Genomic DNA, 72,089 nt, shown 5'->3' with positions numbered 1-72,089 from the left:
ACTTATTTTGTTTGGAACTCTTAGGTCCACTCTGTGACAGCCCCACCTTCCCCTAAGGCGTACCAAAGGGGTTAGCGGACTGCCTGCCCAATTCTCGCCAGGACTACTAGCGCGATTATGTGCAGTCGAAAACGTTTCGGAAGGTATTAGCGCGCTCAAACGGAACAAAACCATGGAATGAAAACGGAATATCGGAGCCGCACATGAACAGTGCCAATCACATATATACATGTAAGGTTCCCAACTTACAACCCAAAAGATAGTGTTAAAACAAAATAGATTTAGGTTTTTCCACCCATCAAGGAGCTATACAAAAATATATTAAAAGAGCTCAACTCTTTTCTTCCAAAAATCTTGGTTTCAAAACATGGAACCCTGTAAGGAAAAACAAAGGTAACAGAAAGGGGTGAGCTTGCGCTCAATGAGGTACCAGACATAAAGCAGTAAAATCATGGCATTTCACATTTAACAAATCAGGTACACGTGCCAGATGTAAAGTAAAGTAGTTAGAACCAATGATTCAAATAGGAAGGATACAGGTGGCTCTCAGGAGCCAAATTCGCATGTGCTTCACCGAAGCTTGATCGAAATAATAGTTGACACTCCGTCAACGCTAAAGGAGTAACCAATACCGTAGACTCCACTTTCTCCGATTCCTTCCACCTCACATACCCCTACCGGGCCCGAACTCCAATCAGTTCAGAAATGGTAATACTCGAGTATACCGGAATCAAGGGTCTCAATACCCAAAGATCCCAAAACAGACTACCGTGGTTCGTTATCTAATCGACCAGACCCTTGCCGGCCCGACTCGAGTAACTAGCCACAGGTGTTGAGCTCAGAGGTCACAGAAAGGTCGTTGGATACAAGCTTCCAAACGACGTCAGAACAGATACAGATAACAGATAACAGATTCAGATTCACACCAAAAATTGGCATATGAACAGACAAGAGAACGAGTGTGATAAAGTACACCCTCGTCTCCAACAAAATAAATAGTTAATTCAGTCGTTCATATCACAGATTGCATGTACAGAAATCGAGTTAAACAACAAGTGAGGGGAGTGGTACACTCACCGGTTCCAGTACAGATATTTCAAAAGTTTTCACTTCAGATTGGCTTTAATCGCCAAGAAACCCTAAAATAAGCAAAGTAAACCAATTGAAGGTTTCACATCCAAAATCGAGTAAACGGAATGCACAAGTGAAGCTCGACTACACGTCGTAAGCCTTTCCATGGTAAGTACTGGTACAAAGAATAAAATATGACTTTCATAAGGCCACTCAAACCTAAAGAGACTAAGCGGCCTAGAAAATTGGACAGCATTTCCCCTAAATTTGCTTACTTTTCCAGCCGTCATGGCTTCATTAGTTTCCTCAGCCAGTCCCAAAGTCATACGAAATATAAATTCATCACAACAGCCATTCAATAGGCTCAAAGTCATTCAAGTACAAAATTTAGCTAGGAAAATGACCGGAAATGGAAGTCAAGCCCTAAAAGATTCAAATAAGCACAATAAGACTCGATTATGGGTCACAAACCAATTCCAAATACCACCAAAATAGGGCTCCATAAGAATGTATAAGCACTAGAGTAAACCAGGAAGATCCGGAAATGGAATTAAGCTCTACCCCAAAAAAATAGTTTTTGATATCATTTTGCGGTTTTGGCACCATTGGCACTACGATTATCGGATGGAGGTACAAGATACACCGTTTCGAAGCTAAGAGATAGGGCTACAATGTTGAAGAAGGCTACTCTGCTCAGTTTCGAGTGTAACTAGGTCAAAAATGCAAGATACTAAACCAGAATCGCAAAAATAGGTTCACGAACCGCATTCTGGTTCAAACATCATAAGTCAGGCTACCTAAGTCCAAATCAAGTGATTCCAAAGCCATCCGAAAGCTAAGATACAAGGATACAATTCATCAGAAGGTACTAACAACCAAATCAGAAGCATTCTCAACCAAATTACCCAATTACAGACGCAATTATCAAATTCGGGTAGAACCAGGGCAGCAGGGGTATTTCAGTCTTTTCTCAAGCTACGTTGCTCTGATTGACCTGAAATTTTGTAGGCATCTCTAAAATATCATTCCCTACAACTTTTATGTTTTAACCCAAGACCAATTCGGCCTCTAACTATGAGATACAGTGCCAGGCAGAATGTAAGAACATGAAACCCTAACTTTCCAAATTTCTTCCAAAACAGAAATTTCCTGCAATTAACCACTTTTTCCACCTTCTAGCTTCCTTAAATATCATTTTCAATCATCATACATGACCCCATAATAATAATCATATGAAAACAGAAAAATCACCAATAATTATAAAACTTTACCAATTCAACCAAAATCAAGATATAATCCATAAAATTACATCTTAAACTACCACAAATCATGAATTAAACATCATTAGATGGAGGAGCGGGGTCCTTCACTACTTACCTTAGTAATACAAGAGAGAGAGCAACTAATCACCTTAGCCTTCCAAACAACTTCACAACCAACCTTAATATCACCAAACTAAGAGGTTTTATGGGGAAATTTGAAGATTAAACTGTTGAATTGAAAGATTGGGCAAGATTGGAGACTAGAAAATTGAGAGCTTTTCTTTCCTTTTTGCTTGATAAAAGTCGGCCAAGAAGCTTGAAAAATTGAAGTAATTTTGGTCAATTTTTAGTTTAAATGGTAAAGTCATGAATAGTGGTCCAAAAGGTCAAAAGGTGAGAATGAATCTTCAAGTGACACTTGTCACTTCATTTAATACATCTCTATCCTTTTGTCTCTCCAACTCTTACTCATCTAGGTAACTTCTAATTATCTCTTAACACCTGATAAATTAAACCCGGTATACACAACTTAACCTAACTGGCCGAATTTTACCGAACTTTTCACACTAACGGGTCCCACGTCCGGTAAACGCTCTTAATTTCTCAAAACTAACCGATACTAGAAAAATCATTTAAAACCTATATTTACTCATAAAATTTATTTTCACAATTTTTTTGAATAAATTAAAGGTGGAAAAGCATGCAATTAAAAGAAAATAAAACCTAGAAGTTAAGAAAATTACGGGTCCTCACACACTCTAAGGGTGTTATAAGAGCTAAAGTTTTCTTGACCTTATACATTTTCGCATGGTGAATGGGATGACCGTTTTAACCGTTTTAAAACATGAGGAATAGCTACAAATATCCAGTTTTGAACTTCAAATGTTTACTTATTTTTTTCTCAAACTTTCTGAGTTTAGTTTTGTGTTTGATTAGGAAAACTCTTAGTTACTCATGTCTTTGAGTCTAAAGGTACTCTTTTCATCCCAACAACCATGTATATACATTGTACTTCGGATTTCCTTCGATTCACCTAACTTTTGCTAGATGAACTATAATATATGCTCTTGATTAATTTTAGGATTCATCGGTGATTGAGGGTATTACCCGGAGCGTTACTTTGGACGTTATTTTACGTAAATAGGAGAGTGTTCTTTGTTTGTTATGTTTCCATTAACTATATGATTTGTTGTGGATATTGGATTAAATGATAAATGTTTGTTAAAAATGAATTTTGCTAGGCGAGTGTGTACTTTATCGCACTCGACCTAAATGAAATGTGAAATTTTCAATATTTAAGTGATTAAATGTTAGTTGTGCATGAATGTAAGCCTTTTGGCTGAACTGAGCCCTTGCCCTTCGTTGCCAGTCGACTCGAGTCAGAAGCGGATCCGATCGGGCGATTTGGTGACCCTGGGTGAAAGTTTGGTATACTCGAGTATTACCACGTCGTCGGGTTGAGTCTGGCCAATGCCCAGAAGGGGGAGAAATGAAATGAATGAACGAAAGGAGGTTTTCAATTACAAATGAAATTTTAAATATTGAAGGCATAAGGAAATGGAAGGAGAACGAAAGAACGAAAGGCTCCACGTGAGCATGTATCCTTTTAATAAATGTGTTATTAGTGCTTCTATCTTGTAAATATTTCTTGGATTATTTGTTATCTATGATTCATGCCTTGGACTTAAAATTTTTTATTATGTGTCTGGAACTCACTGAGCTTTTAGCTCATTCCGTTAGTTTTGTTTTCCTTAACAGGGAATGCGAGCAAGGACGAGAGATCTGTATAGACTAGCCTAGTCTAGTTCTTTTGAATTTTTGTAATGGTTTCGCCCTAGCGCTTGGCAAGAGTTGGATGTATGAAGAATTGAGAACCTTTGTATATTTGAGTTGTATTCCTTTTGAGATAGAAATGTATTACACTTGTTCTGGTGGTCTTATTTTCATTTTTACTTGAGGTGTATGAGTGAGTCTCGGCGAGAGTTGGGCAGGTGGTCCGCCGAACGCTTTAGTTCCCGTTAGGGGAAGGTAGGGCCGTCATAGGTGGTATCAGAGCCTGCTTCGCGTGGTCTCTGTGCAGAGTGAGCTTGGGCCAAGTGGTGAATAAGTATGAAGGACTAAGTGCTCTTTTGAGCATAAGCTATGAATCGTGAATTGTTATGGGTTTTAAATCGTTATCATGGTATTTGAGGATAATAGATAGGTACGTCAGGTAGGAATCTCGATTGTAGGTAAATTACTCTTGGGACTGGCCAGCTCGATATGCGAATTATCTTATTTCGGATTCTTGTACCCGAGTACTCCAGAGTTGAGGGCGATACTAAGTATTTGAGATTTTCATTTTTGGGAACATGAGCGGGCTAATATTTGGCTAGAGTGAGTGCAAGAGGTCAACGGACGTCTAGTTCGGATAGAAAATGAAGTAAGAGACCGAACGGGGGTGATTTTAGCTGAGTGTGGGACGACAGGTCGCGTTTTCTTCTTGTTTTGCCCTTGTATTGTATTACATGTCCTTTGCTTGTGGTATTTTACTACCTACATGTATAGTACTTGTTGCACTTTACTTTGTCTAACTTGAAATGTCTCTTTGTGTATATGGTGCGTTATATTGTGTATATGTCTCCTTGTGTATTTGATGTGTTATATCTTATTATTTTAGTCAATTTACTTTGTTATATTCTAAATCAGCTTTTGGAAAAAAAGAGAGAGAGAGAGAGAGAGAAAAGGGTATGGAGGGGAGACGTAGTCGTGGATGTGGAGTTAGTCGAGGCCGTGGGACTAAGCGAGCTCAAGAACCGAGAGAAGAAAGAAAAACAGTGGCCGAGCAAGAACATGGACCGAGGGTTGAGGCCGAAGATCAAATGGCGATGGCGATACAACAAATGACAAATATCCTAGCACGACTAGTAGATCAACAAGGCCAAATACCAATGAATCAACCCCGAAATCCTGAGATAGGAAAGGATAGGCTCTTGAGAGGTTCCAAAAGTTTCTACCTCCGAAATTTCATGGAGGGCCTGATCCGGATATACCCGAACAGTGGTTGGAGGCAATGATTAACATCTTCACAGTTTTGAACTACACAGAGCAAAGACAAGTGAATTTTACTGTATTTCAATTCGAAGGACCGGCCCGAGCATGGTGGAATGTTATTAAGGCAAAATGGAAAAGAGAACAGACTGTATGGACATGGATGAACTTGGTAAGGGAATTTAACGAAAAGTACCTCCCACCCTTGGTCCAAGAAATGAGAGAGGATGAATTTATTAAATTGCGTCAGGGACCCCAAAGTGTGGCCGAATATGAGACTAAATTTACTAAACTGTCCAAGTTTGCTTCTGAATTGGTGGCCACGGAGCGGAAAAGAGTGAGACGGTTCATACAAGGGTTGAATCCGGAAATCCATGAAGCTTTAGCGGAGGTTCAGGTTAATACCTTTACGGAAGCCCTTGAGAAATCCCAAAGGATTGAGGATGCAAAGACACAGGTAAAAGCCTTCCAAACACGGAAAAGGGGTACATCTGGTAGTGTATCTGAGGAATCTATCGAAAAGATAGCGCTTTCTAAAATACGAAAAGTGAACCTTTCACCCCGCCCACCATGGACATTAGGAGCACTAGATGAAAGATCTACCAAAGGAAGTCAGATAGGTCATGGGAAAATTTCTCAAGAAAGCCAAAAAATGGCTTCTCACCTGGCCTACGGATATTGTGGAAAGGCAAATCATACGGAAAATGAGTGTTGGAGGAAAGGGCGAAAATGTTTGATTTGTGGGAGTAGCGATCACCAAAATAGTAGTTGCCCGATAAAGCAGCCCAGGGGGAATAGTGCTCAACCACTGGATGAAACCAAACCGAAACAAGTGAATGAAAGAGGGAATTGAACCAAAGTACCGGCAAAGGTATATACCTTAGACAACCAACAAGCTCCTGAGTCATCTGAAGATAAAAATTTTGTGGACGAAATTTCTTAAGGGGGAGAAAGTGTGAGAATCTGAAATTTTCACATTTTCTCGGCATTATTTTATTTCTCAATTTCCTTTTTCTATATAGATTTGCTATCCAGTTTTATAAGAAGGGGTTTCATTCGATATATATGAGTGTGTGTTGTGTATGCCAAGTGTAATTGTGCGTAGTTGTAAGTCTTTGTGTTGGAAGGACGGACGAGTGTAGCATTTGAACTATGGGTAAAAAGAAAATTTTTTGTGGAAAAAGTTGGTACCAAATCCGGCCAGTTCTTGGCCGGATTGTTGGTGGGTTTTGAAAACAAAAAATGGATTTCGCCACTGCCCTAAATCCGGCCTGGAATCCGGCCGGAAATCCGGCCAGCTTATGGCCGGATTGTGACGTGTCACCTCCGGCAGCCAACTTTGACCGGTTGATTTTTCTTCATTCTTATCCTGTTTCTGGGCTGAGATGTCTTCATTTTTCCCTTTGGCTTGGCCGGCTGTTTTAGAGAGGAAAAACAAGAGAAAGTTCTTCATTTTCTAGCTTCAATCTTTGCTCAAATCTTGAGTTTTAACCGGTGAAATCACAAACTACTCCGTACAAATGTACACTAAGGAGGAATAAAGGCGGTGGTGGAGTGATTTTGGAGGAGGAAAGACAAAGCTACCATTTTCTTTGAGGTTCTAAGGTATTTTGCTAAGAACATCTCTCTTTGCTTCTAATAGTTAGAAATTTGTGGCTTGTGGTTGCCACTTTGGTTGTTTTATTCAGTATTTCTTGGATTGAAGTGGTGATATGTAAATTTTCAGTTTTATAGTGAATTTTCTGCCCCTATATGAAGTTTAAAGGCTAGCCATGATTTACTAGTTTTGATATGTGGAATATCTAGTGTTTTAGTGTTCGTTTAATTTGCCTAAAAGAATTTCCAGCTTTTGTGCCTCAATCTCAGTTTAGGGTTTCTATTATGAGGTGCTAAGTGATGATATTTAAAGGGGGTTTAATAGTTTATAATGTGTATGTGTGATTGTGGTTGATGGCTACGAGAATTGGTGTTTGATTGTAGGGTGGAAAGTGAAGAAATCAAGGGGAAATGCCGTCCGTTTATTTTCTTGTAATTTGAGTGAGTAAAAGTGACATTTGGGAAGGTGATTTTGTGATGTGTTGGACTTATTTTGTTTGGAACTCTTAGGTCCACTCTGTGACAGCCCCACCTTCCCCTAAGGCGTACCAAAGGGGTTAGCGGACTGCCTGCCCAATTCTCGCCAGGACTACTAGCGCGATTATGTGCAGTCGAAAACGTTTCGGAAGGTATTAGCGCGCTCAAACGGAACAAAACCATGGAATGAAAACGGAATATCGGAGCCGCACATGAACAGTGCCAATCACATATATACATGTAAGGTTCCCAACTTACAACCCAAAAGATAGTGTTAAAACAAAATAGATTTAGGTTTTTCCACCCATCAAGGAGCTATACAAAAATATATTAAAAGAGCTCAACTCTTTTCTTCCAAAAATCTTGGTTTCAAAACATGGAACCCTGTAAGGAAAAACAAAGGTAACAGAAAGGGGTGAGCTTGCGCTCAATGAGGTACCAGACATAAAGCAGTAAAATCATGGCATTTCACATTTAACAAATCAGGTACACGTGCCAGATGTAAAGTAAAGTAGTTAGAACCAATGATTCAAATAGGAAGGATACAGGTGGCTCTCAGGAGCCAAATTCGCATGTGCTTCACCGAAGCTTGATCGAAATAATAGTTGACACTCCGTCAACGCTAAAGGAGTAACCAATACCGTAGACTCCACTTTCTCCGATTCCTTCCACCTCACATACCCCTACCGGGCCCGAACTCCAATCAGTTCAGAAATGGTAATACTCGAGTATACCGGAATCAAGGGTCTCAATACCCAAAGATCCCAAAACAGACTACCGTGGTTCGTTATCTAATCGACCAGACCCTTGCCGGCCCGACTCGAGTAACTAGCCACAGGTGTTGAGCTCAGAGGTCACAGAAAGGTCGTTGGATACAAGCTTCCAAACGACGTCAGAACAGATACAGATAACAGATAACAGATTCAGATTCACACCAAAAATTGGCATATGAACAGACAAGAGAACGAGTGTGATAAAGTACACCCTCGTCTCCAACAAAATAAATAGTTAATTCAGTCGTTCATATCACAGATTGCATGTACAGAAATCGAGTTAAACAACAAGTGAGGGGAGTGGTACACTCACCGGTTCCAGTACAGATATTTCAAAAGTTTTCACTTCAGATTGGCTTTAATCGCCAAGAAACCCTAAAATAAGCAAAGTAAACCAATTGAAGGTTTCACATCCAAAATCGAGTAAACGGAATGCACAAGTGAAGCTCGACTACACGTCGTAAGCCTTTCCATGGTAAGTACTGGTACAAAGAATAAAATATGACTTTCATAAGGCCACTCAAACCTAAAGAGACTAAGCGGCCTAGAAAATTGGACAGCATTTCCCCTAAATTTGCTTACTTTTCCAGCCGTCATGGCTTCATTAGTTTCCTCAGCCAGTCCCAAAGTCATACGAAATATAAATTCATCACAACAGCCATTCAATAGGCTCAAAGTCATTCAAGTACAAAATTTAGCTAGGAAAATGACCGGAAATGGAAGTCAAGCCCTAAAAGATTCAAATAAGCACAATAAGACTCGATTATGGGTCACAAACCAATTCCAAATACCACCAAAATAGGGCTCCATAAGAATGTATAAGCACTAGAGTAAACCAGGAAGATCCGGAAATGGAATTAAGCTCTACCCCAAAAAAATAGTTTTTGATATCATTTTGCGGTTTTGGCACCATTGGCACTACGATTATCGGATGGAGGTACAAGATACACCGTTTCGAAGCTAAGAGATAGGGCTACAATGTTGAAGAAGGCTACTCTGCTCAGTTTCGAGTGTAACTAGGTCAAAAATGCAAGATACTAAACCAGAATCGCAAAAATAGGTTCACGAACCGCATTCTGGTTCAAACATCATAAGTCAGGCTACCTAAGTCCAAATCAAGTGATTCCAAAGCCATCCGAAAGCTAAGATACAAGGATACAATTCATCAGAAGGTACTAACAACCAAATCAGAAGCATTCTCAACCAAATTACCCAATTACAGACGCAATTATCAAATTCGGGTAGAACCAGGGCAGCAGGGGTATTTCAGTCTTTTCTCAAGCTACGTTGCTCTGATTGACCTGAAATTTTGTAGGCATCTCTAAAATATCATTCCCTACAACTTTTATGTTTTAACCCAAGACCAATTCGGCCTCTAACTATGAGATACAGTGCCAGGCAGAATGTAAGAACATGAAACCCTAACTTTCCAAATTTCTTCCAAAACAGAAATTTCCTGCAATTAACCACTTTTTCCACCTTCTAGCTTCCTTAAATATCATTTTCAATCATCATACATGACCCCATAATAATAATCATATGAAAACAGAAAAATCACCAATAATTATAAAACTTTACCAATTCAACCAAAATCAAGATATAATCCATAAAATTACATCTTAAACTACCACAAATCATGAATTAAACATCATTAGATGGAGGAGCGGGGTCCTTCACTACTTACCTTAGTAATACAAGAGAGAGAGCAACTAATCACCTTAGCCTTCCAAACAACTTCACAACCAACCTTAATATCACCAAACTAAGAGGTTTTATGGGGAAATTTGAAGATTAAACTGTTGAATTGAAAGATTGGGCAAGATTGGAGACTAGAAAATTGAGAGCTTTTCTTTCCTTTTTGCTTGATAAAAGTCGGCCAAGAAGCTTGAAAAATTGAAGTAATTTTGGTCAATTTTTAGTTTAAATGGTAAAGTCATGAATAGTGGTCCAAAAGGTCAAAAGGTGAGAATGAATCTTCAAGTGACACTTGTCACTTCATTTAATACATCTCTATCCTTTTGTCTCTCCAACTCTTACTCATCTAGGTAACTTCTAATTATCTCTTAACACCTGATAAATTAAACCCGGTATACACAACTTAACCTAACTGGCCGAATTTTACCGAACTTTTCACACTAACGGGTCCCACGTCCGGTAAACGCTCTTAATTTCTCAAAACTAACCGATACTAGAAAAATCATTTAAAACCTATATTTACTCATAAAATTTATTTTCACAATTTTTTTGAATAAATTAAAGGTGGAAAAGCATGCAATTAAAAGAAAATAAAACCTAGAAGTTAAGAAAATTACGGGTCCTCACACACTCTAAGGGTGTTATAAGAGCTAAAGTTTTCTTGACCTTATACATTTTCGCATGGTGAATGGGATGACCGTTTTAACCGTTTTAAAACATGAGGAATAGCTACAAATATCCAGTTTTGAACTTCAAATGTTTACTTATTTTTTTCTCAAACTTTCTGAGTTTAGTTTTGTGTTTGATTAGGAAAACTCTTAGTTACTCATGTCTTTGAGTCTAAAGGTACTCTTTTCATCCCAACAACCATGTATATACATTGTACTTCGGATTTCCTTCGATTCACCTAACTTTTGCTAGATGAACTATAATATATGCTCTTGATTAATTTTAGGATTCATCGGTGATTGAGGGTATTACCCGGAGCGTTACTTTGGACGTTATTTTACGTAAATAGGAGAGTGTTCTTTGTTTGTTATGTTTCCATTAACTATATGATTTGTTGTGGATATTGGATTAAATGATAAATGTTTGTTAAAAATGAATTTTGCTAGGCGAGTGTGTACTTTATCGCACTCGACCTAAATGAAATGTGAAATTTTCAATATTTAAGTGATTAAATGTTAGTTGTGCATGAATGTAAGCCTTTTGGCTGAACTGAGCCCTTGCCCTTCGTTGCCAGTCGACTCGAGTCAGAAGCGGATCCGATCGGGCGATTTGGTGACCCTGGGTGAAAGTTTGGTATACTCGAGTATTACCACGTCGTCGGGTTGAGTCTGGCCAATGCCCAGAAGGGGGAGAAATGAAATGAATGAACGAAAGGAGGTTTTCAATTACAAATGAAATTTTAAATATTGAAGGCATAAGGAAATGGAAGGAGAACGAAAGAACGAAAGGCTCCACGTGAGCATGTATCCTTTTAATAAATGTGTTATTAGTGCTTCTATCTTGTAAATATTTCTTGGATTATTTGTTATCTATGATTCATGCCTTGGACTTAAAATTTTTTATTATGTGTCTGGAACTCACTGAGCTTTTAGCTCATTCCGTTAGTTTTGTTTTCCTTAACAGGGAATGCGAGCAAGGACGAGAGATCTGTATAGACTAGCCTAGTCTAGTTCTTTTGAATTTTTGTAATGGTTTCGCCCTAGCGCTTGGCAAGAGTTGGATGTATGAAGAATTGAGAACCTTTGTATATTTGAGTTGTATTCCTTTTGAGATAGAAATGTATTACACTTGTTCTGGTGGTCTTATTTTCATTTTTACTTGAGGTGTATGAGTGAGTCTCGGCGAGAGTTGGGCAGGTGGTCCGCCGAACGCTTTAGTTCCCGTTAGGGGAAGGTAGGGCCGTCATAGGTGGTATCAGAGCCTGCTTCGCGTGGTCTCTGTGCAGAGTGAGCTTGGGCCAAGTGGTGAATAAGTATGAAGGACTAAGTGCTCTTTTGAGCATAAGCTATGAATCGTGAATTGTTATGGGTTTTAAATCGTTATCATGGTATTTGAGGATAATAGATAGGTACGTCAGGTAGGAATCTCGATTGTAGGTAAATTACTCTTGGGACTGGCCAGCTCGATATGCGAATTATCTTATTTCGGATTCTTGTACCCGAGTACTCCAGAGTTGAGGGCGATACTAAGTATTTGAGATTTTCATTTTTGGGAACATGAGCGGGCTAATATTTGGCTAGAGTGAGTGCAAGAGGTCAACGGACGTCTAGTTCGGATAGAAAATGAAGTAAGAGACCGAACGGGGGTGATTTTAGCTGAGTGTGGGACGACAGGTCGCGTTTTCTTCTTGTTTTGCCCTTGTATTGTATTACATGTCCTTTGCTTGTGGTATTTTACTACCTACATGTATAGTACTTGTTGCACTTTACTTTGTCTAACTTGAAATGTCTCTTTGTGTATATGGTGCGTTATATTGTGTATATGTCTCCTTGTGTATTTGATGTGTTATATCTTATTATTTTAGTCAATTTACTTTGTTATATTCTAAATCAGCTTTTGGAAAAAAAGAGAGAGAGAGAGAGAGAGAAAAGGGTATGGAGGGGAGACGTAGTCGTGGATGTGGAGTTAGTCGAGGCCGTGGGACTAAGCGAGCTCAAGAACCGAGAGAAGAAAGAAAAACAGTGGCCGAGCAAGAACATGGACCGAGGGTTGAGGCCGAAGATCAAATGGCGATGGCGATACAACAAATGACAAATATCCTAGCACGACTAGTAGATCAACAAGGCCAAATACCAATGAATCAACCCCGAAATCCTGAGATAGGAAAGGATAGGCTCTTGAGAGGTTCCAAAAGTTTCTACCTCCGAAATTTCATGGAGGGCCTGATCCGGATATACCCGAACAGTGGTTGGAGGCAATGATTAACATCTTCACAGTTTTGAACTACACAGAGCAAAGACAAGTGAATTTTACTGTATTTCAATTCGAAGGACCGGCCCGAGCATGGTGGAATGTTATTAAGGCAAAATGGAAAAGAGAACAGACTGTATGGACATGGATGAACTTGGTAAGGGAATTTAACGAAAAGTACCTCCCACCCTTGGTCCAAGAAATGAGAGAGGATGAATTTATTAAATTGCGTCAGGGACCCCAAAGTGTGGCCGAATATGAGACTAAATTTACTAAACTGTCCAAGTTTGCTTCTGAATTGGTGGCCACGGAGCGGAAAAGAGTGAGACGGTTCATACAAGGGTTGAATCCGGAAATCCATGAAGCTTTAGCGGAGGTTCAGGTTAATACCTTTACGGAAGCCCTTGAGAAATCCCAAAGGATTGAGGATGCAAAGACACAGGTAAAAGCCTTCCAAACACGGAAAAGGGGTACATCTGGTAGTGTATCTGAGGAATCTATCGAAAAGATAGCGCTTTCTAAAATACGAAAAGTGAACCTTTCACCCCGCCCACCATGGACATTAGGAGCACTAGATGAAAGATCTACCAAAGGAAGTCAGATAGGTCATGGGAAAATTTCTCAAGAAAGCCAAAAAATGGCTTCTCACCTGGCCTACGGATATTGTGGAAAGGCAAATCATACGGAAAATGAGTGTTGGAGGAAAGGGCGAAAATGTTTGATTTGTGGGAGTAGCGATCACCAAAATAGTAGTTGCCCGATAAAGCAGCCCAGGGGGAATAGTGCTCAACCACTGGATGAAACCAAACCGAAACAAGTGAATGAAAGAGGGAATTGAACCAAAGTACCGGCAAAGGTATATACCTTAGACAACCAACAAGCTCCTGAGTCATCTGAAGATAAAAATTTTGTGGACGAAATTTCTTAAGGGGGAGAAAGTGTGAGAATCTGAAATTTTCACATTTTCTCGGCATTATTTTATTTCTCAATTTCCTTTTTCTATATAGATTTGCTATCCAGTTTTATAAGAAGGGGTTTCATTCGATATATATGAGTGTGTGTTGTGTATGCCAAGTGTAATTGTGCGTAGTTGTAAGTCTTTGTGTTGGAAGGACGGACGAGTGTAGCATTTGAACTATGGGTAAAAAGAAAATTTTTTGTGGAAAAAGTTGGTACCAAATCCGGCCAGTTCTTGGCCGGATTGTTGGTGGGTTTTGAAAACAAAAAATGGATTTCGCCACTGCCCTAAATCCGGCCTGGAATCCGGCCGGAAATCCGGCCAGCTTATGGCCGGATTGTGACGTGTCACCTCCGGCAGCCAACTTTGACCGGTTGATTTTTCTTCATTCTTATCCTGTTTCTGGGCTGAGATGTCTTCATTTTTCCCTTTGGCTTGGCCGGCTGTTTTAGAGAGGAAAAACAAGAGAAAGTTCTTCATTTTCTAGCTTCAATCTTTGCTCAAATCTTGAGTTTTAACCGGTGAAATCACAAACTACTCCGTACAAATGTACACTAAGGAGGAATAAAGGCGGTGGTGGAGTGATTTTGGAGGAGGAAAGACAAAGCTACCATTTTCTTTGAGGTTCTAAGGTATTTTGCTAAGAACATCTCTCTTTGCTTCTAATAGTTAGAAATTTGTGGCTTGTGGTTGCCACTTTGGTTGTTTTATTCAGTATTTCTTGGATTGAAGTGGTGATATGTAAATTTTCAGTTTTATAGTGAATTTTCTGCCCCTATATGAAGTTTAAAGGCTAGCCATGATTTACTAGTTTTGATATGTGGAATATCTAGTGTTTTAGTGTTCGTTTAATTTGCCTAAAAGAATTTCCAGCTTTTGTGCCTCAATCTCAGTTTAGGGTTTCTATTATGAGGTGCTAAGTGATGATATTTAAAGGGGGTTTAATAGTTTATAATGTGTATGTGTGATTGTGGTTGATGGCTACGAGAATTGGTGTTTGATTGTAGGGTGGAAAGTGAAGAAATCAAGGGGAAATGCCGTCCGTTTATTTTCTTGTAATTTGAGTGAGTAAAAGTGACATTTGGGAAGGTGATTTTGTGATGTGTTGGACTTATTTTGTTTGGAACTCTTAGGTCCACTCTGTGACAGCCCCACCTTCCCCTAAGGCGTACCAAAGGGGTTAGCGGACTGCCTGCCCAATTCTCGCCAGGACTACTAGCGCGATTATGTGCAGTCGAAAACGTTTCGGAAGGTATTAGCGCGCTCAAACGGAACAAAACCATGGAATGAAAACGGAATATCGGAGCCGCACATGAACAGTGCCAATCACATATATACATGTAAGGTTCCCAACTTACAACCCAAAAGATAGTGTTAAAACAAAATAGATTTAGGTTTTTCCACCCATCAAGGAGCTATACAAAAATATATTAAAAGAGCTCAACTCTTTTCTTCCAAAAATCTTGGTTTCAAAACATGGAACCCTGTAAGGAAAAACAAAGGTAACAGAAAGGGGTGAGCTTGCGCTCAATGAGGTACCAGACATAAAGCAGTAAAATCATGGCATTTCACATTTAACAAATCAGGTACACGTGCCAGATGTAAAGTAAAGTAGTTAGAACCAATGATTCAAATAGGAAGGATACAGGTGGCTCTCAGGAGCCAAATTCGCATGTGCTTCACCGAAGCTTGATCGAAATAATAGTTGACACTCCGTCAACGCTAAAGGAGTAACCAATACCGTAGACTCCACTTTCTCCGATTCCTTCCACCTCACATACCCCTACCGGGCCCGAACTCCAATCAGTTCAGAAATGGTAATACTCGAGTATACCGGAATCAAGGGTCTCAATACCCAAAGATCCCAAAACAGACTACCGTGGTTCGTTATCTAATCGACCAGACCCTTGCCGGCCCGACTCGAGTAACTAGCCACAGGTGTTGAGCTCAGAGGTCACAGAAAGGTCGTTGGATACAAGCTTCCAAACGACGTCAGAACAGATACAGATAACAGATAACAGATTCAGATTCACACCAAAAATTGGCATATGAACAGACAAGAGAACGAGTGTGATAAAGTACACCCTCGTCTCCAACAAAATAAATAGTTAATTCAGTCGTTCATATCACAGATTGCATGTACAGAAATCGAGTTAAACAACAAGTGAGGGGAGTGGTACACTCACCGGTTCCAGTACAGATATTTCAAAAGTTTTCACTTCAGATTGGCTTTAATCGCCAAGAAACCCTAAAATAAGCAAAGTAAACCAATTGAAGGTTTCACATCCAAAATCGAGTAAACGGAATGCACAAGTGAAGCTCGACTACACGTCGTAAGCCTTTCCATGGTAAGTACTGGTACAAAGAATAAAATATGACTTTCATAAGGCCACTCAAACCTAAAGAGACTAAGCGGCCTAGAAAATTGGACAGCATTTCCCCTAAATTTGCTTACTTTTCCAGCCGTCATGGCTTCATTAGTTTCCTCAGCCAGTCCCAAAGTCATACGAAATATAAATTCATCACAACAGCCATTCAATAGGCTCAAAGTCATTCAAGTACAAAATTTAGCTAGGAAAATGACCGGAAATGGAAGTCAAGCCCTAAAAGATTCAAATAAGCACAATAAGACTCGATTATGGGTCACAAACCAATTCCAAATACCACCAAAATAGGGCTCCATAAGAATGTATAAGCACTAGAGTAAACCAGGAAGATCCGGAAATGGAATTAAGCTCTACCCCAAAAAATGGCTTCTCACCTGGCCTGCGGATATTGTGGATAGGCAAATCATACGGAGAATGAGTGTTGGAGGAAAGGGCGAAAATGTTTGATTTGTGGGAGTAGCGATCACCAAATTAGTAGTTGCCCGATGAAGCAGCTCGGGGGGAATAGTGCTCAACCACTGGATGAAACCAAACCGAAACAAGTGAATGAAAGAGGAAATCGAACAAAAGTACCGGCAAAGGTATATGCTTTAGACAACCAACAAGCTCCTGAGTCATCTGAAGATAAAAATTTCGAGGACGAAATTTCTTAAGGGGGAGAAAGTGTGAGAATCTGAAATTTTCACATTTTCTCGGCATTATTTTATTTCTCAATTTCCTTTTTCTATATAGATTTGCTATCCAGTTTTATAAGAAGGGGTTTCATTCGATATATATGAGTGTGTGTTGTGTATGCCAAGTGTAATTGTGCGTAGTTGTAAGTCTTTGTGTTGGAAGGACGGACGAGTGTAGCATTTGAACTATGGGTAAAAAGAAAATTTTTTGTGAAAAAAGTTGGTACCAAATCCGGCCAGTTCTTGGCCGGATTGTTGGTGGGTTTTGAAAAAAAAAAATGGATTTCGCCACTGCCCTAAATCCGGCCTGGAATCCGGCCGGAAATCCGGCCAGCTTATGGCCGGATTGTGACGTGTCACCTCCGGCAGCCAACTTTGACCGGTTGATTTTTCTTCATTCTTATCCTGTTTCTGGGCTGAGATGTCTTCATTTTTCCCTTTGGCTTGGCCGGCTGTTTTAGAGAGGAAAAACAAGAGAAAGTTCTTCATTTTCTAGCTTCAATCTTTGCTCAAATCTTGAGTTTTAACCGGTGAAATCACAAACTACTCCGTACAAATGTACACTAAGGAGGAATAAAGGCGGTGGTGGAGTGATTTTGGAGGAGGAAAGACAAAGCTACCATTTTCTTTGAGGTTCTAAGGTATTTTGCTAAGAACATCTCTCTTTGCTTCTAATAGTTAGAAATTTGTGGCTTGTGGTTGCCACTTTGGTTGTTTTATTCAGTATTTCTTGGATTGAAGTGGTGATATGTAAATTTTCAGTTTTATAGTGAATTTTCTGCCCCTATATGAAGTTTAAAGGCTAGCCATGATTTACTAGTTTTGATATGTGGAATATCTAGTGTTTTAGTGTTCGTTTAATTTGCCTAAAAGAATTTCCAGCTTTTGTGCCTCAATCTCAGTTTAGGGTTTCTATTATGAGGTGCTAAGTGATGATATTTAAAGGGGGTTTAATAGTTTATAATGTGTATGTGTGATTGTGGTTGATGGCTATGAGAATTGGTGTTTGATTGTAGGGTGGAAAGTGAAGAAATCAAGGGGAAATGCTGTCCGTTTATTTTCTTGTAATTTGAGTGAGTAAAAGTGACATTTGGGAAGGTGATTTTGTGATGTGTTGGACTTATTTTGTTTGGAACTCTTAGGTCCACTCTGTGACAGCCCCACCTTCCCCTAAGGCGTACCAAAGGGGTTAGCGGACTGCCTGCCCAATTCTCGCCAGGACTACTAGCGCGATTATGTGCAGTCGAAAACGTTTCGGAAGGTATTAGCGCGCTCAAACGGAACAAAACCATGGAATGAAAACGGAATATCGGAGCCGCACATGAACAGTGCCAATCACATATATACATGTAAGGTTCCCAACTTACAACCCAAAAGATAGTGTTAAAACAAAATAGATTTAGGTTTTTCCACCCATCAAGGAGCTATACAAAAATATATTAAACGAGCTCAACTCTTTTCTTCCAAAAATCTTGGTTTCAAAACATGGAACCCTGTAAGGAAAAACAAAGGTAACAGAAAGGGGTGAGCTTGCGCTCAATGAGGTACCAGACATAAAGCAGTAAAATCATGGCATTTCACATTTAACAAATCAGGTACACGTGCCAGATGTAAAGTAAAGTAGTTAGAACCAATGATTCAAATAGGAAGGATACAGGTGGCTCTCAGGAGCCAAATTCCCATGTGCTTCACCGAAGCTTGATCGAAATAATAGTTGACACTCCGTCAACGCTAAAGGAGTAACCAATACCGTAGACTCCACTTTCTCCGATTCCTTCCACCTCACATACCCCTACAGGGCCCGAACTCCAATCAGTTCAGAAATGGTAATACTCGAGTATACCGGAATCAAGGGTCTCAATACCCAAAGATCCTAAAACAGACTACCGTGGTTCGTTATCTAATCGACCAGACCCTTGCCGGCCCGACTCGTCAGCCAGTCCCAAAGTCATACGAAATATAAATTCATCACAACAGCCATTCAATAGGCTCAAAGTCATTCAAGTACAAAATTTAGCTAGGAAAATGACCGGAAATGGAAGTCAAGCCCTAAAAGATTCAAATAAGCACAATAAGACTCGATTATGGGTCACAAACCAATTCCAAATACCACCAAAATAGGGCTCCATAAGAATGTATAAGCACTAGAGTAAACCAGGAAGATCCGGAAATGGAATTAAGCTCTACCCCAAAAAATGGCTTCTCACCTGGCCTGCGGATATTGTGGATAGGCAAATCATACGGAGAATGAGTGTTGGAGGAAAGGGCGAAAATGTTTGATTTGTGGGAGTAGCGATCACCAAATTAGTAGTTGCCCGATGAAGCAGCTCAGGGGGAATAGTGCTCAACCACTGGATGAAACCAAACCGAAACAAGTGAATGAAAGAGGAAATCGAACAAAAGTACCGGCAAAGGTATATGCTTTAGACAACCAACAAGCTCCTGAGTCATCTGAAGATAAAAATTTCGAGGACGAAATTTCTTAAGGGGGAGAGAGTGTGAGAATCTGAAATTTTAACATTTTCTCGGTATTATTTTATTTCTCACTTCCCTTTTTCTATATAGATTTGCTATCCAGTTTTATAAGGAGGGGTTTCATTCGATATATATAAGTGTGTGTTGTGTATATCAAGTGTAATTGTGCGTAGTTGTAAGTCTTTATGTTGGAAGGACGGACGAGCGTGGCATTTGAACTAGGGGGAAAAAGAAAATTTTTGGTGGAAAAAGTTAGTACCAAATCCGGCCAGTTCTTGGCCGGATTGTTGGTGGGTTTTGAAAAGTAAAATGGATTTTTCCACTGCCCTAAATCCGGCTGGAAATCCGGCCAGCTTGTGGCCGGATTGTGACGTGTCACCTCCGGCAGCCAACTTTGACCGGTTGATTTTCCTTCATTCTTATCCTGTTTCTTGGCTGAGATGTCTTCATTTTTCTCTTTGGCTTGGCCGGCTGTTTTAGAGAGGAAAAACAAGAGAAAGTTCTTCATTTTCTAGCTTCAATCTTTTCTCAAATCTTGAGTTTTAACCGGTGAAATCACAAACTACTCCGTACAAGTGTCGCTAAGGAGGAATAAAGGCTGTGGTGGAGTGATTTTGGAGAAGGAAAGACAAAGCTACCATTTTCTTTGAGGTTCTAAGGTATTTTGCTAAGAACATTTCTCTTTGCTTCTAATAGTTAGAAATTAGTGGCTTGTGGTTGCCACTTTGGTTGTTTTATTCAATATTTCCTGGATTGAAGTGGTGATATGTGAATTTTCAGTTTTATAGTGAATTTTCTGCCCCTATATGAAGTTTAAAAGCTAGCCATGATTTACTAGATTTGATATGTGGAATATCTAGTGTTTTAGTGTTCGTTTACTTTGCCTAAAATAATTTCCAGCTTTTGTGCCTCAATCTCAGTTTAGGGTTTCTATTATGAGGTACTAAATGATGATATTTTAAGGGGGTTTAATAATTTATAATGTGTTTGTGTGATTGTGATTGATGGCTATAAGAATTGGTGTGACAGCCCCACATCCCCCTAAGGCGAACCAAAGGGTTCGGTGGACCGCCCGCCCAGCTCTCGCCGGGAATACGGATCCGGAACGAGCGTAACCCTACCAACCGCTCAAAAGAATTTCGAGAAGATAACATTCACTGTCCGAAACCCAACCAAGCACAACAACTTTAGATAACCCTAGAAAAGAACATTTCCAAACCCAATCAACTTAGGAACATGGTTAAACACTTTTATATACACATGGTTGCAAATTTACAATTCAAAAGGGAATTGTTTGGTTAAAATACATTTAAGGTTTTCCAATCATCGAGGAGCTATACAAAAGAATACTAAACTAGCTCAACTCATGCTTCAAAACATCATAGTCTTCAAAAGGTAATTTTCTGTAAGGAAAACAAGTATAACGGAACGGGGTGAGCTAGAAGCTCAATGAGGTACCAACAGTATAAACAGTAGAATCAGTAGAATTCATGTGAAAGCACTTTGGAGGCACATATTCACATCAAATACGAGAAATGAATGAATGTCACAATGTAAAGGATACAGGTGGCTCTCAGGAGCCAAATCCCCATTGCTATACTTGATCCAGTCTTGTTGACCCTCTGTCAATGTTCAAATAAAGGAACCAGTCCAATAGATCACCACTTTAACGCCAAAATCCCGTACACCAAACATACCCCTTACCGGGCCCGAACGCCAAACAGGAACAGGAATGGTAATACTCGAGTATACCGGAATCAAGAGTCTCAATACCCAAAGATTCCCCCAGGAACAGGCACCCATGGATTGTCAATTATCTCGACCAAGCCCTCGCTGGCTCGATTTAATTAACTCCCCATGAGGTTGAGCTCAGGTTTAACAGGAAGGTCGTTGGATACTCTTCCAAACGACATCATAACAAGTGCAAGTAACAAGTTCAAGTACACAACAAGTACAAGTAATATATTCCAGTTTGTTCAGTACAGGCAAGAGAACGAGTGCGATAAAGTACACCCTCGTCTCATATAAGATAAACAGTCAGGAAAGACATTCAACTAGCAATTTGCAAGTACAGGAAACCAGTTTAGCAATTATTAAGGGGAGTGGTACACTCACCAGTTCAAATAAGGATAACTTCAAAAGTTTCCTTCCCAAGTGTGGCTTTAATCGTCGGCACCTCCTAGAACAATCAAGGCAAACACTTAAGACTCTACTCCAAGACCTAGTATGAAATTCGCAAGTGAGACTCGGTTACGAGCCATATGCCTAGTCAAAAGAACCATTAATGCAAAGCAAAGAGGTGACCTCGGAGTGAAAAGATAACAATTAGTCTTAAAAGCATGAACAACCTCAAAACCCTACCTACAATGACTGACCAATTCCAAATATGAAGTAGATAATGAAAGCAAGATCAATACTAGGAAAACAGGATTTTCCAGTTTCGCGCAACCCTATATGAAAAATCATATCTCAAGTTTTGTAAGTCCAAAATTAGTAAAAGTTATACCGTTGGAAAATACATTCAAAGGGCTATAACTTTCCAGAAAACATCCTCATAAGATTTGATAAGGATACGGGCGCACAACAACTCCAACCTTGGGTCAAGGACCCTTTGATCAACATTGTTGGTCCGATGACAAGATCAAGAACCAAGAAAGTGAAGGAAGCTTTACGAGCCTTGATCATTCACCATACAAGCAAGGAACAAGCTAGGTTTGAAGATTCGATGGACCATGAAGTTACTTTGTTCACTTGTACGTTTGAAGCGAAGGAATGATCTCATTCTTGTTAGCTTAGTTGGTAGTTGTTTTAAGACTGTCTCGTTTAGTAGTTGTTAGGCGTTTAGTATTTTATTACTTATTGGGCCTTATAGGAAAGCCTTAAAGAGCTGGCTCTTTAAGCTCTTTGTGCGGACCGAATTTCTTCCAGGTTTATGTGGGCCGGATTTTTGCCCTAGTTATTAGCCTATAAAAGGCACCTCTTGTAAGAGTAAAAGGGACAGAATATTACAACCAGAAATCGTGAGGAATTTTCCTTCAAGTTCTTAACCGAACTTACTCTTGAATTCTTGAGTTCATAGCTTAGGATTCAAATCAGACTTTATCGATTAGCTTGTTCCCTAATCGTGGTGTCTCTTCATCCACCTTTATTTGCTTAAGGTTGCTGATTACCTTTGTGTGTCAGAGGTCTTGAGTTCATGAGAACAATCGAGTTCAATTTCTGTTGGGAGAAAAGATCCAACTCTGATAATTACAAGGTTGGGAGGTTCTAGGAGGGTATTCCCCTAGGGTTGCCTATATCAGTTGGTAATCAGAGCATCAGGTTAATTCTCTTTTAATTGAAGTTGTTCATATCTTGTTAGTTGTGTCTTTTGTCAAAAAAAAAAAACTGTAGCGATTACTGTTCATCGTTACTATTCCGAATTACTGTTCATCGTACTGTAGCGTACTGTTCATGTTACTGTTCATCCGAGTCAAAAAAAAACTGTTTGGGTGTTGTCTTTTTGTGTTTTCTGTCCAAGTTCTTGGGTTTGTTATATTTGTGTTTGGGTTGTTAGGGTTTAAAGACAAAAAAAAAAAAAAGAGTCACGTACCTTATATTGTTTAGTGATCAAGTTGCTAGAGTATTGCTGGAATTTTCTTTTGAATATTGCTGAAATTCTGTTTTGCCTATTTCTTGAGAATTGGTTGTTGTTTCTGCAAACCCTAAACACCGCAACATAATTTGGGAAAATTCTTGTGTTTCTTGAACAAATTCTTGAAGTTCTTGGACCACCAAGTCTTGTTTTGAAAATTCTTGAACAATAAACCAAGAACTAGGGTTTTCTTGGAATTGGCATAACCTTTCATCCGTTTTCTTGAACTTGTTGGTGTGATCTGAATTTGTGTTCCTTGAAGAGCCGAAAAAAAAAAAAGAAAAAAAAAACGAAAGAGAAAAAAAAAAGGAAGAAGAGAAGGAATTGGCTCTCATACAAAGGAAATCAAGTTTCCAAAAAAATCGTGAGTCTCCAATTCTTGGTGGGTTTCCAAATCTTGGTTAATCTCCAAATCTTGGTTGATTTCCCAAAACTTGAGTTTCCTAATCTTGATTGGTTTCCAACTCTTGAGTTCCAATCTTGATTGAATTCCAAAGACCCCAAACGACCTAACCAGCCCCAAACACACCCAATTCCGTTTTCAAAACCAAACCAAACACCTTAGCCCAAATCGCCTTGGGAGTTCTTGAGTTTCTAAAATCGGTTGAGCTAGTTTTGCGATCCGATTTGACTGAAATTTGAGGACTGGTTCGTACATTATTTGAGCACCCCAAAAGCACCATTTATACTCCAAAATACTGACCAGAAATTCAGCAAAGCAACAGCTCAAAAAAAAAAAAAAGAGTTTCTGCTTCGGGTAGAGTTTTTCTAAGATTTTCAAAATTCTGCTTGGTGTCTTGTTACTTGCTTATAGAGTCATTAATTCTGGAATTTTTGAGAGTTTGAGTTGTTTTAAGAACTTCGAGAAGGAAAATTGAGAGTGAGTGTGTTTCCTTGAGTGATACACGAGTGCTTGCAAGGTAGACTAGGATACATTTGTTTTGCAGGTTTGACAATATGTCTCAAGAGGGGAACATGGCCGAGCCGTCTGAGACCGACGTGTCACTCAAATTGGTGCTCCAAACCCTCCAACAACTATCCGACAGGGTGGCTGCCATTGAGATGCGAGGTACTGGAGATATTCCCCATAGGGCTTCAAGTGCTCAGAGTGTTGCGCATGATGCGGATGATGAGGGGTATCATTCTAACACCTCATTCCGATCAAAGAAAAGCCACAGGGAAGTGAGGGAAGGTCGAGACCGACCTAGGAGAACCGATGACAATCTTGGTTCCATCAAGACTAAGATGCCTACCTTTCATGGGAAAAATGATCCTGAAGCTTATTTAGATTGGGTTAGGAGAGTTGAGCAAGTGTTTGAAGTCCACAATTATTCTGAAGAGAAAAAGGTGAAACTTGCAGCTATTGAATTTGAAGATTATGCATCCATTTGGTGGGAGCAAGTATGTGCCACAAGGAGGAGAAATAGGGAACAACCAATTGACACTTGGGCTGAAATGAAGCAAGTGATGAGGAAACGATTTGTACCCTTCCATTACACCACGGACTTGTACAATCGGCTCCAACGACTCACCCAAGGGTCCAGTTCGGTTGATGAGTACCACAAACAAATGGAGGTAGCAATGATAAGGGCCAATATACAAGAGGATTCAGAAGCAACCATGGCAAGATTTCTTAATGGATTAAATCCTGAAATTCGGAAGAAGGTTGAGCTTCAAGACCACTTTGAGCTACAACAAATGGTGTCTTATGCAGAGAAGGTGGAAAGGCAAGCCTTACCTATAAAGACACCTAGTGGCCGAACCACTACATCCTCTTCCACACCTTGGAGAAGAGATCAATTGCCAACATCCAATGCTTGGCCAAGGCAAGGCAATAAAGAAAGGGAAAACAGGCGAATGGAGCAACCGTTCCATCCGAGTGCAACTCCCTCTAAACCAACCCCGCGACCAACTCTTCCAAGGCCAAATACGTCTACCAACCAGCCAAAGGCATGCTTCAAATGCAAGGGAATTGGCCACCTCATGGCTCAATGCCCTAACCGAAGCATCATGTACATGAATGAAGAGGGAATGTGGCAAAGCGAAGGAGAGGAGGAATATGCGGACATGCCACCACTTGAAGAAGAGGGGAAGGATGCTGACCTGGTTGAAATAGAAGAGGACCCCGTGGCTCGAACTATGGTGACTATGAGAGTGCTAAATGCACAAGCTCAAGAAGATGATCTCCAACGGACCAACATTTTTCATACGAGATGCAAAATTGGAGATGAGGTATGTCTCATGATCATTGATAGTGGCTCTTGTACTAATTGCGTAGCTGCTGACTTTGTCGAGCAAAAGCACCTTTCATGGACTTACCACCCTAAACCCTATCGACTATCTTGGTTAAATGATGGGGGGGAAGTCAAGGTGACCAAACAAGCTTTAATCACTTTTTCTATTGGTCGATACAAGGACCAAGTTTTATGTGATGTAATTCCTATGCAAGCTAGTCATGTCTTGTTAGGGCGTCCGTGGGAGTATGATCGGCAGGCTGATCATATTGGACTCACTAATAAGTATAAGTTCATTATGGACAACCTCAAGATCACTCTTTCACCCTTGACACCTACACAAGTGTATGAGGAACAATTGCATCTAAGAAAAGAGCGAGAGAAAAGGCAACTGAGAGAGGCAAAGAAAAAGCCGAATGTGCCTGAGGATGAGGAAAAAAAGAAAGTAGAGGCCGAGTTGAGTGTAAAAGAAAATTCGAGTGGAAAAAAACTTAGTGAGGCCGAGAGTTTGAAAGTGAACAAAAAGAGCTTCTATGCAAGTGTGTGTGAGGTAGGTAGGGCTTTGAATGCACAAAGTCTTCTCATAGTACTTCTGTACAGGGAAGCTGATTATTCTTCTTTTTACACACTAGGCATAACCGATTCTCTTCCTAGTGCAATCTACTCTCTTTTGCAGGAATTCAAGGATGTGTTTCCGGAGGAACTACCAAAAGGATTACCTCCAATTCGAGGTATCGAACATCAAATCGACTTTGTTCCTGGAGCAATTCTCCCAAATCGACCAGCCTATAGAGCAAATCCGGAGGAAACAAAGGAAATCCAAAGGCAAGTCGATTCCCTCCTTGAAAAGGACCAGGTACGTGAATCTCTTAGTCCTTGTGCAGTTCCAGTCATTTTAGTGCCTAAGAAAGAAGGGACTTGGAGAATGTGTACAGATTGTCGTGCAATTAATAAAATTACTGTTAAGTATCGTCATCCTATTCCTAGGTTAGATGATATGTTAGAAGACTTGCATGGGGCAATCATTTTCACTAAAATTGACTTAAGATCTGGTTATCATCAAATAAGGATAAAGGAAGGAGACGAATGGAAAACTGCTTTCAAAACAAAGTATGGTCTTTATGAGTGGCTTGTGATGCCTTTCGGCTTAACAAACGCTCCAAGCACTTTCATGAGGTTAATGAACCATGTTTTAAGGCATTTTCTTGGGAAGTTTGTTGTTGTTTATTTTGATGATATATTGATCTTTAGCAAGTCTTTAGATGAACATGTTGAGCATTTGCGACTTGTTTTAAGTGCCTTGCGTGAAAATAGGTTGTTTGCTAACATGGAAAAATGTGTCTTCTGCACTCCTGAAGTTAATTTCCTTGGATATATTGTTGGTGCAAATGGCATACGTGTTGATCCCGCCAAGGTAAAAGCCATCTTAGAGTGGCCGACTCCAACCAATGTGTCTCAAGTAAGGTCTTTTCATGGTCTTGCAAGTTTCTATAGGAGATTTGTTAAAGACTTTAGTACTATTGCAGCACCTTTGAATGAGACAATTAAAAAGAATGTGGGGTTTCAATGGGGAAAAGAGCAAGAAGAGTCATTTAATAGGCTTAAGGATTTGTTAACTTCAGCACCTATTCTTGCTTTGCCTAATTTTGATGTGACGTTTGAAGTTGAATGTGATGCTAGTGGGATCGGCATAGGGGCTGTCTTACATCAAAATCATAGACCCTTGGCTTATTTCAGTGAAAAGTTGAGTGGGGGAGCTCTTAATTACCCTACTTATGATAAAGAATTGTATGCTGTTGTGCGTGCTCTTGAAGTATGGCAGCATTATCTTATGCCTAAGGAATTTGTGATACATACTGATCATGAATCAATTAAATTCCTTAAGGGTCAGGGAAAGTTGCATAAAAGACATGTGAAGTGGATTGCATTTATTGATTCCTTTCCGTACATCATTAAGTATAAGAAGGGGAAAGATAATGTCGTTGCGGATGCATTGTTTAGGAGGTATACTTTGATCACTAACATGAGCACTAAGCTACTTGGTTTTGAGCACATTAAAAACATGTATGCACATGATGACGATTTTTCTAATGTGTTTCAAGCTTGTGAACATGCTGCATTTCAAAAGTACTATAGGCATGAAGGTTTCTTGTTCAAAGAAAATCGCCAATGTATTCCCAATTGTTCGCTTAGGGAATTACTTGTTAGAGAAGCTCATGGTGGAGGGTTGATGGGACATTTCGGTATTGATAAAACTCTTGACATTTTGCATGAACATTTTTATTGGCCTAAAATGAGGCGTGACATTGCTAACATTTGTGATAAGTGTTTAAAGTGTAAGCAGGCAAAGTCAAGGAGTAACCCTCATGGATTGTATACTCCTCTACCCGTACCTCATGCTCCTTGGACAGACTTGTCCATGGATTTTGTGCTTGGTTTACCAAAATCTTCTAGAGGTATGGATAGTATCTTTGTTGTCGTGGATAGATTTTCTAAAATGGCTCATTTTATCCCTTGTAGGAAAACAAATGATGCGCGCCATGTTGCTGATTTATTCTTCAAGGATGTGGTTAGATTGCATGGAGTACCGCGTACTATTATAAGTGATAGGGATGTGAAATTCTTAAGCTATTTCTGGAAATCACTTTGGGGAAAGTTGGGAACTGAGTTGCTGTTTTCTACTTCTAGTCATCCCCAAACGGATGGTCAGACTGAGGTAACCAATCGGACCCTTGGTGCTTTACTTCGAGCCATTGTTCAAAAAAAATTGAAGAAGTGGGAAGAATGTTTGCCTATCGCTGAGTTTGCATATAACCGAACCACTCATTCAACTACTAATCATTCTCCTTTTGAAATTGTTTATGGGTTTCAGCCGCTAACCCCTCTAGATTTATCACCTATTCCTGTTGATAAGTGTTTAAGCGCAGATGGTGTCAAAAAGGCAGAGGCTGTTCGGACATTGCATGAGAGAGTTCGAGCTCAAATTGAGAAGAAAAATGCGCAATATGCACAACATGCGAATAAGGGTAGAAAACATGTTGTATTCGAACCTGGTGATTGGGTTTGGGTGCACATGAGGAAGGAAAGGTTTCCAGCATCTCGACGGACCAAGTTACATCCCAGAGGCGACGGACCTTTTCAAGTCCTAGAGAGGATCAACGACAATGCATACAAATTGGGACTTCCAAGTGAGTATGGCATAAGCGCATCTTTTAATGTGTCTGACCTATCCCCTTTTGACTTTGATACAGACTTTGAAGATTCGAGGACGAATCCTTTCGAAGAGGGAGGGAATGATAAGGATACGGGCGCACAACAACTCCAACCTTGGGTCAAGGACCCTTTGATCAACATTGGTGGTCCGATGACAAGATCAAGAACCAAGAAAGTGAAGGAAGCTTTACGAGCCTTGATCATTCACCATACAAGCAAGGAACAAGCTAGGTTTGAAGATTCGATGGACCATGAAGTTACTTTGTTCACTTGTACGTTTGAAGCGAAGGAATGATCTCATTCTTGTTAGCTTAGTTGGTAGTTGTTTTAAGACTGTCTCGTTTAGTAGTTGTTAGGCGTTTAGTATTTTATTACTTATTGGGCCTTATAGGAAAGCCTTAAAGAGCTGGCTCTTTAAGCTCTTTGTGCGGACCGAATTTCTTCCAGGTTTATGTGGGCCGGATTTTTGCCCTAGTTATTAGCCTATAAAAGGCACCTCTTGTAAGAGTAAAAGGGACAGAATATTACAACCAGAAATCGTGAGGAATTTTCCTTCAAGTTCTTAACCGAACTTACTCTTGAATTCTTGAGTTCATAGCTTAGGATTCAAATCAGACTTTATCGATTAGCTTGTTCCCTAATCGTGGTGTCTCTTCATCCACCTTTATTTGCTTAAGGTTGCTGATTACCTTTGTGTGTCAGAGGTCTTGAGTTCATGAGAACAATCGAGTTCAATTTCTGTTGGGAGAAAAGATCCAACTCTGATAATTACAAGGTTGGGAGGTTCTAGGAGGGTCTTCCCCTAGGGTTGCCTATATCAAGATTCAGAACGCAAGTCAGTCAAATTCAAGCTTCAAATTGCTGCTTTATCCAGTGAAAGACAGAACAAGTACAATATTTCAGTCAAATTTGAAAAATCACCATAAATGGTACAGAAATAAACAGGGTCTGAAATTTACAAGGTTTATAGCCCTATGAATCTAGTTTAAAACGCAATAAACGGAACTCAATTCCGACATTTCTACATCAAGATATAGTAAATTTCCCGAGACTGTGCAGAAGCTCCGCGAAAATTTTGACAGCATTTCCCTTGTCTTTCTTTACTTTCCAACCAAACCTCAACACCCATAAATCACAAGCTATCAAACACCTTTAATTAGCACCACAATAAGGCTCGAATACGAGTCATAACCGAATCCACATATCACTAGAGTAAAATCATATGGAACGTATAAGTGCAAAATCAAACTAGGACATATGCGGAAACGAAGGTTGGGTTAGGAAACAAAAGGCAGATTTGCTGTTGCTTAGCGGAATTAACACAACTGAAGCTATCCTTGTCGGATTGAGGTGTCATTTACACCGTTTCGAAGCTAAGGAAAAGGGCTACAATGTTGAAGAAGGCCACTCAGTCCAGTTCTTACCCTAACTAGATCAAATTTACCAAAACAACTCCAGATTTTCCAGTTCGAAACTCACCGCGGAATTCAACTGGCAGTCCTGATTCATTCACCCTTATCTCAGCACACACAACTCCAAATCAGGTAATTCCAAAGCCATATGAACGCTAAGATACCAGGCTATAAATGTTAAGAAGACATCAACAACTAAATCAGTCGTATTCCCAATCAAATTAACCAATTACCAAAGCTGATTTTCAGTTTCGGACAGAAACAGGGCAGCAGGGGTATTTCGGTCTTTTCACAGGCTACGTTGCTCCAATTGAGCTGAAATTTTGCAGGCAACTATAAACTACCATCCTATACAACTTTTATGTTTCAACCCAAGGCTAATTCTGTGACGCCCCGAAAAGTATGAGTGTGAGAACCCGAAAATTTTCTAATTTTCAAGGGTTTATTTTATTTAATCGCCCGCATTTTCTACATTTTCTTTATTTGAAAATTTCCCCAGATAAAGTTTATGAGCAAATATAGTTTTAAAATGATTTTTCTAGTATCGATTAGTTTTTGAGAAATTAAAAGCGTATTTTGGACGTGGGACCCGCAAGTGCGGTAAATGCAATATATTTTTGACAACTTGTTGGAATTTTGTATTAAGTGATATTATTTTTTCAAGGTGTTAAGATATTTGTATTGGAGAGACAAAAAGATAAGTGTTGAACCAAAAGGTGACAAGTGTCACCATAAGATTAAGTCTTGGACTTTGACCATTTGACTTTACCTTTACCTTTACCAAATAAATACCAAAAAATTGCCAAAAATCATCCTTATTTCTAAAGCTTCATAGCCGGCTCTCTCTCAAGCAAAAAGAAGAAAACTCTCTCAACTTTCTTGGTTCTAATCTTGCTCAATCTTCAAGATCAACCGTTTAATCTTGCATTTGTTCCATAAAACTCCTTCTATGAGTGTTAGTGAGGTGATTGGTGAAGTTATTTGGGAGGCTAAGGTGACTAGTTGCTCTATCTCTTGTATTGCTAAGGTGAGTTGTGAATGACCCCTCTCCTTGCTCTAATGATGTTCAATTCATGATTAGTGGTGATATAAGGTGCAACTTTATGGATTATTTCTTGATTTTGGTTGAATTGGTGAAGTTTTATAATTATTGGAAATTTTTCTGTTTTCATATGAATATGATTATGGGGTCATGTATGATGATTGGAAATGATGTTTAAGGACTCTAGGAGGTGGAAAAAGTGATTAATTGCAACTAATTTCTGTTTTGGAAGAAATTTCAGAAAATTCGGTTTTGTGAAGGAACATTCTGTCCGAATTTTTAGGTCATAGATAGAGGCCGAATTGGCCTTGTCTTAAAACATGCAAGTTGTAGAGAATGGTATTTTAAAGGTGCCTACAAAATTTCAGGTCAATCGGAGTAGTGTAGAATGAGAAAAGTCAAAATTACTATTGCTGTTCTGGTTTTACCCGAAATTGAGAAGTGCGTCTGTAATGGGTTATTTTGGTTGAGAATGCTTCCGAATTGGTTGTTGAGGTCTTCTGATGAAATGTATCCTTGTTTCTTATATTTCAGCTGGTTTTGGAATTTCTGGATTTGGACTTCGGTAGCCTGATTTATGATGTTTACACCAGAATGCGATTCGTGAACCTGTTTTTCCTATTCTGGTGTAGTATCTTGCATTTTTGACCTGGTTACACTCGAAACTGGATTGAGTGACCTTCTATAATATTGTAGCCCTTTCTCTTAGCTTCGAAACGGTGGGTCTTGGACCTCCATCCGATACTCGTAGTACCTTTGGTACCATTACCGTAAAATGACGTCAAAACTGTTTTTCTGGTTTTGAGCTTAACTTTCATTTCCGGACTTTTCCTTAGCTTGACTTGTACTAGTACTACTTGGAGCTTGCTGAATGGTTATTGGATGAACTTGTTGTTGTGTGTGTACCTTTGGGTTTGAATGAGAATATAATGAAGCCGTGATGGCTGGAAAAGTTAGTAAATTCAGGGGAAGTGCTGTCCGAACTTTTAAAGGACTTGATTGCATTGAGTTTGTGATCTAAGACTTGGATTTGAGCAAGGCAATGTTATATGCTGGATGATTTCTGAGCCGTGGAGGTGAGTGACCCTAAACTATTTCCAAAGTACTTGTGAAATGTTTCTTGCATTAATTATTCGATTGCATATCATGCGTGCTTGCATGTGAATTCATGACATGATTTGGCTTCAATGAGTTCTGGGAAAGTCTTGTACTGGACACCAACGTCTCCACCTTGTTTATGGTTCATGTTCATGGTTATCTGGAGCACTGATGTTGCTCCCACTTTCGTGAGTTCGTGAGTTAATGTTAAATGAAATATTTGAGCGTTGGGTGTTCAAGTGCTATGATTTCACCGGCTCACGAGAGCACTAAACGGACATTTGATCTCTGAATCATGACATCATCGAAATCATCGAAATGCAACATTGTGAAATATATTCGCTTAATGATTTTGCTGGTTACTCGCTGAGTTTTTAGCTCACCCCAAAAATATTTTATTCCCCTCCACAGGGCTCAAGGCGAAGGCAGGACTTGTTGTGCTTATTCACGTGAATGGATGGCATATATTTTGTACAGTTTGGATTTGGAATCATTTTATGTATAATTGGGAATTGTTTCCACTACAATTGTGACATGTAATTATTGGAGACTTGGATGTATATTTGTGGATCATGTGATGTATATTTGAGGTTTATTCTTGTAATTCGTTTGAGGACTTTAGTGAACGACTGAGTCCCGGCGAGAGCCGGGCAGGCGGCCCGCCGAACCCTCTGGTTCGCCTTAGGGGGAGGTGGGGTCGTCACAAATTCGGCCTCTAACCTAGTCGAATAGTACTGGGCAGAACAGGCTTCATAGAAACCCTAATCTGGAATTTTTGCTTCAAACCAGAAATTTTTCACTAATCATTACAATTATCATACCAAAGCTTCATTCTAACCCATACTAGACCATCATACATGGCCAAACAACATTAAACATATAAAAACAAAAAAATTTTGCATAAAATCAAAAATTCATCAAACACCACCAAAAGTCATGAAAATTTCCACAAAATCACCTAACTAACCTTCACAAGTCATGAATTTATCATTATCAAAGCCAAAGATGGAATTTCTTGACTATTCACCTTGAAATCTCAAGAAAGGAAACAACTTACACCACTATCTTTCAAACCACTTCACCTATTACTTCACTACCACCTAGCTAAGGATTTTTATGGAGTGATTTGAAGTTTTATCAGTTAAGTTGTGAGATTGAGCAAGATTGAGTAGAAGAAATTTGATAGCTTTTCTTTCTTTTGTTCTCCAAGAAATTCGGCCAAGAGAGGGAAAAATAAGAGGATTTTTGGCCAATTTTTGGTATTTATTTGGTAAAGGTGGTAAGATGGTCTTATGGTCAAATTCCAAGTCCAATAGCAAAGTGACATTTGTCCCTCTCTTTAATGCTAGGTTATCCTTTTGTCTCTCCACTCTTATCCATACAACAACCTCTAATTATCTCATAACACCCGGTAAATTAAACCCAGTATCCAAAACCTAACCTAACGGGCCGAATTTTTTCGAACTTTTCGCACTAGCGGGTCCCACGTCCAGTATACGCTCTTAATTTCACAAAAACTAATCGATACTAAAAAAATTATTTAAAAACTATATTTACTCATAAAAATTATTTTTAAAATTTTTCCGAATAAAGAAAATGTGGAAAAATGTGCAATTAAAAGAAAATAAAACCTAGAAATTCAGAAAATTACGGGTCCTCACAATTGGTGTTTGATTGTAGGGTGGAAAGTGAAGAAATCAAGGGGAAATGCTGTCCGTTTATTTTCTTGTAATTTGAGTGAGTAAAAGTGACATTTGGGAAGGTGATTTTGTGATGTGTTGGACTTATTTTGTTTGGAACTCTTAGGTCCACTCTAAGGGTGTTATAAGAGCTAAAGTTTTCTTGAACTTATACATTTTCGCATGCTGAATGGGATGACCGTTTTAACCATTTTAAAACATGAGGAATAGCTACAAATATCCAGTTTTGAACTTCAAATGTTTACTTATTTTTTTCTCAAACTTTCTGAGTTTAGTTTGGTGTTTGATTTTGAAAACTCTTAGTTACTCATGTCTTTGAGTCTAAAAGTACTCTTTTCATCCCAACAACCATGTATATATATTGTACTTCGGATTTCCTTCGATTCACCTAACTTTTGCTAGATGAACTGTAATATATGCTCTTGATTAATTTTAGGATTCATCGGTGATTGAGGGTATTACCCGGAGGGTTACTTTGGACGTTATTTTACGTAAATAGGAGAGTGTTCTTTGTTTGTTATGTTTCCATTAACTATATGATTTGTTGTGGATATTGGATTAAATGATAAATGTTTGTTAAAAATGAATTTTGCTAGGCGAGTGTGTACTTTATCGCACTCGACCTAAATGAAATGTGAAATTTTCAATATTTAAGTGATTAAATGTTAGTTGTGCATGAATGTAAGCCTTTTGGCTGAACTGAGCCCTTGCCCTTCGTTGCCAGTCGACTCGAGTCAGAAGCGGATCCGATCGGGCGATTTGGTGACCCTGGGTGAAAGTTTGGTATACTCGAGTATTACCACGTCGTCGGGTTGAGTCTGGCCAATGCCCAGAAGGGGGAGAAATGAAATGAATGAACGAAAGGAGGTTTTCAATTACAAATGAAATTTTAAATAATGAAGGCATAAGGAAATGAAAGGAGAAGGAAAGAACGAAAGGCTCCACGTGAGCATGTATCCTTTTAATAAATGTGTTATTAGTGCTTCTATCTTGTAAATGTTTCTTGGATTATTTGTTATCTATGATTCATTCCTTGGACTTAAATTTTTTATTATGTGTCTGGAACCTCACTGAGCTTTTAGCTCATTCCGTTAGTTTTGTTTTCCTTAACAAGGGATGCGAGCAAGGACGAGAGATCTGTATAGACTAGCCTAGTCTAGTTCTTTTGAATTTTTGTAATGGTTCTCGCCCTAGCGCTTGGCAAGAGTTGGATGTATGAAGAATTGAGAACCTTTGTATATTTGAGTTGAATTCCTTTTGAGATAGAAATGTATTACACTTGTTCTGGTGGTCTTATTTTCATTTTTACTTGAGGTGTATGAGTGAGTCTCGGCGAGAGCTGGGCAGGCGGTCCGCCGAACCCTTTGGTTCCCGTTAGGGGAAGGTAGGGCCGTCATAGGTGGTATCAGAGCCTGCTTCGCGTGGTCTCTGCGCGGAGTGAGATTGGGCCAAGTGGTGAATAAGTATGAAGGACTAAGTGCTCTTTGGAGCATAAGCTATGAATCGTGAATTGTTATAGGTTTTAAATCGTTATCATGGTATTGGAGGACAATAGATAGGTACGTCAGGTAGGAATCTTGATTGTAAATAATTTACCCTTGGGACTGGCCAGCTCGAGATGTGAATTATCTTATTTCGGATTCTTGTACCCGAGTGCTCCAGAGTTGAGGGTGATACTAAGTATTTGAGATTTTCATTTTTGGGAACATGAACGGGCTAGTATTTGGCTAGAGTGAGTGCAAGAGGTCAACGGACGTCTAGTTCGGATAGAAAATGAAGTAAGAGACCGAACGGGGGTGATTTTAGCTGAGTGTGGGACGACAGGTCGCATTTTGTTCTTCTTTTGCCCTTTTATTGTATTACATGTCTTTTGCTTGTGGTATGTTACTACCTACATGTATAGTACTTGCTGCACTTTACTTTGTCTAACTTGAAATTTCTCTTTATGTATATTGTGCGTTATATTGTGTATATGTCTCCTTGTGTATTTGATGTGTTATATCTTGTTGTTTTAGTCAATTTACTTCGTTATATTCTAAATCATCTTTTGGGAAAAGAGAGAGAGAAAAGGGTATGGAGGGGAGACGTAGTCGTAGACGTGGAGTTAGTCGAGGCTGTGGGACTAAGCGAGCTCAAGAACCGAGAGAAGAAAGAGAAACAGTGGCCGAGCAAGAACATGGACCGAGGGTTGAGGCTGGAGATCAAATGGCGACGGCGATACAACAAATGACAAATATCCTGGCACGTCTGGTAGATCAACAAGGCCAAATGCCAGTGAATCAACCCCGAAATCTTGAGATAGGAGAGGATAGTGCTCTTGAGAGGTTCCAAAAGTTTCTACCTCCGAAATTTCATGGAGGGCCTGATCCGGATATAGCTGAACAGTGATTGGAGGCAATGATTAACATCTTCGCGATTTTGAACTACACAGAGCAAAGACAAGTGAACTTTACTATATTTCAATTCGAAGGACCGGCCCGAGCATGGTGGAATGTTATTAAGGCAAAATGGAAAACAGAACAGACTGCATGGACATGGATGAACTTTGTAAGGGAATTTAACGAAAAGTACCTCCCACCCTTGGTCCAAGAAAGGAGAGAGGATGAATTTATTAAATTGCATCAGGGACCCCAGAGTGTGGCCGAATATGAGACTAAATTTACTAAACTGTCCAAGTTTGCTTCTAAATTGGTGGCCACGGAGCGGAGAAGAGTGAGATAGTTCATACAAGGATTGAATCTGAAAATCTAGGAAGCTTTAGCGGCGGTTCAGGTTAATACCTTTACGGAAACCCTTGAGAAAGCCCAAAGATTAAGGATGCAAAGACACAGGTAAAAGCCTTCCAAACACGGAAAAGGGGTGCATCTGGTAGTGTATCTGAGGAATCTAACGAAAAGATAGCGCCTTCTAAAGTACAAAAGGTGAACCTTTCACCCCGCCCACCATGGACATTAGGAGCACTAGATGAAAGATCTACCAAAGGAAGTCAGATAGGTCATGGAAAAATTTCTCAAGAAAGCCAAAAAATGGCTTCTCACCTGGCCTGCGGATATTGTGGAAAGGCAAATCTTACGGAGAATGAGTGTTGGAGGAAAGAGCGAAAATGTTTGATTTGTGGGAGTAGCGATCACCAAATTAGTAGTTGCCTGATGAAGCAGCCCAGGGGGAATAGTGCTCAACCACTTGATGAAACCAAACCGAAACAAGTGAATGAAAGAGATAATCGAACAAAAGTACCGACAAAGGTATATGCCTTAGACAACCAACAACCTCCTGAGTCATCTGAAGGTAAAAATTTCGAAGACGAAATTTCTTAAGGGGGAGAGAGTGTGAGAACCTGAAAATTTTAACATTTTCTCGGCATTATTTTATTTCCCACTTCCCTTTTTCTATATAGATTTGCTATCCAGTTTTATAAGGAGGGGTTTCATTCGATATATATGAGTGCGTGTGGTGTATATCAAGTGTAATTGTGCGTAGTTGTAAGTCTCTGTGTTAAAAGGACGGACAAACGCGGCGCTTGAACTAGGGGGAAAAAGAAAATTTTTGGTGGAAAAAGTTAGTACCAAATCCGGCCTGTTCTTAGCCGGATTGTTGGTGGGTTTTGAAAAAAAAAATGGATTTCGCCACTGTCCTAAATCCGGCCTGGAATCCGGCCGGATTGTGACGTGTCACCTCCGGCAGCCAACTTTGACCGGTTGATTTTCCTTCATTCTTGTCATGTTTCTTGGCTGAGATGTCTTCATTTTTCTCTTTGTCTTGGCTGGCAGTTTTAGAGAGGAAAAACAAGAGAAAGTTCTTCATTTTCTAGCTTCAATCTATGTCAAATCTTGAGTTTTATCCGGTGAAATCACAAACTACTCCGTACAAGTGTACACTAAGGAGGAATAAAGGCTGTGGTGGAGTGATTTTGGAGGAGGAAAGACAAAGCTACCATTTTCTTTGAGATTCTAAGGTATTTTACTAAGAACATCTCTCTTTGCTTCTAATAGTTTGAAATTAGTGGCTTGTGGTTGCCACTTTGGTTGTTTTATTCAGTATTTCTTGGATTGAAGTGGTGATATGTGAATTTTCTGTTTTATAGTGAATTTTCTACCCCTATATGAAGTTTAAAGGCTAGCCATGATTTACTAGTTTTGATATGTGAAATATCTAGTGTTTTAGTGTTCGTTTACTTTGCCTAAAAGAATTTCCAGCTTTTGTGCCTCAATCTCAGTTTAGGGTTTCTATTATGAGGTGCTAAGTGATGATGTTTTAAGGGGGTTTAATAGTTTATAATGTGTATGTGTGATTGTGGTTGATGGCTATGAGAATTGGTGTTTGATTGTAGGGTGGAAAGTGAAGAAATCAAGGGTAAATGCTGTCCGTTTATTTTCTTGTAATTTGAGTGAGTAACAGTGACATTTGGGAAGGTGATTTTGTGATGTGTTGGACTTATTTTGTTTGGAACTCTTAGGTCCACTCTAAGGGTGTTATAAGAGCTAAAGTTTTCTTGAACTTATACATTTTCGCATGGTGAATGGGATGACCGTTTTAACCGTCTTAAAACATGAGAAATTGCTACAAATATCCAGTTTTGAACTTCAAATGTTTACTTATTTTTTTCTCAAACTTTCTGAGTTTAGTTTTGTGTTTGATTTGGAAAACTCTTAGTTACTCATGTCTTTGAGTCTAAAGGTACTCTTTTCATCCCAACAACCATGTATATACATCATACTTCGGATTTCCTTCAATTCACCTAACTTTTGCTAGATGAACTGTAATATATGCTCTTGATTAATTTTAGGATTCATCGGTGATTGAGAGTATTACCCGGAGGGTTACTTTGGACGTTATTTTGCGTAAATAGGTGAGTGTTCTTTGTTTGTTTTGTTTCCATTAACTATATGATTTGTTGTGGATATTGGATTAAATGATAAATGTTTGTTAAAAATGAATTTTGCTAGGCTAGTGTGTACTTTATCGCACTCGACCTAAATGAAATGTGAAATTTTCAATGTTTAAGTGATTAAATGTTAGTTGTGCATGAATGTAAGCCTTTTGGCTGAATTGAGCCCTTGCCCTTCGTTGCCGGTCGACTCGAGTCAGAAGCGGACCCGGTCGGGCGATTTGGTGACCCTAGGTGAAAGTTTGGTATACTCGAGTATTACCTCGTTGTCGGGTAGAGTCTGGCCAATGCCCAGAAGAGGGAGAAATGAAATGAATGAACGAAAGGAGGTTTTCAATTACAAATGAAATTTTAAATATTGGAGGAATAAGGAAATGAAAGGAGAATGAAAGAAAGAAAGGCTCCACGTGAGCATGTATCCTTTTAATGAATGTGTTATTAGTGCTTCTATCTTGTAAATGTTTCTCGAATTATTTGTTATCTATGATTCATGCCTTGGACTTAAATTTTTTATTATGTGTCTGGAACCTCACTGAGCTTTTAGCTCATTCCGTTAGTTTTGTTTTCCTTAACAGGGGATACGAGCATGGACGAGAGATCTGTATAGACTAGCCTAGTCTAGTTCTTTTGAATTTTTGTAATGGTTCTCGCCCTAGCGTTTGGCAAGAGTTGGATGTATGAAGAATTGAGAACCTTTGTATATTTGAGTTGTATTCCTTTTGAGATAGAAATGTATTACACTTGTTCTGGTGGTCTTATTTTCATTTTTACTTGAGGTGTATGAGTGAGTCTCGGCGAGAGCTGGGCTGGCGGTCCGCCGAATCCTTCGGTTCGCCTTAGGGGAAGGTAGGGACGTCACATATAATCTCCATGAGTGGCAAGTACAATCTATTTCAAAGGAGCAACAGATCCAAGGAAGAAGAGCACCTACCATCGAAAGTGGGAGAAGACAGGGGCTTCTATCATGGTTGGGTGTGTTTTTTGTTGAACATCACAGGCCTCCTATTCTTGATTGCAACTGTTATTTAATCTCGATCGTCCATAGCATTCCACACATCAGCTTTCAATTTATGCGAGGTTGACCATGCTAGGACAAATGGGGGCTAACCTTGCCAGGACAAATTCCAAAAGTAAGGAATTTGTCAGAAAAGTACGGTTTTTATCATAACTATCCAAACACCTTTTGTACCTCCTATTCCAAATAAAAATAAATAATAGCAATTGAAACAAGCTAAACATCAAAACAATTGTAGAAAGAGAGAGAGGGCTTTAAATTTTTCAAGTTAAGGACAAGGACAATTGTCTTAAGATGATTAAGCCTATGTAATATCCAAAATCATTTTGAACAGAGTGTAAATATAATACAATATTTTATACAGACAATACATGGCATAAAAATGATGTGCAGTATGTTTATTTAGAGCATTATTGTGTTTGGATAAGAGATTATTTGAAATATTATTTGCAATAGTGACTATAGCACTTTTTGCAATATGATGTATGTGAAATAAAAAAATAATTTGAAAGATAAAAATGTATAATGAAAAATATGTTTGTGATATAAATAAATAATTTTTTGCCAAATACTTGCTGCCGAAACACACATGGGTCATCTTAACCTTCAACCATTTTGCAACAATTGCTTTTTGCAACCATTCCTGCCTCTTGTTCAAATTTTCATATGCTTTGTCGGAAATGTGAATGAAACTTATATCAATAATTTGGCATCATGCAAGCATAAGCATAAAGTCAAAAGGGATGGGCTGAAAAAACCTCTTGTTTGGCTTTGGTAGATGATGAAGCACATTTATTGTCAGTTATTGACCAGCATTGACTAGAACACGGTCAAAGTACACGTCATAGCTCATAGACCCTAACTCGATTTAGAGTAGTCCTCATCAACTATTCTTCTAGGTCAACAACTTCCTCCGCTCTCTCTATCCTTCCCCGACCCCAAAATATTCCCAACTATTCCTATTAAATTTGAAAATAAAAAAAATTCAATGAATAGTTATTAATCGGTATCTAGTTGAGTTTTTGGACTGAATAAAAAGTGATTAAATCAAATTAATTTAATTAACATGTTAGGACGACATTGATTTTGTAAATCATTTTTGTTTGATTAGTGACATATTCTTTTTCTTTTCCAAAATTTTGTCATGTGTGCAGTATAAATTCCAATTTTTTCTAGCTATTCACCATGCAAGCTAGATAATGTCAAGATACTGTGCCGAGGCGAATTACGGATCAAAGCCTGCAAGACGATGTTTACATCACAAATGTTCTAAAAGAGATAAGAATGGGGGTGAGAGTAATAGTACATCTTTAAGAAAGCAAGGCAGGGATATATACATTAGTGTAGGGGTGAGCAAATTCGGTACGTATCGAATTCATACCCAAATTCAAATTCAATTTGGTAATTTGAAATCGGGTATTTGGTAATTTGGTACAAAAGCGGTATTTACCGAATTCACCGAATTCTAATATAGTATAAAATAGTTAATGAGATTATGAATTTGGTAATAACCGATTTCGAATTCGTTTATAAAGAATTGGTTTAGTATTAGTATATACTACTAATATATTATTATATTATATAGGTAAATGCTATTAATAATAGTTAGTATATGGTATTATCATGTACTTATGATAATAATAATATATAATGATGTACAATATACTATTTTAGTATTTGTTAATTGTTATATGACTATAATAATATAAATATACAACAATACATAACATAACTATAATACTTATTATTTTATACATGACTAGAATTAGATAATAATTAATAAGTATAGGTATAATACATAACTATATTTAAGTATAACTATAATACTTATTATTTTAATTAGGCCGAAAACTACAATTAAAGGATTCAGCAAATTTTTTTTAAAATGAATTCGGTTATTCACTCCGTTTTCGAACTAAAATTCGGAATTGAATGAATTAGGGTATCTCCAATTCGAATTTGAATGCGGTTTAGATTTCTGTAAGTCCAATAACCAAATTTATCGAATTGATATAACCAAATTACCGAATATGCACCGTGTGCTCACCCCTACATTAGTGAGCAAAAGAGAGGAAAATGAAAGATAGTCTAATATTCTAATCTGAGGTAGTTCGACGGTATCAGAACTAGGTCTGGACCCTAGTGTGGGTCAAACAGCCAGACAAGGTCCTTTCTTCGAGGTGTAGTTCCAAATTGCAACTTGAAGCTCAACCATCTTGGTAAGTTCCTAGGTCTGTGGGAAGACTAGCAAATCGACACAATAGGAGAACTAGGCAACTGAGCTTATGCAGAAGTTGGCAATAGTCCGCATATTTGCTTTTGTCAAATTTATTACAACTAGCATGTTTCTTGTGAAGGTTTCTAATTGTCGCAGGTTAGATTAGGGGTATATCATCACAAACAAATCACTTGCAACTTCTATGCATGTTTTTTGTCCCTTTTGTGCAAGTAATTTTAGTTACAGTTTTTGGTATATTAGGGGTATATCATGATAAAAAAAAAATCACTTGCAACTTCTGTGCCATTTATTTTTCTTTTATTGCATCTTTGACTGTGCAATTTTTTGTGTCCTATTAGCCACATATGTTGCATGAGTACAAAATCTACTTGCAGCTTTCACTTACATTTGTTAGACCAAACATGTCGTCTTTGATTAAATCAATGAAGTTATAGTGAGTTAATACATTTACGAGTTGTTTTCTTTCTTTCTTTCTATCTTTCTTTTTCTTCTTTTATATAAAAAATTTAAAATTATGAACATTAATTCAGTGATCATGAGATCATTGATTGGAATTTCAAACCTTCCTTTTTGGTGCCCTTTGTAAGATCTTGAGCCTCCCTTAAATCTAATAAAAATTAAAAATCATAATTTTTAATATAGTATTTCACTTGATAAGTTTTAGACATTTGAAATAAGAACAAATAGTCGTCATGCAAGGTCGTAACTTATACCAACTTTTGTCGAGTATAAATGTGACACTTCCCTCTTACCACCCATTATCTCCTTGAGGAGGAAATGCTTATCTCAAGTTCCAATCAATTTCACTTGGATCCGATATCGATGTACTAACTAATTCCGAGTTTAACTAGGTTGGGGTTACTTTTTTCAGAACTAGGTTAACTGATGGCATCTCTACTCTTTTTTTTGGGATAAAAAAACATCATCATTTCATTAAATTTATACTAATGGTAGAAATTACATCAATTATAAAATCTCTTGGATCCATGGCCTGTGGACGGCAATTACATCACCCATAAAAATTTCTTGGATCCGTGGCCTGTGGACGACACCTTGAAACAGCTTCGATTAGATTGGCTTTTGACAAGCCTCCATGCCATTGTGTAACTCATTTCTGTGATAGAACAGAAACAACTACCCATCAGATTTGGTCATTGCAAAACCATCTCAACAAGAGAGCAATGGATGGAAAAAAATTGTCATTCAGGGATTGGCTCAATACATGATAGTCTGAATAGGAAATGCATTCCCCTTAGTTCTGAACATATAAACGAGTAATATATGGGCAGACTTGTGACGACCCCACCTTACCCTAAAGCGTACCAAAGGGTTTAGCGGACCGCTTGCCTGACTCTCACCATGTCTCATTCATTCACATAAACTTGAGAGATAACATTAGCTCCAAAGTAAGCATTAAAACTCCACCATTAAATAATACCAACCATCCAACACCATCCAACATTCCAAATCATCCATACTTATATGTACTACCAAACAAATAAAAAATATAAGTTCTTCAAGCAATTCATCAAGCACAAATAGGATGGCAATTTACTTAAAGTAGAGACTTCAACTCTCCAATTCACTATTCTCTGATTCCAAGTTTCCAACCCCTGTTAAGGAAAATAAACTAAAGGGATGAGTTTACCCCTAGTGAGGTTCTAAGAAAACAGGTAACCTTAAACACACAAATTCACACTTTCACTAATATAAGAGGAATAACAAACCAATTAATAATAGGATAATTTGTTAAACAATTCTTAACAAATAGCACAATCAATATCAAAGGATATGGTACTGATACGGAATCTAGAGTTGGCTCCTGTCTGTTTCCAGACGTAGCATTTAGTCTCATTCAGTATTTCACTTGCAACTAAAAGGATACAATCGGCTCTTGCAAACCAATTCAGCAGCAGCGTTTTCCGAGTCCGTTGACACTCTGTCAACTATTGAATTCAATAATAAACAATGTCTATAGATCATCACTTAACATCAGGCTCTGTCCACCAATCATTCCCTATCAAGTCCGAACGCCATATATATAACAAGAGGGGTAATACTCAATATACCAAATCTAGTAACAATAAACACGACCCATAATTCGTCAATCCCCTCTTGCTAGCTTGATTAGACTAACTAGCCGATGGGGTTTGGGATCCCAAGCACGCAGTATAGTCGATGAGATAACATACCCAAAGGACTTTCAAGTCACGCGCATGTATATCAGTTCACGTATAAACAGGATAATAAGAGTTCAGTCAAATTAGGTCAAATGCGATAAAGTATATAGTCACCTATTCATTTGCAGTTCAAGATATATAGCAGTAACAATCAACCAAGCACATTAAGTATCATTCCAGCATAACATATAGTCCTAACATGCACTTAAAACACTCACCAACTTAGTGAGAACTGTACACTTCTGTGAGACCCCGAAATTTTACTTGTCTTTATAGTTCTTATTTGAACTTACTTGCCTTAGATTTTTGGTTGTTTTAATGGTTGAATTTGAGCCAAGGGAGTGAAATTTTGTTAAGAAAAATTTCATATTCTCGAGTTGTTTGAAAATCTGGAAATTTTCGCAGGATGCTCTGCGCAGCTTTGGAGAATTGGCTATAACTTCGTATAGGAAAGTCAGAATTGAGTTCTGTTTGTTGCGTTTGAAACTAGACTCATAGGGATTCCTACAGTATAAAATTCATAACTTGATTCAATCTCTATAAATACCAGAGAATCAGCAAAGTTGACTGAAAATTCTGCCCTGCACAAGTAAAAACTGGAGTATTGTAGTAGGTTACGACTCAATTTGGACCAATTTATGAACTTAATCTCATTGAGGTGTCTTCTAAAGATTATTAGTGTTTGAAGTCTGGTTTTTAACAGGCTAAGTTGTATGAATTTTTGACATTTATAATTCAAGTTATGATATTTCTAAAGGAATTGTGCATGCTACGGTTTTTTTTGGTGCATTTTGGTAATGTGATCACTTGGTGAGGTGTGTGTACTAAATTTGGTGGATAAGAGTAGGTATTAAGTAAGAGGAAGTGTGTGATTAGAAGTTTTAATAATAAGTTAGTGAATCATAAGTTAAAACAAAAGTACAAGAGAGTTAAGAAAAATAGGCTTGAACCGACGTGCGCCGTTTGTTACCGGTTGAGTACCCTACTTGACCACTACTTTCTTACCCTAATCTCCTTGTTTTTATTTCATTTAATTTCCCCTAAATTAATCCTTAACTCAGCCACCATTCTTGACCAAAGAAAAGGAAAAAAAAGAAAGCAAATCTTGAGCGACAAGTGTCGGCCATCCAAGAGGGTTTAACCAAGATATTTCCTTTCTTCTTATCTTTCTTTTTGGCTACATTTTCTTCATTTCTTGCTTGGCTTGGCCGAAAATTTGGAGAGGAAAAGAGAGGAGAAAAACTTCCATTCCTACCTTGGATCTTGCCTTGTTTGAATTGAAACCACAAATCTAAACTAATTAAACTTGCACCAAGGAAGTTAGTAAGCTAGGAGTGGAGAGTTTCTTGGGAGGAATAGCTTGGTTATTCACTTTCTTCAAGTGTTTTGGAAGGTATAAGTCTAAAACTTCCTTTGTCTTTCTTATTTTAGCAAAATATGGAGTAGATGCCTTGAATCTTGGAATATTATGGATGATACTCTAGATTTGGTGAAGATTAGCGAATTTCATCTAGGGTTTGTGATTTTTCAGCTTTGATTTATGATGTTGATCTCTAATATGTTGGTGTTGAGCTTTGATATGGATTTGTGAGGTGATTAGTAGCATGATTGTGACTTTTTAGCTTCAAAAGATGAATTTCCAGCTTCGTTAAGAAATTTCTAGTTTTGGTAGTGGATGATTATTTGTTAGAAATGAGTTACCATTTGATGGTTTTAAGCCTAGATGAAGAGCTATCTTGACATGCTTACTTGTGGTGTTTGAGGAAAAATATGAAGCCTTAAATGGCTGGAAAAATGGATAAATACAAAGGGTATGCTGCCCAAATTTTCCTTCCGTAGGATAAGCAAGCGAACTTGGAACTTTGAGCCGTGATTCGTGGTTGAATTGAACTTAGATTGTTTAGGGTAGTCAAGTTTTCCTTAGTAGGAGTATATAAGCTGAATTTTGCCAAAAACTCGTACCCTTTTAAAAAGTGAAAGTTGCGACCACTATAAATACGATTTCCTCGTTCTTTCATACCAAGTTGTGAACTTAAACGTTTTAATCGTTTCTATATCGAAACTAAAAGAGCGAGTATGAATTTTCTAGGGTTTGATAAATAAAATGAGTACTACTTAAATGAGTTCTATTTACTTGATTTTCTTTAAGCGAAACTCCTATATTTTGAAACCCTAATTGATTTCAAGTTGCTATACGATATTTTATCGCAGATTTTGACTCTAACTAGGGAGTTGAACCTGAACTTGGTTTTGGAAAACAGTAAATCATTGATGAGTGTTCCAACTGCTTGTTTCCTACTCATTGTTGCTAGAAATTTACTAAACACCTGATTTGACATTTCATAGGCAAGTGTGTACTTTATCGCACTTGACCTAACTTAACTAAACACTTGATATCTCATTCATGCATGTACAAGTAACTTGATTTGCATGTGACATGTATATTGAATTGAAATACTTGAAATGCTTGGAAATGTGACATGCTAGGCATTATTTGTGACTTGGTCAGGGTTAGGCGAGTGTGCCCTTATTCGCACTCATCCTCCCCTTCTTGAATTATCTTGTACTTGCTTGAACTTGATTGACCTGTACTTGTGTTTATACTTGTGCTTGACTTGTAAGTGCTGAGCGGCAGCATGTACCACACTGAATTCGAGTGGGAGGTGCCTCTCATTCCGTCCCCGTACTTTTATCTTGATTAAGTCGATTGGAGATGTTATTTCATCGACTATACTGACTGCATAGGAACCCAAACCCCATTGGCTAGTTAATCGAGTCGAGTCAGCAAGGGCCTGATCGATTAGATAACGAACCATGGGTCTCTAGTTTTGTCGAGTGGAGTGTTATCTTCTTAACCAATAGGTATGCTCGAATATTACCACCAGTGTTTATCTTGGAGTTCGGGCCCGGTAGGGGGTTTGAATGATGGATGGAGATTGGAGTTAAGTGGTGCTCTACTGGACTTGTTATGATTCCAGGGTTGACGGAGTGTCAACAGATTTTGAACAAGTGGCCACGAAACCTGCTCCCGAGAGCAGACTGTATCCTTTTATCTCGAAATGTTGGATATCTAATAATTTGCTATTTGAAGTGTTATTGCTCATTTTTATGAACTCTTATGCTCGCTACTTTGATATTTCAAGTTTTATACAATGGTCAACTCGCTACTTGGGTTTGCATGATGTTTTGGAACCTCACTGAGTTTTGACTCACTCTATTAGTTTTTGTTTTCCTTACAGGGTGTACGAGCATAGGCGTGAAGCTGGAAAGGCTAGTTTTGTCTAGACTTTTAATGTTTGTAATTCTACTAGCGCTAGTGCTCGATTAGGGTTAGAAGTGCAACTAGAACTTGAATCTCTTGTTATATTCGGATATGTATGAACGTTTGAGATAGAAATGAGTATGAATGTACTTTCTAAGCTTGAGAATTGTTGTTTCCTTTATTTTTGAAGTTGTAACTTGTTTTATTGAAATGAGTGAGTGAGTCCTGACGAGAGTTGGGTAGGCGGTTCGTTAAATCCTAGGGTACACCCTAGGGGAAGATGGGGTTGTTACAACTTCGGCCTCGGGATCACCCTCTTGTCCCCTCTTGCATCCTAAGACCAAACATAAGTACACACATGCATGTCAATTCCAGCCATCAATATACCATAAGAGAGTATAGATTACATTCAACACTACTACAAAAATATCCTTTTATGATATTTGAAAGGGTCATTATAGCTCCATGTTACGACGTTTTAACTATAATGACGCTCTGTCAGAAGCGTCATCCATTCTAACGTCACTATAAGTTTTATGACAGTTTCTATGCGTCCTAATTTGTAGTTCTTCTGGCACTTATAAATGTCATTAGTTATCACTATTATGACACTTTGAAATGACAAGAAATGCCAAGGCACAGTTGATGTTTTATAAACTTAAGTGATGCACATAACTGTCATATTTTGAAACTATCTTGACACTTCTGTCATGTAAGTACAATAAGATATTATAACACATTCGCATAAGTAGAATGAAATATTATGACACTTTTGTGGTGTAACTAGATTAGGTTATTATGACACTTTTTAACATGAAATTTTGTGAATATTATGTACAATAAAAGTCGAAGTGATGACACTTTTAAGTGTTAGTACAGTATGTTGCATTACTCCTATATACCATCCATGTTTTATACCCATAAGCAGAAATCACATTTCATCCTGCCTGCATATTGTAAATCCTAATTTTTGGAATGATAAAGTAGTTAGTACCATCATATAAAGGAAAACCAAAGTTATTTACATCTTCGTAGTAACTGGTGCAATACAATAATCCAAACTGGTGTAAAAATATATCATCTAAGCAACTCGCCTTAAAACTATGTCAACAAATTACATGCTAATTTGGAGATTTTCCACTAGTGAGGAGTATTGCAGTAGCATTGTCAATATATATAAAGGAAGCAGTAGCTTGATAGGAACTCGACTAAAAAGCATTAACAATGTCTTCAAAAAATAGCCATTTGATCCAAGGATCATTTAGTTTTCTTCAAGATTCACCTACATGTGTCATAAACCAAGCAATTGGAGTTACCAATCACACAGCTCTTCTTTTACAGTTTTAATCTTAGAAAACAAATAAAAACTAAGTTAGACAAATGATAAAGGTAGGATGAAAAGATTACCAAGTTTATTGGCCAAGTAATGGCCACTCCAATTGCATCTCCAATCTTGCGGAAATTATGGTATGGCCTCATCAGCTCTTCATCACTCTCCACAAACACATTCACATGGATTTCACACCAATGCATCCCAAAGACGTGTCACCAAGATAAAACATAGTTTCTGTGAATACTTATGAGTTCCTCTTCTTCTTTATCTTCCTCTTGCTATAGTGAGGCTTACAGCTTTTATAGTCCTAGAAGAGTTAGAAGACCTCTTTTTTAGCTCTTAGTAGCTCTTTACTGAGCACCCTCCAAGGGAAATGGAGGGTGGTCCCCCGAGGGCTCTTGCTCAGCTATCTCACCTCCTGGTATGGTAGCAGCTCTTTTCTTTTAATCCGGACTCTATGGCTGCTAGGAAGGCCTGGGAGGCCTTTCTAGCTACTGCCTTGATAGCCGGAGTCCCTGAAACCTAACATTTGTTTTCCAGTAGAGTCTGGGAAGGAGGCTTTGGGAAAGCATCCGATCTGACTCGGTCATCAAGCGCACCCGAAGGGACAGCGACGGTTGACGCAAAGCATAACTAAAATAACCTCCTCTGTCCGGCCGCACTCTCCCTCAGGGGGCCGGGGGGGACGCACCACGAAAAGCAACTCTTAATTAATTCTCCATACCTATGAAGGACTCACTTCTTTAGTCAATTCTCTCTCTAGGGTAAGGTAGAGTCTCTTTACTCTCCAGTGCGCTCTCCCTCACGCTTTTTGGGCTCACGGGAGGGCGTCTCAGGAGCGAGACTCCCCCTTACCCCATACACTATCGCTTCAATCGGATGCCATACCTATGACATCCTCTCTACGCTTGTTCAGTCGGAAGCCTTACCCAAGACTTCCTTCCCGAGGTTTAACTCAAATAACTCATATGTTTGTATTAAGAGATTCAGACAGTAAAGGCAGTTGCTAGGACGCCCTCCCAGGGCTTCCTAGCTGCCTTGTAGCTCTGATTTGAAGTTAAGAGTTCCATACTATACCAGGTGGTGAGAGGAAGCAGAATATGCCCTCGTCCACGTCCCGCTCTTTAGGGAGAGTTTCTGATGTGTTCAGTAAGGAGTGGTACCTTTTCATTTACAGGGAACTACAGCTACCATGAGGAACTACAAACAATCTTATAACTCTATTAAGAACCCTAGGGAAACCTATAGATAAAGAAGAGAAAGGAGTAGCTTATAACTCATAGCTACAAGATCGGTACGCTACCCCCTCGCTGTCGCTCTCCCCCACGGGGGGTGGTTAAGACTATCGTTCGTCATATTCATGACAAATATTTAGGTAGGCTCATGATTAAAAGAGAACCAAATGTAAAATGTTAGATTAGGTATGTCATTAAAGGTAACTTTTCTAGTAGTAAGCAATGTCAGATTGACCCTTAAGTCACAAAGAAAAACTATGCACATAAGCTAATAACTTAGAAGAGCAAACACAAGTCATGAGGATTTATGTAAAGTTTTATTAAAGAATTCAGTAATACAAATTTAGACATTTAGTGATGATAAACAATTCCAAAATTAGATCTACAAGTATATGTTGAATACAAGTACATGGTTTTGGTCAATCATGTTAATTAGAATAATGATTTTCATCAATATCTTGTTATAAGATTTCAATTTATGAAGTTAAATGTGCACTAGTGTGTAGTGAACGTATATTTATTACATTGGACTTGCATAACATTTAATAGCAATTGGAAAAAAAGAAAGACTAATAGTAATTGAAACAAGGACAAAACAAGAGGGGAAAAGCTAGACAAATATTAGAACCAAGAGTTTTGCCATTTCCTATCAGTGGTATTCTGGTGACCCTAATGAACAACGTTGCTAGACAAAGACCCAGTGAAAGCTAAAGTCATTAGAAATTAAACTAACCACTGGAATTTATAAAAGTTGTACACTTCATCACTGTCTTTGTACCTTGTGCAACGAGAAATTGGAAAAAAGAATAGAACAAATTTCATAGTATAATGCACTTTGTCCCAACCATCTAAAATGTCTCTGTCACCTATTAATTTTGTCAAATTAAACTTATGAGATATTTTAGTTGTACAAACACATCCACAAGTAGGTCTAATAGCACCAATGAAATTAGAACAACACTAACATAAATGTAAGATTAGCCCTACTTATGTCATTCTCCAATTTAACATAAATGTAACGTGAGCGCTGAAAGCATCAGCTTGACACCAAATAGTAGAAGCTTCCTTATGCTTTTCCATAAGCAACATCTTTTTTTCCTCATTCTTGTAACTGTAATATCCAAATCTTTGATCAGTATCTGAATAAAAACAGACAAAGTGGTTTCCTAAGTGAAGTGGGACTGTGAGAGTGTCCAAACTTTTTAAAAGGCAAGAAACAACTTTACATATTGTCTTCACTCAATATATATCATGCATAAATACTTAATGAACACACAATAATATCACATGACAAGAGTTGCCAAGCTACTGCTTCATCAGGCAATGGTCTGAGACAAAAATAGCTAAATACCTCAGATAGAAAATGCATGTTCAAACTAAAGATCCGAAAAGAAAACATAAAGACACATTCAACCATGTTACAGTATTTCAGTTCTCTATTCAACTCAAGATTAGTTTATAAAATTAATTTCAAGAAAAGAAGGCAGAGCCTTGGCAAAAAACTAAAAGGCATGCTGCTTGGAAGAATTGAGTAAACTAGAGAGTAAATCCATTTGGCAAGCAACGAAAAACTCGTTTAGTCAATTTATCAAACATGTGGTGGGTCACGGATGCTACCAAACTAATGCTAAAGAAGGCTATAACATTTACTCGGAATCTTTCGATGGCATCCAATCATCAAGAAACTTCGGTACAACCATCAAGAAACTTTTATTGTCTACTAAAAAACAAAAAGAAAAAATCCCAAACATGAGAATGAATCAAAACAATGACACATCCAGTCAACTGACATTTTGATGGCATACTCAAATAGCTAAGTAGAATACAACCCTAAATTGTTGATGCCATCTACCTTATTGCTTATTTTAGACAAAATTGGAGATGTATATGTAGACCTAAAGTTAAAATTATCTCTTAAATACAAGAAATCAAAAAGAAAACAACCTTGATGTTAACAAAAAATTGAATCATTGATATTCAATAAACTAAACAAACATCTTAATCATCGTACCTCCATCGGTGGGATGAATCCTAGTTGCTTCCTCCTTGAAAAATTAGCAGATTGGCAAGAAAATTGGCTAAATTTGCCCTAAATTGAGAGAAACAAGAGAGGGAGGGAAAGGTCACAGTACAGAGAGAGAGAGAAAATGCAGCGGGTGAGGTGAGAAGTGATGAGATGTGGTAAGTAAGAAAAGGGAGGAAATATTAGAATTTTGGGTGAAAATAATCACGCTAAAGCATAGTGCCAATTTTCAAAATTAAGGGTGATACGATGTAGTTTTGTCTACTTTTGGCACTTTTTTAATGACACTCCTAATTGACTGTCATGTTAACACCCTATTATGACGTTTAGGAAAATATGTTACAATACAAGTGTCATTAAAAGCTATTTTTCTAGTTGTGCAAGTTTCAAACAAACCATCCAACTCCCACTCCCAAATTTCACATGTTTCTCTCTTGTAAAAATCAAGAACTCAACATGTAACCCATTACATATATAGTAGAGCATGTGAAAAGGAATAAGATATCAAAATTCCATCAAGAACCAAGGTCAAAAGCAACTACAATTGAGTTCGTAAACCATTACTCAAGCTATCAAATTTCCAGCAAACATATCTCGTATTTTCCTTCAAAGTTCACAAGGTTTTCTCGGTCAAATCAAGTGAAAAACTGCATGTATACTAGATCAACATTTCAAGTAATATATGGGGCAAAAATATCTTGAACATAGTTAAAAATTTTGAAGAAAGTGGAACAAAATTCTCTTGGTTCCAAAGTTGAAACTTTCTATCAAGAAAATAACTTGGAAAGTAGATTTTTGGCTCATCTTAACCCTTTTGTTTAGGTTCAACTCCAACATACAAATAACAATTGAGGTCATTCTAAAGTGGATTGAGCAAGAATATCTCAAAAACTACCATAAAACTACTAATATTTCCACATAGAAGCATATGTCAAACTCACCATAATAATTCCCCATCAAGCTACTAAGATTTCCATGGAGCATACATAATACTTCTTCTTTATCATATAAAGAAGCATATAGCATGAATCTTAACAAAGAAATCCACCAAAATCCTCATATAAAACTTGTAAACTAATGATCTAACCACACATATAAAGCAGAAAATTTTCCAGCAACAAACTATCAAGAAGACAACTTGAAAACAACTAAAAACCCTCCATAAAATTCCTCCCTTTTTGCTCCTATAACATCATACACCAAATAAACTCAAAGATAAGGGAAGAAAGATAGGTTTCCTAACAAGTTTTACCTCTTTATCTCCAAACCTAGGATGGAAAGCAAATCAAGAAAGTTGCAAAACTTCCTCCTCCAAGAACTCCTCCAAGAGCTTCCCTCCAAACTTGACTCAAGGATTTACGGAGTGGATTAGGGTTTCTCTCTTGTTTTCTCACTAATTAGACAAGAAATCAAGGCTTGAAATTTGTGTTTTTCTCTCACTTTTTCTCTCCCTATTTTCGGCCAAGACAAGAAGAAAAGAAGAAGAAATGGTGATGAAATAAAAGGTTGGTTGGATAAGAATGAAGTTTAGTCTTGGTCAAGGGTCCTTAGATGATTGACAAGTGGCAAAACAAGGAGTAAAATCTATCTAATTGTCTCTAAATCACCAAAATATCTAACTCTCTTCCAATTAACTCTTAACACCTCTTAACATATAATCCCTTTTGTACAAAACTCCCTCTTATCCACCAAATTTATTTCACACAACTTAGTAGTTGGTCACATTAATATAATGCACTATGAAACTCAACATGCAACACATTGAATGAGGCAATAGAATATAAATCAAAATTCAACTATTAAATCAACCAAGAATTTAAGACAAGGCCATTAAAATAAAAGATATGAAAATAATTTTCGAAACACTGCAAGACATTGATTGTACTTCTTTTTTAGACGATTGAATTGATAACCTTTGGTAATCCAAAGCTTGATTGTTTAAGCCACGTCAAAATATTCGTACAAGGATTCTCTAATTTATCTAAATTTAAATGTTTTTTGCCATTGGGATTTCATTGAAGTGTTGAGGGGGGAGGGAGGGGACGTGTTCAGGTGTTTAGTTAATACTTTGTACCACAATAGAGAGTTTTGACTACCACTATTTTGAGGCTGGGTGAGCCCCAAGACGTGATGAGTCCCAAATATCTCAGAGCGTTTGAATGGAGGGTAAGTGTTGTTGGGTGTTTGCCCTGTAATGTGAGGCGAACGCCCAGACATTTGGAGCGTTGGGCATTTTTATATTTTTCTTGTATTTTTAAATTTTGAACTTTGATTTTACTATTTCATCTTCCTTATCTTCGTTTGCTGCCCTTATTATTGTTTAATAATTTTGAAGAATGATTCCATTTATTTTCTCATTGGAAATAGTTTGAGAAAAATATAAGATAAAACCATTTATGACTATGTTTCCTTTTTTTTGCTTTTCTTTGATTCGATAATATAACTATTTTTTATTAACATGATTCTAGATGACTATTGTATGAGTTACAGCTATGTTGTAATTTTACTCATTAGACAACAACAATATTTTTGTAATTTTCGTAATTTTATCAGTTTTTTATATTTATTAGTGACATACACACACACACTATGTATATACATATACATATACATATATGTGTGTGTGTATATATATATTATGATGTTGTAGTATTATTTTATTTTTTATTTTTTATATAATTAAAAAATCAAAATTTGTGGAACTTGTGCCCCACGCCTCGGGGCTTTCGCTCCGTTTGGACAGACATAAAATGCCATGTCCAACGCCTTCACCTTTTAAAATATTGTTGACTATCCCTGTGAATTGTATTATGGATGATACTGAAGTACATTTGAAATGACGATGAGGTTTGATTTTCTCACATTTGATATACTTTTTCGTTTTTCCTCCCCTGCTTATGTAATCAGTTCAAGAACTTTTTTTCTTTCTTTTTCTGAAAAATTGGACTCAGTAACTGCATGGACTGACATTTAAATTCCTAATTGACAAAAGTATTCACAGAATGTAACACAGAGATATGCATCTTTTATGGGGATTCTTGTCACGTATGATATCAAAAATTTCTTCAGGAAAAATCAAATAATCGAAAAAGGTTTCTGAAACTGATGTGCTCAAACCTTCAGGTTTACGAAACAGTTTGAGTTTGCCGGCAAATACAACAGTTTCTCTACTGATTAGTCATTTTATAGGCTAATTCCTCTGATTGTTGTTCGAAAAAAAAAATCGCAACAATAACATTCTGACAGAGTTCTGGTACAAAACTATGCCTGCCGGGCTATGTCAGCTCGGCAAGCAAGAGAATTTTTTTTTAAAAAAATAAATGTTTGGCAGCTGGGCTAGTTTAGCCCGGTAGCCACTGGAAATCTGCAAAATAATCTGCCGAGCTGTCAACCCGACAGCCTGCAGCTTCTTTTTTTTTTTAACTTCAAGTAAGCCAGGCAGCCATGATAAATTTCCAAAACATCTGGCTGGCTGCAGTTTTTTTTTTTTTTTTAAAAAAATCCAAGTTAGCCCGACAACCTTTTTTTGAGCGGAATTTTCCTCATCAGTAGTAGTAGCAGCAGCAGCTCTGAAATGATAAGAAGGAAAAAAAAAAGAGTGACTAGAGAAGAAGATAAGGGTGTTGAGGGACATGTGACGAATGAGAGAAGATACACTACTACTGGTCTACTGCTACACCAATATACTCATTTCCCTTCTTTTGTTCAATATAATCTCCTTATATCTCTCTCTCCATTTTTACCTTTATCTTTTTTCCACCACCTCTGACCTCCTCTTCATCTCCTCACTCTCACACTCACGCATGCACTCACCTTCCTTTCCACTTCCATCCCACTGCATTTTCACCTGTTCCTACAACTTTTTCATTTAAAATTTTTTTTATATAAAAGTCAAAAAGGTTTTTAAATTTTTTTAAGAATCTATAAGTAGTATTAGTAGGACAAGTATTACCCAAAAAAGGAAAAAAATTTTAAAAAAAAAAAGAAGAAGCTACCGACTGCCACAGTACTACTCCGTCCCACTACTAACATGTTACAACCTAGCATCTGCATCTGCATTTGAGTTTCCCACAAAAAAAAGGGATGAATATTTGTATTCGGTTGTTTGCTATGCACTGGGGCCATGCAGACCTTTTTTTTCACTTTTGATGGCCGGCAGAATTTTTGGAAATTTATCATGTAAGCCCGGCAGCCTTGAAGTTTATTTTTTTTTAAAAAAAAAGAAGCTGCAGGCTGTCGGCCTAACAGCCCGGCAGCTTTTTTGCAGATATTCCAGTGGCTGAAAAAATTCTCTTGCTTCTCGGGCTGTGTCAACCCGACAGGCATAGTTTTGTACCAGAATTCTATCAGAACGATATTGTTGCGATTTTTTTTTCGAACAATAATTGGAGGAATTAGCCCATTTTATAAAAGAATCTCAGAAAGCGTTCTACTACCCTCTTTTAGAGGATAGATTGTGGACTTTTAAACATACTAACGGGTTTACTAGCATCTAAAATCCCCATTAGCACGTCCAAAATGCTTGCTACTGTCTTAGGTGAGATATTGTCTCTGTTACAAGTTCATTAACCAATGATGCACACTTAAATATGTGGCTACTGATGCTTGTCTAAATTTCCTACAACAGTTAGCTAAAATTTCCTGAGTTCACTATGCTGTAATTTCCTAGCAGACAACCAGGGAAAGGAGTAGTAATTGATAATGCTTACAATCTTGAAAGGATATTTGCCAAAATTTCCACGTTTTCACTTGCCTAAAACTAGTCCTTAAAGGGGAAATATTGCAAGCTCGGTCAAGGAGAAATTTATGGTTGGCTGTTGAAACTACAATGTGAAAAACACTCCAACAAATTCAACCTTTCCTGTTAATGCCTAATTACAGTTGGGAATTCACAGATTTCTTTTGGGCTTCTGGTAAGAATAATTGGAGAAATTTTGTTATAAGTCAGCAAGGAAAGCTTTCTGCTAGAAACCAAAAATATTGCCCGTCTTCTCCGACCTTTGAGGAAGAGGAAGACCCAGAAAGAAAATTGCAAAAAGAGATGGGAGAGTCTGTCAGACAACCGCAAGACCACCCCAACCAATGCCGAGGCGAAGGGCTGGGAACGATCCTCTACTGCCCTGGGAGCTCGGAAGCCGAGCAACAAGAGCTGTTAATCACGCTCTGGTCAAGCGGTCATATTTCATCCACCAGACGTGGTTTCCTGTCTCCTTAGAACTCAAGGACACAGAGGTACGAGCCTATAGAACAGATCCTGTTCAAGTAAGGTCGTGACCTTTGTGGCGAGATCTATTTCTTATAAACTTTGCAGCGCTCTATGTAGTTGTCGATGTGGGATAGCAATCAGGAGGTATTTTCGTGCACAAGTGAGATAAATAATCCAATTCTTTAATGACCAAGGTTAAAAAAAAAAAGGAGAGAGAGAATCAGATGTTTAGTCCTTGTTTGGCATTTGCAGCAATGTCAACTTGATTAACCTGATTCTTCCGCTGATCTAACAAGAAATAACTAATGGTTAAAAAACTCCAAGTAATTAATGCAATTATGGGTGAGAGTTAATTATAAAAATATCCATGAAGACGAATGACTAAAGTTAGAATGGATTAGATTTACACGAACAAATTATCCCTAAAAAGAAGCTAGCATTGTGTAGGTGCAGCAACCTATAAATTCTCCACATGAAAGCAATTACTACAAAGTAAGAGAGGGGTTATTAAAGAATAACGAGCAAAGGTAAATCAGGAAGGTAATAAATGGAATGTTCAAAAAGTTCATTCTTGTTCACAAATTCAGGGAATTAAAAGCAACGGAATGTGTGGAGAATACAATTTTGTCCATCTGATGACATTGTTGATTCTATTTTGACACCCAAATTCCCTTTTTGGGTTGTAAGGACAATATTGATCCCCTAATTAACATTTAATTATATATCTTGATAGAGAACTCTCTTTACCTCTTTGCATTGCACATTCTATTAAAATTTTCCAAAACAACCCCAACCCACGTCAATGACCGGCCCGAAAAAACCAACTACAAGATACACGTGAGAAGCACATGATGACATCTAAACTTCTGGCTAAATACTTTTGGCGCTGAGTCTATTATATTGAAAACTCCAGAATTTGAGTTTTTCAATTTTCAATTTTCAAATGACAATTTTGTAGATTGATCCTCGAGTTGCCATAAGATAATAGAATTGAGATGCTACTTTATCTTTAGGTTTATCGACCGAGTTTTAACAAGTCTGAATTTATCCCTCTTAAATGTCGGGTATTTCAAGCCAAGCTGAGTCCAAATTTTCAAGATGACAAAATGAATTGTGGATTACAAGGTGAACTTAGACTTGCACAAAAATGTCCCTTAAGCTTTCAACCTAATCAAGGTCATTAGATTTACCGCTCTTGAGGTCGGCCAAACTAGTGACCAATCCTTGGGATTTAGCCAAAATAAAAATTGTTGAAGGTAGAAAAATGATAAATGTATTAAATAAAAATGTAAATAAAAACAAAAATGATTCAAATTTAAAAGATACTACCAAAAGATAAACATAAGATCTGGTAAGAATAAGGGATAGAAAAATAAGTCACTCCACTCCCACTACTATCTTCGCTTTTCCTGATGTTGTGGATGCAATCAACACTACTGCCGTCACTACTGTTATGTATCTACCATTACTACTATCTCCTCTTGCTCTTTCTTTTTTCAATTATTTGATCTTAGGCACCGTTTCGATTGAAGGAAAGAGAAGGAAAGGAAAGAAAAGAACTCCAGAAGAAAAGAAAAAAGAGTAGAGGAAACTAGATTCCATCCATCTTATTTGAATTATGAAAGGAAAGAAAAGGAAATTATCATGTATTAATTACATTTTTATTCATAGTTTAAAAGTTTGATTTTTAAATACTTAATAGGTTTTTTAGGAATTTCGTAATTTTCATTAATTTTGGTGTCCTTTTCTTTCGTTTCTACTTACTTTTGGATAGAAAGTAAGCTGACAAAAATAACTAAATTTTTTCCTCCTTTTTCCTCCCTATCCTTTTCCTTCTCAAAAATCAATCCAAACACAAAAAATATTATCCCTCCATTTCCTTATCTTTTTTTTTTTTTTTTTTTTTGTTCTTGGGGAGGGTAAAGAAGCCTAGCAGCATCTATTAGTACAATCAAACGTGGGATAGTCACCCCCCTAATATCATTTCCAATCACATTCCCTTTCTTTCCTTTTCCTTCCATTCGCTCAAAATAAACGGTGCCTTAGATATTATGTTCTTCCTCCTCCATATATATTCTCATTTTCTATTTACAAGCACATAAAGAAAAAGGTTGAGACACATGAAATTTGAGTCTCAATTTCCAGAATTAGAGAACTTGTTCAAGCTCGTGATTGGAATTGTATCATGCATAAATTTTGTTTGCTTTCTTTTCTCCTTCCATAGAAGGTTCAAAACCGAGGCTGGGAGTTTGTTTGTGATAATAGTTGAAGTATTTTGATGGAGTTTGAAAATTTTTAATTAATGAAGATGGTAATCAATATCTAGTGTTAGCATTCATTTAATCCTTTCTTGTTCTATTTTTTTGTCTTTGAATATAAAGAAAGGAAAAATAGAGAGAATTGAAAAAGAAGAATTCATTATTGTGGTTTGAGAAAGAAGAAATTAGTGGATACTTCAGAGGCAATGGAAGTTTAGAACTACTTCATGAGGTGAAGAAAGTTGATCGACTCTTGCCTTCATGAGGTACTAGGTTCAAGGGTATTTTGGGAGCTTAATTACATAGATTTTGACATTGCCAATTTAGACAATCACATTTACTAATGGTTAGTGGTTGTTCGTTACAAAATTATGAGTGGAAAGGTTTATTTAGTTCGAATAAACCATGGGATTGATTAGCGGATTGGTCAAATCTTAGAGGAGGTAAATTACTTGATTCTAATTCTTCATAAATTAACCACGATCAGATTTTTATGAAGAAATCCCATACATCGCATTTATTCACATGAATGTATGCATCCATGATTGCTTCTAATATACATCACTGTAACAAAAAGTGTTCTAGTTTCTTAGAACAATTGACTAAATTATATTATACTATAAATAATTAAAAACCATGAGATGCAAACTAGAGTATGTAATTAAGTCATCCTAACATAAATTTATAACCTAATGTAATGTTATTGGTGTAATGGCTAAAGGCGGGGACATTCATACAGACATGTAAAAAAAAATAAAAAAAAATAAAAAGATATGTTAGCATGTTTTTGGGCCGAGAAAAAGTATACGCTCTCTTCCTCACAGAGTATGCATAGGGTGGTCCGGATTGGGCGTGATCCAATATAAGACTTAAAATTGGGTCTCCTCTTTAATTGCCTTGGTCTATTTCATCTTACGTGGATAGACAAAAGGATAATGAGCACTTATTCTAATGGGCTGGCTATATAATGACTAAGTTACGACCAGCCCAATTCAATTTGAAAGGTAGACAAAATAAGTTTGCGACCTGAGAGATTAAGTAATGGATTGGGTACTTACATTACAGCAGTAGGTTCCAATCCACATTTTTATTACACCGGAAGCATGGTTATTAGATCCAATTTTGGTAAGGAACTGGCAGAGAGACAGGGTAAGTGGGTAACTGGTGGGTGTTAAAATAATACTTATAAATATAAAATAGTAATTTTAATATACGTAAAATAGCTAATAAAGCTCTTTTAGATACTAATTATTGGACTTAGATATATAATGAATAGATAAATATAATAGAATATTTGATTTCATTTTATTGTACTTTTGCACAAATAAATTATATAGTCAAATATAAAATAAAATTGTGTCACTTCTTTTCAAGGTTATAACATCATTTGTATTATTTTATTTTTTAAAAATAAAATAATTGTTTAACTACTAAATATTGTCAGTTTAAAAATTAAAAGAATTAATTGTATAATAAAAAAGTAAACAAGTTTATTTAAAAAATATTTAGTCATCAAATAAAAGCTAAACAAGTAATAAAATCTTATGCCCATTTAAATGAAGATCTAATTAGGGTCGTAAATTAATCAAATTACTTGACTCGAGCTCGGAATAGCTCGGTCAAAGGTTTGATTTGTACTCGGTGTTAACTGAGTTCGAATCGAGTTCAAACTAGTTGATAAGGTATCGAGTCGAGTTCGAGTAGAAAAAATCGAAACTTGAATACTCGTCGAACCTTATCAAATAGTATATTTATAATATAATTTGAATTATTTATTATAAAATTATAAAAATTACTAAAAAAATCAAGCTTGAAAACTTGATTGAACTTGATTTGGTCGAGTTTGAATTTGAGCTCAAATAAAGTAAAATAAGCTCCAGGCTGAACTTGAGCTCCCCTTTTGAAGAACTCGACAAGTTCGACCACAAAAATCTCTTTTTAGTCTTACTTATTAGAAACTAGTATGAATACCCATACTAAGCAGCGCTGACATTATTAAAAAAAATTAAAGAGAGGGTGAAATAGAAAAAATAAAAAAATTGTACCAACATAATTAAAATTTAAGATTTGTTTAGCAATAATTCAAAGTATGATAAAATGTGTACATCAATCAAGAACTGCATTTTTGTGGAAGATGGATCCTAAAATAATAATAGAAATTTATATTAGAAAATGAATGATATATGGATAGAATTGAATGTAATAGCATGTTATATATGATGTCAAAATGAAATACTTACAAACATTATACATTCGATTTGATAATCGTGTATGAAAGTGCGAACATTTTTCACACCAATCAACCTTTAGTACGAAAGCCAATTTTGGTGGTTTAATTGACTCTGATGAATTTTGTGAAATTTGTACTACAAAAGAGTGTTTAGGAAAACTTGCCTTTCTTGGAAGTAAACTTGTTGAACCTTTTGAAGTATTTTAGTGGGATTACTGCGGTTTAGGCCTTGTTTTGTGATTAGTTGTTTTTTCTTTGCAATCTTGCAAGTTTGGAAGTGAAATATTTGTAGGTGAGATTCGTCCATAGTGAAAGTATGATACATGGTCTTTTTTTTTTCTCACTGTATTTGGTTTGTGTGGATGACAAATGAAAATGGATTAGTGATCGTCAATCTTGTGACTGATTATGAGAGTAAAATATGTTATGACGATAAGATACATAATATTGTGGGCAGTGTGAGAATTGTAATTCAAATGGGCTCCTAAATTTTGAATATGTGATTTTCGTAGTGGTAATTTTCTTAAATTATCCATTAGTTATTATTATCAGTCGTGTGGTAAGTGTCAGACATAATTTGGGATTTGCAGATGTGATTTTGCTGGGTGGTCATTATTCATTAGTCAAAATTTTTGAGTTTTGATTTTGTGACTTAGTGGGTCATCCATTAGTTAAAATTTTGGAGCTTTGATTTTGTGAGATTGTGGGTCATGTAAATTGGAAAGTGGGAAGGGATAAGATAAGGAGAAGCAATAAGCATTACTGAATTAAAATAAATATAAAATTATAGTAAAAAGGTATTCAAATTTATGACATTTGTGAAGGCTTCTTGTCAAATATCTGTCCTCTAATATGTATAGATATAGATTTTCATAGAAATAAAAGTCTTTTTTATAATGTAAATGGAAGGGTTCAAACTTGAGATTTCTCACTTACACTCCCTCTCTCCCAAGTACCCAACCCACACCTCCCCAAAAAGGTTGAGAAACAAAAACATGTTGCAAGGATATACTCTTAAAATATTGGCTCAAAAATGCTAATTTATTCAATTAAGTATGGTTTGTGCCAAATTATATTTCAGGATTTTTTAGTACGTATTTACTACAAAATAGAAATTCACATTTCTTACATCTAATACCATAAAGAAAACTATCGAATTCAAGAAAAAGAACAATCTTAAAAACTTTCTTCTATTTGTATTAGCTACTACATCATTTTTTGTAGATAAAAAATAAAGCTCTCGAGAACTCTAGATGATAGCTCATAATACTATCAGAGGGATTAAAAGAAAATTTGTGTACGAGTATATGGCAGTCAGAAAAATAAACCTTCAAATGCCTAAGTTGGTGCCAAATTTGTGATAACAGTTTTGTTAATAATGATACTAAATTGAACAATCAAATAATGGTGTTGCAATCAATTAAAGAGAGTGTGTTTTAAACCAAAAGAATCATAACCCAAAAGAATCATAACCTAACAATTTCAAGATAACACTAATATAACAATTGTTCCTTTTACAAAAAGAAAAAAGAAAAGAAGGGATTGATTGTGTTGCTCTCATCATCATAAGTTCATTCAGTTTGTGCGCATTACTTTTTTCAGCCAGCAGCGGTGTGTTCAAAATCAGTAACTATTTTTTGCATGCAACTCATCTGGCCAGTTTTTTCCCATCTTTTTAAGCCAAAGACTTCTATAGCTGGTTTGTAACAGCCCCACCTCCCCCTAAGGCGAACCAAAGGGTTCGGCGGACCGCCTGCCCAGCTCTCGCCGGGACTCAGTCAAGAAAAGACAATAAAACCCACAAAACAAACGAAATAACAATAATTCCAAACTTAAACGTAAACTTATATACATATCCATCCCAAAAGCAATACAATTTATGTACAAAGGTTCTCCATTCTTCATACAACCAGCCCACCAAACATTGGGGCGAGAACCATAACAAAAGAATCAAAAGTACTAGAACGGCTAGTCTAATCGTAGCTTCCGACCTTGCACGTCTTCCCCTGCTAAGGAAAACAAAAAAACTAAAGGAATGAGCTGGAAAGCTCAGTGAGGTTCCGCACACATGGGTAACAAGAGAATCAATGCATTCAATACATATAAACAACAATTCAAGTTACACGTACAATTAAAGCGATAAACATTTTCACGAAAAGGATACGGGCTCACAAGGAGCCATTCATTCATTCGTTCGTTCATTCATTCTCCTTTCATTCCCTTATCTCTCCAATCATTTGAAAATGCATTTTATATAAGTAAAACCCTCATTCATTCCTTCGTTCATTCATTCATTCACCCCGTCCCTGGCTTTTGGCCAGGCTCCACCAACCTACAAGGTCATACTCGAGTATACCGAAACGTTCACCCAAGTCCCTAATCGCCCGACCGAGTCCGCTTCTGGCTCGAGACGACCGGTAACAAGGGGCAATGGCCAGTTCAGCCCAAAGGCTTACATTCATGCACAAATAACATTTCAATCGTTCAATCATTGAAACTTTCACAATCATTTAGGCCGAGTGTGATAAAGTACACACTTGCCTCAAAAACTCGTTTTAGCAATCATTGAAAGCATTTAACAATTATCAATCATTCATACAAGCCATATAATCATGAAACATAACAAACAAGGAACACTCACCTAATTACGCAAAATAACGTGCAAAATATTCTTCCAGATATTACCCTCGGTCACCGAGAAAACCTAAGATTTAACGAGAAAGAATATTACAAGTCATATAGCAAAACAAGTAAGTGAAAGCAAGGAATTCGGCTAATTACGAGTAAAGCGAGTAAAACGGATAAAGGTGACTTTAAAGTGAAAAGAGTCCATTAGGGCCAGTGGATGAAATAACTAGGGTTGATAAATTAAGTACAAAACTAACTCCAAAAAGGTTGTTAAGTTTCCGACGGAAAATACCTAACTAGACCAATTTATAACCCAACTTGATAGACTAAGACTTCCACACTTAAAGCCTCGCTTAGAAATAATTCACTTGTATTCATAGGAAAGGCATAAAGAACATTTGGGTTTTCAAACGGAAAAGATATCATGTTTTCGAATGGTAAAATGGTCACATTAGTTGCCTTGCGGAAATATACCAATTTAACTAGAACTTAGCCCTCGAATCCTTAGTTGAAAGACCCAATGAAATTCTCAAGGAAATACACCCAATTTGATACAAAAACATTTCCAAAACCACTTTAACTCATTCAATTTCCAAGAAAATAAATGGACGGCTTAACAACAAACCAGAAAATGTAACTATAGCAAACCAGAAAATCAGGAAATGTAACTATATTAGCCCTACCAACAAAAACAGTTTTGGCCTCCTTATGCGGTAATGGCACAAAATGCGCTACGCTTATCGGATGAGGGTGTAAGACCCACCATCTCGAAGCTAAAAGACAGGGCTACAACAATGTAGAAAGCCACTCAGTCCAAATCCTCGCACAACTAGGTCAAATATGCAGAATACCAAACCAGAACCGTAATTGCAGGTTCCCAAATCACACAAAACTGTAATCAGTCCAAGTCAGTCTATACAGGTCCAAATGCATTGATTCCAAAGGCATATGATAGCTAAGACATCAAGCTACATTTAATCAGAAGACACCATCATCAAAATCCAAAGCAATTCCAGTCAAAATGGCCAATTACAAGTGCAGTTCGCACATTCTGATCACCCAGAACAGCAACAGTAAAAACGATATAACTCACTCTACACTACTCCAAATGCCCTGAAATTTTGCAGGCACTTCAAACGCATCAATACCTACAACTTTCATGTTTTGAGCAAAGTACAATTCGGCCTCTAACCCTATGATCCAAAACCGGACAGATTTAGGGGTTATCAACCCTAACTTTTCTCATTTCAATCCAAACCCAAAATTGGTTGCATTTATCACTAATTCACACTTACTAGAGTCTTTATAGACTATTGCCAATCATCAAAGATAGCCACAACATCACATTCATATGAAACCAGAAAATTCCTCAAAAATATAAAAACTTCACCAAATCAACTCAAATCAAGAAATAAATCACACATTCCATCACTCAAGCCACCATTAGGCACAAAATAAGCATCATTAGATATAAGAGGATGTTCAATCATCACTTACCTAGTAAACAAGAGAAGTGGAGTTGTAGACCACCTTAGCTCTTCCAAAAACTTCACCAAACTCACCACTAACACTAAATGGAAAGATTGTATGGAGTGGAAACTAGTTTGTGTGATTGATTTGGATGATTTGAGCTAGTGGAAAGCTTGAAGATTGAAGAAGTTTTCTTCCTTCTTGGCAAGAGAGAGGGCCGGCCACAAGGTGAAAGAAAATGGTGATTTTTTTGTGAAATTTTTAGATATTTAACCAATTTTGGTCAAAAGTCAAAAAAGGTAAATAGTGTTCTTAAGTCAAAACCAATCACCAAGTGACACGTGGCACTTCATTAATGCATTCCTATCCTTTCTTTTCTCTCTCACATCAATCATTTCACACACTCTACTTATCTCTTAACACCCGATAAATTTTACACAGTATCCGAAACTTAACCTTATTGGCCGAATTTTTCCGAACTTTTCGCACTAGTGGGGCCCACGTCCATAATCTATCCGTAATTTTTCAAAAACTACCCAATGCTAGAAAAATCATCTAAAAGCTAGAATTACTCATAAGATCCACCAAGAAAATTTTCCTAAGCCAGAAAATGCAGAAATCATGCCTTGAAAGGGGAAAAACCCTAAGAAAATATTAGGGGAAATACGGGTTCTCACATGGTTGGCTACTTTACAAAACAACATTAGCAAGGCCGTCTACTTTTATGGTAATTCTACAATCTCTTTTGTGTAATATGCATTTGAGTTAAATTCATTGTTAAATAATAAAATAAGTATTTTCAATCTTAGATTATAACAATTTCAAATATTTGAAATATAGACAATTATCATTATTTAGAGATACAAATTGAAGGAATGATTTCCGAAAAGACCATAGAATCTTCCCTCCGTTTAAAGGTATTTAAGGCGTATTGAGATCTTTTAGTTTTAGGTAATTGATAAGAGATTATTTGGAATAATTTTGTGAAAAATTATAATGTAGCACTTTTTTAATATGATGTATATGAGATAAAAAGGTGGTTGAAAAATATATTTATGATGTAAGCAAATAAATTTGTGTAAATAATTTTCTATCCAAACATAAAAGACTTTCGCTTGATGATCATGTTTTAGGGCCGGTTTGGGGTTGCGATAACTTATTAAAAAGTACTTTCCTAGTAGAGATTTCAACAAAAGTACTTATTAACTATTTAAGTGCTTTTAAATATATTATTTGGAGACATACTTCAATAAGTACTTATTGTATCAGATAATTTGCAATTTAAAAATTTGTATAAAAGTGTTTTTCTCTTTATTTGGTTCATAATATAGGATAAAATGATTAAATTTAATGTTTTAGTTTTTAAATCACAAAAACTACTCTAAAAGCACCAATTTTGACATTTTGCTAAAAGTGTTTTTAACACCAAAAGCTCTACTCATAATTTTATGGGATGATATTCATCAAACACTTTAAACGTCCTTTTAGCATCTAAAAGTACTTTTTTACCAAAAGGACCGCAACTCCAAACGGGGTTTCAGGGGGCACATTTTCTTTCCTTGAACATACTAAGCTTCTACTACAAATTAAAAAAAAAAGAAGGAAAAATATCACTTTGTATACAGCAAATCATATGTTGTTGAATGAGGTGGCAATCATTCATTAGATTTCAATTTCACTGTAGGAAACAACATCAAAACGATTGAAGAGAGAGAGAGAGCTTTAAAATTTTTGAGTTAAGGATTGAGGCAATCATCTCAGTAATATTCAAAATCATTTTGAACAGCGTAAATCTAGTACACTATTTTGCAGAGGCAATACATGACGTTGAAATGATGTCTAGTATGTTATTTAGAGCATAATATTATTCAAATTCAAAAATTCTGCCCTCTTGATCGTTAATTTTCTATTTGGATCATCTTGACCTTTAACCATTCTGCAACAATTGCTTTTAGCAACCATTTTTACCCCTGGTTCAAATTTTTGTATATTTTTCCAAAAGAATGAAATTTATAAAAGTAATTTAGCATCATGCAAGCATAAGCATGAAATCAGAAGGGATGGGCAGAAAAATCCTCGTTGGGCTTTGGTGGATGATAAAAGCACATTTATTGTCAGATGCTAATCAACATTGACTTGGACAAAGTCAAACCACATGTCATTGCTCACAGACCCTGACTCGATTTCGAGTAGTCCTCATCAATGACTCTTCTGGTCAACAAGTTCCTCCACTGTCTTTATCCTTCGCCTACCCCAAAATATTCCAAAATATCCCCCATTAAATTCGAAAATAAACAAAAAAAAAAAAACAGTGAATAATTAGTATCTAGTTGAGTTTTTTGACTGAACAAAAAGTGATTAAATCAAGTTAATTTAATTAACAGGTTAGAATGACGATGTCGTAAATCTTTTTTGTTTGATCAGTGACTTCTTTGGATAGGAGATTATTTGAAATATTATTTAAAATAATTACTATAACACTTTTTATGATGTGATATATGTGAAATAAAAATATGTGTAGAAAATTATTGTTTATGATATAAGCAAATAATTTTTTGCCATTATTTGGCTATCCAAATACACTTTAGCTGTTCGCTTTTGTCAAAATTATTACTACTAGCATGTTTCTTGTGAAAGTTCTCTCTTTTCTTTTCTTTATTACTCCATGTTTCCCGATGATATTTTTCCTTTTATGTGTAAGTATTTTTAGTAACGGTTTTTGGTACATTAGGGTATATCATCATAAACAAATCACTTACAGCTTCTATGCCATTTATTTTTCTTTTACTGCATCCTTCGCTGTGCAATTTTTTGTGTCCTAGCGCCTGTGTACCTTGAATAGGTACAAAACCAACTTGCAGCTTTCACTTACATTTGTTAGAGCAAACATGTCGTCTTTGAGTCCCACGTGAATGGGCTGGTGGTTGGCGCCTCTTTCTCGGGACCGTCAGGTCCTGGGATCGAACCTCCGCAGTAACATCAGTACCGCCGTGCATCTATCGTGTTTGGTTCTGGTTGAGGCGCTGGGGCGAGCCGGAGTGGGATTAGTCGGGCCGCCTTTACGGTCTTGATCCGGACACCCACTCCGTCAGCAAAAAAAAAAAAAAAAAAAAAATGTCGTCTTTGATTAAATCTATGAAGTTATAGGGAGTTAATACATTTATCGGTTGTTTTCTTTCTCTCTTTCTAATCTCTCATTTGGATTGCTACTTTTAGAAATTTTTTTATAAAAAAATTGTATTATATTTATTTGATTTATATGAGATAAAAAAATGTATTTACGAAAAATGTATTTACGAAAAACGTAAAAATTTTTCTGTAGAAAATCACAATCCAAACAAGGGTACAAAATGAAATTTTACATGATCACGAGGTTCTTGATTGAACTCTCAAATGCTTCCATTTTCTTTAACCTTTGTAAGATCTTGGCCCTCCCTTAAATCCCAAAAAAAAAAATTAAAATCACAATTTTCTATTTAGTATTTCACTTGATAAGTACTAGACCTTTGGAGTAAGAAAGAAGAGCCGTCACGCAAAATCGTAGCTTATTACATATACCAACTTTTGTCGGGTATACATGTGACACTGCCCTCTTACCAACCAAAGCCTCCTTGAGATGGAAATGCTTATCCCAAGTTACAATTAATTTCACTTGGATTCGATATCAATTGCACTAACTTTTGTTTATTTATATTTTTACCCTCTCACTCCTCTTCACACATTCCCTAGTCCCAACTGTCAAACACAGAATTCGAACCTTAAACTTAACAATGAAAAAAATTTCAAAAACTCTACTCTGATCATTGAACCAATCCTAGTGATTAATATCAATCAATACACTTTCTAGGTTTAACTAAGGTACGATTCCTTTGTTCTGAACTAGCTTAACTACCTAAGCATTTTTGCTCTTGCTTCACTTGGAATCACTTACTCCTTCCATTCCAAATCCATAGTAATTTATTAGAAAGTTAAATATACATGAAGGCAAGTAAATTTGTACCTAGGTATGGTGGTTTAGGGAATTTATATGTTTAACATCATAATTCGAACTGACTGTATTTGTAAAAATTGTTTAATTACTTAATCATTTTTTATCTTAAATTTTAAGAGTTTTGGAATATGGCCCTTATCATGAAATATTTAATAAATAACAACATAATATTAACAACAGCATGCTCTACATACTACCAAATTACCAATGTAGTCGGCACATAAATCAAATCAGGAACCTGAATATGTCTGTGCTTTTATTTATTTATCTTTCTTTTGTCACAGCAGTAACATTACAAACAAATATGCTACTACTATAAATTGGACAAGTTTGACCGCAGCTTTAACTAGATATGGTTACAATAAACTTTTAAACCACAAAGCTCCAAAAAAAACATGTAACATATCCGTCAAATTTAGATTCAGGCGTTCAAGATATTCAAATTCTTTTTTCTCTATATACTTTTTTTTTTTATCCTCTCATCCCTTTCATTCCCAACTGTTAGGTACAAGATTTGAAACCTAAATTTAACAGTAAAGAAGACTTTAGAAACTCTACCCTAACCATTGGGCAAACTTCAGTTGTTTCTCTATATACTTAAATAGTGGCTAATTTAGACTTTTGTTATACTAGTGTATTTTACTTTTTATTCTTTTGAAAAAAAAAAATGTACGTGAAGGCTGCCCTTCAAATGTTACAGTAAAACTCAAAATCTGGCTTAGTATTTGGCATAATAATCATTTAGGCAACCCATACTGCTATGCAATGAAAAATAATTGCAATATCAAACTTATTTTGTTGTCTTGTGTTTGCAAGATTGCTGATACTGCCATCATGGCTGCTATTGGTGCAATGACTAAACAAGGAACTTTTCTACAGAAGACTACTATAAACCAATAAAAAAGGATTCTTTGCAAAGCCAAATATTTTTCTTTTTTTTAACTTTCTTTCTTTTCCCTTCAAGTCCAATTGTAGTACCGAACACGAGCCTTTGTCCAAAACAATATATATATATATATATATATATATATATATATATATATATATATATATATATATATATATATATATATATAAAATTTCAATATGGGACAGTGGGATAATTAATTGTAGGTCATGGAAGTTATGGTTCTAACATTCAATGGTTTAGACTTGACATAAACCATCATTCCTTCAACGGTGACCACAGAATATAGAAAAGGGTGAAATTTTGATTAATCTATAGAAATCAACGTCAGCTTCTCTGGAGGTTGCAACTGCATTAGCATTATTCAAATTCCAAGTCTAAGTAGAGTGACATTTCCACAATTATTTAGTGGGCATCAAAAGTCAATCACAAATATTGATAATATGTGATTGTGCATGGAAGTTTATTAGGCTGGAATTAAGAAAATTTGCAAATCAGGCAAATGAGCTGAATTGCATATTAAAAGTCAAGTCAATGATGGACAAGGACAGGAGGGTACAATCACGTACAGCTACCCTTGTTAGACTTTTACTTTGAAACCTTCAACCTAAGTTTGCTTTGGTCTCCAAGAAAATCATGTAATGCCAAGTTTGTAAACCTCATTTCAATGAATTTTTTGGCCTAGAAAAGATAGCTATGGGGTCTGTATTTTGTGATTAATTACTTTTATATTGCTACTATCTCGAAGGATTTTTCGAAGTTGTTGGTGTGGTTTATTGTCTTCTTTTTTTTCTTTTTTCTTTTTTTTTCGGAAACGATAGATGAGTGGTTTATTGTCATAATTACATGAACTTCTAAGTTGTATAGTTACTTAAGAGTTCAATAACGGACAAAAACCTATCACAGAGCAAAATGGAGATTTCAATTGTGAAAAGGAATTAGGTGTCATGAATTCACATTTGCATGTCTAAGAAATTTCTTATATTGTTCTTCCAGGAAACGTTAATCCAGATAAAAATTAATGAGTGTGGTTGAAAGTGGACGCGTGAATTTTGAATGGAAAAAAAACTATACGAATTCTATCCAAAACTTAAATAGAAAAGCAACAAAGCTATAATATATTCATGTGCGTGCAAAGACAAAGAAAGTGGCTATGTTTCTAGAGAGGACATCATTTTCTGCCCTTCTTAATTAACAAAGGTGTATGATGCTTCAATGTGTTGTTCTACCTTTAAAATGGGGGCAAGAGCACTTGGTCCAACTACATTTGTGGTTCATCATGGTTAAGAATGAAAAACTATGTATACTTGTTTTGCCTTCATCCTTTTGGAAGACCACCTAAATTTCATTTTCTTCTTTAAGCGGTGAAAAGTCTAAAAAGATCAAAATGCATGACATGGCTGACAAGGGTTATTTGGTTTCTGTATGTAATTACTAATTCTGTTGAATTGGTCGTGGATTCTAATTCCTTCTTTAATCTCCTCGCTTTTTAAATTCCACATGTTCCCTACTAAAAAAAAGAGCAATTTTTCACAGCAGCGGTCAAAATAGATACACCTCTATGGTTAAGTTGA

The 72,089-nt window shown here is 37.0% G+C and overlaps 1 protein-coding gene and 1 non-coding gene across 2 annotated transcripts; one reads left to right on the top strand and one right to left on the bottom strand.

The window, feature by feature from the left end:
• The first annotated feature begins 24,520 nt into the window (after positions 1-24,520).
• LOC140009830 (uncharacterized) lies at positions 24,521-57,040 on the top strand. Its single transcript, XM_072056166.1, has 4 exons — positions 24,521-25,735; positions 25,862-26,010; positions 26,437-27,071; positions 56,721-57,040. The coding sequence occupies exons 1-4, from the start codon at positions 24,521-24,523 to the stop codon at positions 57,038-57,040; spliced, it is 2,319 nt and encodes a 772-aa protein (XP_071912267.1).
• On the bottom strand, positions 56,874-57,097 carry LOC113697657 (small nucleolar RNA U3). The gene has a single exon (XR_003449941.2). It is a non-coding gene; the product is annotated as a small nucleolar RNA U3 (small nucleolar RNA).
• Between the last annotated feature and the right edge of the window lie 14,992 nt (positions 57,098-72,089).

Source organism: Coffea arabica, chromosome 6e (assembly GCF_036785885.1).
Source record: "Coffea arabica cultivar ET-39 chromosome 6e, Coffea Arabica ET-39 HiFi, whole genome shotgun sequence".
Taxonomy (NCBI): domain Eukaryota; kingdom Viridiplantae; phylum Streptophyta; class Magnoliopsida; order Gentianales; family Rubiaceae; genus Coffea; species Coffea arabica.
Note: the sequence above shows the minus strand (reverse complement) of the source record. Positions and strands in the feature narration are given on the sequence as shown.

Excerpts from the sequence above, each read along its gene's own strand:
- LOC140009830 (XM_072056166.1), top strand. The coding sequence starts at position 24,521 with ATGGAGGTAGCAATGATAAGGGCCAATATACAAGAGGATTCAGAAGCA. Across the intron at positions 26,011-26,436 it reads GAAACAAAGGAAATCCAAAG|CAAGTCTTTAGATGAACATG; the intron begins GCAAGTCGATTC and ends ATTGATCTTTAG. Across the intron at positions 27,072-56,720 it reads ATCAATTAAATTCCTTAAGG|ATTTCTTTTGGGCTTCTGGT; the intron begins GTCAGGGAAAGT and ends GGGAATTCACAG.